Source organism: Canis lupus, chromosome 3 (genome assembly GCF_011100685.1).
Source record: "Canis lupus familiaris isolate Mischka breed German Shepherd chromosome 3, alternate assembly UU_Cfam_GSD_1.0, whole genome shotgun sequence".
Taxonomy (NCBI): Eukaryota; Metazoa; Chordata; class Mammalia; order Carnivora; family Canidae; genus Canis; species Canis lupus.
In genome coordinates this window covers 20,870,257-20,942,345 of record NC_049224.1, presented here as the reverse complement: position 1 = coordinate 20,942,345, position 72,089 = coordinate 20,870,257, and the positions used below count along the sequence as shown (strand labels likewise).

The 72,089-nt window shown below is 35.2% G+C and overlaps 2 long non-coding RNA genes across 2 annotated transcripts; both read right to left on the bottom strand.

Moving 5' to 3' along the window:
* Positions 1-25,257: 25,257 nt before the first annotated feature.
* On the bottom strand, positions 25,258-33,820 carry LOC106558571. Its single transcript, XR_005356300.1, has 3 exons — positions 33,711-33,820; positions 26,868-26,931; positions 25,258-26,771 (listed from the first exon to the last, which is right to left on the bottom strand). It is a non-coding gene; the product is annotated as an uncharacterized LOC106558571 (long non-coding RNA).
* Positions 33,821-42,778: 8,958 nt separating this feature from the next.
* On the bottom strand, positions 42,779-59,366 carry LOC119870949. The gene is made up of 3 exons (XR_005356299.1): positions 59,232-59,366; positions 44,163-44,372; positions 42,779-42,837 (listed from the first exon to the last, which is right to left on the bottom strand). It is a non-coding gene; the product is annotated as an uncharacterized LOC119870949 (long non-coding RNA).
* Between the last annotated feature and the right edge of the window lie 12,723 nt (positions 59,367-72,089).

The window sequence follows — 72,089 nt, the reverse complement described above, 5'->3', positions numbered from 1 at the left end:
TGAAGAAGCCTTGTCGTACAGAAGTTTTGGAATTGAGTATTACCTTAAGGCAAGAGATATCAATTCCATTACATGGATCCCTTAGCTAGTTCATGCATCCTTATAAAAGACTGAATGTTCTCAATGAAGCTAGGATATCCTTTAGGAATTCTTAATTTAATTGACCGTGCAAGTACATGACATGACCCATATACAAATCTCTCCCCTCCAGTGTCACTCATTTCTTCGGAACCCCATCATTAAAATTTGCTAATATACTTGAAATTTTCTTCTCATTTTCCTGAACTAATACTGTTTAAATACAGACAGACAAAGTCTTGCGTGATAACATTGTGTTTAAGTTAGCCAATTAAGTTTCTTAGTATAGAGAAAGACAAGGAGGAGGAAAGGAGATGGAGGATTGGCTTACTTTTGGGTTCTCTTATTCTGATTGGAGTTCCCCTTAGCTACTCTGGTTGCTTGACTATTAGTTAGAATTTGCACAATCAATATTCTAATGGGTAGGTTTTGAAAAGTTATTGGGTAATGAATTTGCACAGTTATTCTTATAATATGATCCTTATCATATTTAGGATGTCAGCCATTATCAATAAAGATGCTAGGTAGTATATATTTTTTATTACATTTTAAGTTCAGACCTTGTTTGCAATTCCTAAGTACCACTGACCCAGTGGCATTCTGAACTCAGTGATAAGGAGAGCAAAATTATTTGTAATTAAAATTTTATTTTAAAGGTTAATTATGTTGGAGGGAACTATAAAACATTTTCAGCCTTCCATCGTACTATTTATGGAAGACATATGATATACTGAGAATCTACCTGGGATGAGTACTTAAAATAGAAAGACCTTTAAGAAGAAATTTTAATAAAGGAGCCTTTTTTAGGATTACCATGTATTCTCTTTTTGTTAGCACAGTGCATTACATTTATAAATTTTTTATGGTGACTCTTGAACAAATCACAAATACTAGTTGGTATCATATGCAGTGTTTTTCCACTTCTAATTTTAAGTGAGACTGGTTAAAAAATTGGGTGTTACATTTTTTGTCAAGTTCTAGTATCAAAATTATATTAGCCTTATAAAATGTGTTGAGCAGATTTCCTCTTTTCTTTGCAGGTTGTGTATGAATTATCTATTTCTTTGAGTTTTGTGTAAATTGCCTATAAATCTGTCTGGGCCAGGCATCTTTGGAAGGGAATTTTTTGTCTTTCTGATTCAATTTCTGAAGTGGTAGTGATCAATTGGGTGATTTCTTATTGTATATATTTTAATCATTTATATTTTTTCTAGGAAAAGGTTCTTTTCATCTAAGTTTCAACTTCATCAATGTGAACTTTTTATTGTATTTTCTTATGATTTATAAAGTGTCTACTATATGTGTAATATGTTCCTTTTTTCATTTTGTATTTCATCTATTTGTGATATTCTGTTTTTGCCCTTGGTCATTCTTGCAAGAGGTTTGTCTATTATCAATACTTTCAAGAAGTAGTTTTGGGTTATCTATATCATTACCTTGTTCTTTAATTTTATTCCTTTCAGTTTTTTAAAGCTTTGTAGCCTCAAGTTCCTTAGAGATTATCTCAAAGCTTTGTTCTAGCTCTAAAATTCTACCATCCTATAAAAAGTTATCCTTTGTTTAGAAGCCAATGGAATGCTCACATAAACATGAAATAAAGTGGAATGTTAGTTATTAATTTAGTTACTCTAATTTTTATTTAGAAACTTTTTGTCCTGAGTAATCACAACCAGACCATTTCACAGGGCTACATGAAGTAGACTACAAAGTCTACATGAGTAGACTTTAGCTTTGGAGTAAATCTACTTGGAGAGACTCCTATTCTCCTATCCTGAGGATATGACCTTTTAGTGTCTTTTAAAAATTGTATCATTTTATTTTGACAGAGAGAGCTCAAAAAAATCTACAGAGTAGTATTCGAAATACATTGTGCTCATGATTAAATACAATTGCATTAATTGCTTAGAAAATGTTTGAAAATTTCACAATGCAACACACATGATTATAGGCTCATATAGAAGGTTGCTAATCTATTTAGGATTTTTTACTTTCTCCACTTTGTGAGTGAACCACTAACATAAAATTATCTCAAAATCAGGCAAAGCTAATGAAAAAGCACATCAGTATTCTAGTCTGCCTACTTTGATAGTATTTTCTTAGTAAAATCGAATTCATGCCTTTGGTATTTCAACATTAAGTGAAATTAAATTCTCAGTTAATAAATAGATACCCAAAAAGTCACAGTCTGAATTCTTATCTGTATGAAGAGTTGGTTTTTGTTTGCTTGTCTTGTGTGGTTGTTTAGTTGCCTGTTTGTAACCGAATATGCATGTCAGCTGTCATTCTTCCTTGTTAGCCTGGTAACATGATAAATCATTTGACCTAAACAAATTGCAATCAAAGCTATATATTGGAAATGTTTGAAATTCCATACAAATACACTTAAATAAAATCCAAAAAGAAAACAAGAACTTTATGAAGAAAATGTTTTAGCAAAATGATCAACTGTCTTGTGGAATATTGTAACCTTGACTGACAGCTATAACATTAGAATTTTGTCATCAGTTAGAGCCCCCTTATACTTTTAATAAAGCCTCTTAATTTATTTGCTTTAAAAATATAAGTAAATTTGAGAAGAAAATAATTATTTAAATTTTAATGCTATATACAAGTGATTGAACATGTAGAAAATAACTTTCTTTTAAATACAATTTGTACATTACTGAGATATGTTTTCATCATGATTATTTTTATTCCAATGTGATCAATTTTACATTTACTTCTTAACATGATTTCGAGAGCAATATTCTAGTTATTTCAAGGTCTGTAAATTGTTTAGTTCAGTATCTAGTTTCCAGATACTTGTATCAAAATATGTCTGAGCTTGCACCTATATTTTCACATTAAATTAGACCATTAAACCTAACTTCAAATACCCAACTCAGTGATTCTTTTTCTCTGAGACTATCCAAATTCCTTTGCCACCAATTTTGAAGTCTTCTGGTCACAGTGAGAAGAATTTTGCCTACCAACAGACTATTTTAATAAGTCACATAAAGTACCCTGGAGAGAATTTGATTTCACATAGAACAAAGTCTCAATAATGGTTGTTTCTTGATATCTCTGAAACAATAACTGATGTTTTAAAAGTAGTAATATCAAGATTTTGAGGGTTTTTACTTATAATTAACTTACAATACCTTTGTGCAACCTGAGAGGATTTTTACCTGGTGGCAGATTCGTACGACAGAAAAGAACAAGCTGGTAATACATTCAGATCCCATAACAGGTCTTGCAATTATATAAGGACTCTCTTGGAAAAGAGTTATCATTCTTTTATATGTACAATGCAATATTAGACTACCAGTATTTATATTTTATAAATCAAACATAGAATGTCTTCTCTCTTCCTGTTCTTCCTTTGAGAAATAAATGATAAATAACTTTCTCTAAGTACTGAGCCTCTCATGAGGCAATCTGTTAAAGGGCAGCCACAGTAACAACAACAACATTGCTTAGGAACACTTTCTTCTTTAAGTCAAAATTTATAGCTTTTTTTCTCTTTAAATTATCAGCAACAGAGAAGAATCTGCTTCTTCTGTTATTGTCCACCTAATATGCTAGTCTTTGATTACTGTATCACATTAATGTTCATTGAGGCTGACTGTAATATGCTAAACAATAGATGCAAGCATTAGAAGAGAAATACGAAGTAATAGAGGCGATGAATGTTTTAAAAATCAAAATACCCTTTTCATGTAAATGCCTTGGGGTGGGGGTAGAGAGAGAGAAAGAAAAGAATATTGCAATATCTACATGAAAAAGAATAAAGTGGAGCCTTATCTTACAAAATTTAATCAAATGGATCAAAAACCTTAACCTAAGACCCAAACTATCAAACTCTTGGAAGAAAACATAGGAATAACGCTTCAGGACATTGGATTTGGCAAAGATTTCTTGGATAGAATATCAAAAGCACCAAAAGGAAAAATTTAACACTATATCAAATTTAAAAACTTCATACATCAAAGGACACAATCAACCAATTGAAAAAGCAACCTATGGAATGGGAGAAAATATTTGCAATGTATACTTTAAATGATTGAGCTGTACACTTAGAAAAGATTAAGATGGTCAATTTTATGTTATATGGGGTTTTCCTTACCACAATTAAAAACTTTGAAGAGATTAAATAACTCATTCATTAGCCAATATAGATTTTGTCAAACTTTTCACTATTAAAAAGATGATTTGAAATGAATTAAAAAACACATCTTTACACATTTTTGAAAGAAAAAGAGTATAATTGCAAAGCGTTTACTAGAGGAAGTCAGTAACATACACAAAATCAAAGTTTGAAAAATCTGGCTATAGGCAATTGGGCAAACCAGAAATGTCCACTTTATCCTAAGATATTGTCTACTGTTATATTTGATTCCAGGATATTCAGGGCAAATTCACCATTGGTGGATAGCCTGATTAGCATTTTTGTCATTTTATGCTCCCTGTGTTTTTTTGTTTGTTTAAACAAATGTGCACCATGATGGTTCAAAATTAAGACAAATGCCATGAATATAAAAGCTGTAGTTTGTAATATACTACATCTAGAACCCAGAGGAGGTAAATTGGACAGAAGCTATAGTCATTCTAATTAAGCATTCAGGTAACACCATGACAAGTTGGTTTGCAGCGTGAAAACTGTACACTTAAGTTTCCTTATTTCTTAATGAGTAGAGGTCCCACATTGTCTCCAGTCTCTTCATTGTGTTTTGTGTGAGATCCATGGCAGAATGGGAGCTTTTTTGGACCTCCAACAATGGCAGTACACAGCTTTATCTCCCAAGTCCTTTATGTCAAAAGCATATACTGTCTTGGGCTTGTCTTTCTGGATGTGAAAGTTTATCATAAATTCATCCCAATGATCTTTAGCATAAAATCTTCTGAAAGCTCAATGACGAATTGCAGCTATGTCAGTAGCAATGATAACTGTTGCAATCTGGAAGTCAGACTCGTGGTGCCATTGCTTGCAAGGCATGTGCACAGGGCACGAGGCACAAACAGGGTCTCAAAGAGAGCCAGAGTGCCTGTGAGAGAAACACCCAATGCTCACCAACTCTGGGCCACTAAGGTGCAGGCCCCAGAGGCGGGTGGTAAGCATGTGTATGCTTCTGATGCTTTTAATATCTAGCTATCCATCTGTCTTTATATATGTATTCATCCATCTATGTATATATAATTTTCCTCCTTCCCTTTCTTCTACCATGCAATACCTGTGGGTGCTTACCATGGCCCCATGTTCTCAAATATTTTAATTCTCTAAGAACTTAAAGAATATCGAAAAAAGATTTATAAAGAATTTTTAGGAATTACCATAATATGATATTATGATGAGAGTATGAACAAATCTTGTGCTCTTTTACCTATCAGTAAAATACCCAAATCAAAAGCAACAGCCAATGTGACTCATCTTTTTCTCCAGTCTAAATGACAAAAGGTAGCTTCATTGCGATTCACTTACTCTCTTACTATTAACAACTATTGCATTTGCTGTTCTTCACACCAGTTGCTGTGTCAGGACAACTGCATATTTTGCACAGTGTTCTCTAGCAAATGTTTTGAAATTTACCCTCCGGAGACCATCTGCTGCTATAAATGGGCTTCAGTGGAGTTAATGAATATTTTATTACTCTCTTGCCTTTTTTTTTTTTTTTTGGTTTAAAATGGAAAACGTGGGTTAAGTGTGAAGTGTTAAATTAACAGAAACGTTTCATCGAACCATTCATTTTCTGAAAAAGTTTTGTTAAGTATATGTGTGTATTTCATGTAATCAGTTTACCAATGTGAATATATACCAGGAAAAACATGAGTGACTCAAATATGAAATGTTGAATACTTTCTAGGCATAATTTCTGGTACTACAAACACATCACTTTTGATTGACTTGAAATAAGGCAGTCATTGACTGGTTGAATGAATCTGATAGGTCATATGTTCTCTTGAAAGTCAAATGCCTTGAGAAAATTTTCTGCAGTAAGATTATTCACCACAAACCATTTTTTCTGTTGTCACTGTTTGATCATCTTTTGCTTTGTGGCCATGTAAAATGATGCTGAACCTCTCAAATTGTTCATTATTTACCTATCAGAGAATTACTGTGAGGTCTGGGTCAGATGTGGGGCTTTCACCTTCAAAATTCCTTCTTTCTAAAATAAAGAACTGTTAGTTAAACAGCATTATATAACCTCACATCTTTGCATTTCAGCAACTACATCTATGTTTTCTGTGGTTTTAAAAACAGAGGAGCTGAAATATCATGTGAGATTTGAGTACTTCATGTTGCTCTGGTCACAAGGTACAATGAAAAAAGATCTACTAAAGATCTACTATGTATCTGATAAAATGTTAAAATTTTTGAATGTATCATCTCATTTTATCCCCACAATTGCACTGATTTATGAGAACAGGTATCATCTACATTTTATAGTTGAGGAAGTTTGAGTTTGGAAAGGTCAAGCAATTTATCCAAGGGCACCCACTTTTAAGTTGCAGTTTGAATTGGTCTAATGCAAAAGCCTACATTTTCTGTTTTATCATGTGGACTCCAGGTTAATATTGATAGCTACTTATATCATGAATATAGTTATTTTTAAGTTCAAATTTTTAAAAATTGACTTTGCTTTTTAAAAAGAAAAGTAGATAGGAATAAAAACTTATGAGTGCATATTATGTGATAAAATGTTACGTAAGATACTTTCATGGGCAGCCCAGGTGGCTCAGTGGTTTAGCGCTGCCTGCAGCCCCGGGTGTGATCCTGGGGATCCAGGATCGAGTCCCGCACCGGGCTCCCTGCATGGAGCCTGCTTCTCCCTCTGCCTGTGTCTCTGCCTCTCTCTCTCTCTCTCTCTCTGTGTCTATGAATAGATAAAATCTTTTTTTAAAAAAGGTACTTTCAAATACATCCTTAAAATAAAAGTTAGATTATTTCTATAGTAAATATGATACAGTTGATATTATAAATTCTAGATTTCATTTCTAGTTAACATAATCCACACTTTAATTAATTAGGTGGATAATTTATTTTTTAACCTCAGATAAACATTATAGATCATACATGTTTTGCTTTTAAGTATCAAGTATTGAGCCACTTTTATTTTTCACTGGATTTATTTATTTACTTACCTAATATTCACTGAGTGCATATAATAGATCAAGTAGCCTTCCAGGTGCTAGAGTTGGAGATAGAAATATCTACCCCTGGGCAGCCCCGGTGGAGCAGCGGTTTGGTGCCGCCTGCAGCCTGGGGTGTGATCCTGGAGACCCGGGATCGAGTCCCACATCGGGCTCCCTGCATGGAGCCTGCTTCTCCCTCTGTCTGTATGTCTGCCTTTCTCTCTCTCTGTGTCTATGAATAAATAAATAAATAAAATCTTAAAAAAAAAAGAAATATCTACCCCTATAGAACTTATATTTTATGAATTTTATGTCTAGAACCAACTAATACACTACATGGAAAAATGTCCTATACTACAAATAGGACAAAATGCCTATTTGATAATGTTCATCTACCATTAGTTTGATTCAAGAAATCAGGGCCATCAAAACATCAAACTTAAATTGTATCTCCATCTGCCAATTGGTAAAACATTTTTTTTTAACCTCAAGAGAGTGAGTAGAAAAAGTACTCACCCTCTTACATTAATTCTTTATTTATTTCCACTCTTAATGACTTTTCTTTCTGTCCACATTTTCTTCCATCCGAATGCATAGCATGGAAAGTTTCAAAGTTGTTATGTGTGAGGAGTCTAGTTTCTATGGTTACAATGCTCTCGTATAGTAATATGATGTTCAGCATATATGTCCAGCCATTACAAGTTTCATTCAGTCCTTAAAATTTATCATTACCTGTATAAACCAGTTGGCTTCATTCTCTGATTACTTCTACAGTTTAAAGAGATAGAAAGTTTAGAAAATTAGGGGACATTCCCCACAAAGTACAAATATTTACCCATCCTAGGCAAAAGCAGACAGTTCAGACACAAAAAAGAGGGAAAAAGATAATTTCCAAGAAATCTATTTACATGCTCTTTCTTTAATCTAAACACAGAGGAGCATGAAAATAGAAAAACCATGGTTAGGTAGAAAGCTGACTATATTTAACCTTTGCTCTGGTGGGTAATTGACACAGAGAGACTTAGATCCCAAGACTTCTGGGTACAAGAGCTGGACCTTGTTCTTTTGACAAAGCCACTGCATCAAATAAAAGATTTTTTAAAAATATCCCTAGTAGTAGATGTACTTATAGGATTGGAAAGCTCAGCATTGCTGCATTTCCCTATCTCTGTGCATTAGAAGATGGAAATATGAACATCTTTTTATATAGAACTATAATTGGTGGATACTCTAAACTTTTAAAATCGAAACTTTGAACAACATGCTATTAGCTTATCAAATTTACATGGTTGAGCAGTTGACACAAATTATATTGTAAAGGGATACGGATGATGTTCATGGAATGACACGGAGCCATATCACTCAAGAGGAAATGATTACACCAGAACAGCCCCAGAGACAGTCTACCTAGTTACACTTTAACTAAAGACAATTATTAGACCAGACATCTATCCTTTCCTTCATTCACTGATTTATTGGGATTGCATAACTCATTAAGATCTAGGCACGAATATAGATGTTGGAGATATAGCATGAACAAAAATATGGAATCTCCTCCTTAGAACTCACATTTTAGTTATTTATTTATATTTTTGGCAGTAGTGGTAGAGACTCTTTGCTACCTATCTCATATCTACTCACCTCTTTTCTTTTTAAAGAAATCTCTACATTATTGAGGGTACCATTGTATTCAGAGAAAACAACATTTCCCACCTTCCCTTTAAAAGAGAGATGTCCAATAAAATGTCCACAAAGTCAATGGATAAGGCTTCCAGCAAAGTTCTTTAACTGAGAGATATATCCATGTACACTTTTTCCTTCTTCCTTCCTACTATACCAAACATGATTATGAGGGCTGGAGCTGAACAGTTATTTTGAAACCATGAGACAACTTGAACATAGAAACAATATTCTAAAAATGCTGATGAGAAAAATGAAAGGAGTCTAATTTCTAGTGAAATCTCACAGAAGTTCAGGAAAGCCTGCCTCTGAATGTCTTCCATCTGAAAAATAAAGTCATGTAGTCATCTTAAATTATTATTTGAGTTTTTAAAAATATGCCATTCTAATCTTGACATATACCCAAATGTATACATATATTTGTGACATCAATTCTAACACAAACATGAATTTATACACATACTGAAATGTTATTCCAAATGTAGACTTGGTTATTTTCAATGAAAACTTCCACATACCTCTTCCATTTCAGCTTCACAAAGCTTTCTGATGAAAGATTGCTTTGGGGTGCTTTAAGGAAAATGCCTAACTAGAAAAAGTGGATGGCCACTGAAAGCAGTTTTTATTATTCAGAAGGAACAAACTAGCTAAGAAGAACCCCTTACCCAATGAAGTTCCAGATAAGCTACTCAGTACTATGTGGTATCTTCTACATTTGCTCTGATTTCAGTTTTACCATTTTCTAAATTCTTATATCATATCTCCTATGTCATAAAGTTCATTGTTTAATTAACCATCTTCAGTAATTTTCTTTATGAGTGTCTTCTGTCTTCAGTACAATTACCCTTGCATATAAGAACGCTACCTCTTCATGTTATCTCAGTCACCGGGCTCAGACTAGGACAGGATATTCAGTTATTAATGAGGTGATTGTATGACTCAGGGATCCTTATTTAAGGAATAAAATATGCTATTTTGATTTTATTGGAATATTTAAAGTTTGTTTTTTAAAAATGTGTTTTTATGAGCACTTACAAGATAAATGTTTTCTAATAATGCATTAAAGTTTTATCTTTTGTTGTAATCCACAAGAGAATTTTTAGAAGAATGTCTTTAGAGGAGATCTCAGTGAAAAGTTTAGGGATACTAGTCAACACGGGGTTCTATTTTTCTTTGATTCAGCAGATCTTCCTTGAGGACCTTCCACCTAACAAGCATTAATCTAAGCTAGAGGGGTGGGGTGAGATGGGTGAGATGGGTGGGATGGCAGTAAGACAAAAAGCTGCACCACAAAGAACTATTCTAACTGGGAAAGCAGACTACAAACAAGAATGCAAATGTATAATTCTAGATATTGAGAATAAAAAGTTCTAGAAAGAAATTAAAGCAGAATTGAAGGAGAGAGAATGATAGGCATGAGGACTATTTTCCATGTGGAGGTAGCAAAGCCAGCAAAACAAAGCTCTCGAAAAATAGATTCCAGAGCTTGAGGTACTGACGCTCTGGGTGTACTTCAGAAAAGCTAATGTGTCTGGATGGCTGTGAGTGAAGCATAGTGCTAGGGGCAGAACACCCAAGTGGAGGCAAAGAACAGATTGTTCAGGACTTAGGGGGTAAAAGTGAGAATTTACATGGTACTCCAAGGGTAATGGAAAAAACTTGACTAGCAAGTTTTAACCAGGGCAATACATCATCAGATTCACATATTAAATTGTTCTTCTGGCTACAAGGGAAAGAATAGAGCATTTGGGGAGCCTAAAAAAAAAAAAAAGGAAATATATAGGAAATCTAGAGACCAGGTGAGAGATAACAAAGGTAGTTCAAATGAGAAAGGATGTAGAGTGGACTCTACTTTGACTTTGAGAAGTCAAAATGGGCCATTTCAGAAGATATTCAGCAGCTAGATTTGAGAGGACTTTCTGATATAGGTGGTGTGGTGGCAGTGTTTTGTTTAGAGTCAATATATAGGGCTGATGAAATCCAGACTGACAACATTAACACACCGAGGTACTGAAAAAATGTTCTCATTTCATCCAGAGAAAACACAGCTTTGCTTAAAAGAGTTTGCCTTTCAAATGAATGAACTGTCAGTGGATAAAGGGAGACCTAAATACTTTATAAAGAATTCTTATTGGTGGCTAATAATTCTTAAAGTTGCTAATCAAGAGATAGGAAAATAAAGAATGATAATTTTTATGATGATCATTATTTTGTGAAGAGTGTAAATGATCTGGATTCTAAATTACTTATGTTGAATGTTCCTGATTTATTTTGCCTCAGACCTTCACTTCATCTTCTGGCAACTGGCAATTTTAATTATAGTAAGAAAAATAAAAAAAAATTGACAACTTAAAAATTTATAAAACCAGATTGGTTAAGTTGAAAGCACTCAATAGGATGCTAGTTATACTACATTTTTGAGTTACTGGGTACCATCAGAAACGTAGACATTCAGAGGAAGGAGCACATATCAGAAAATTGACAGCTTTGTGGATGGCTTGAAAGGCAGGAGTAAGATATATTTTAAAAAATACCAGAGAAAAAGATTGAAGCTTCCCAAATGTAGAGAACTCAGTGATTAAGCATGTTGTCAATAGATTCTGACAGTAGGCATGCAATGACACTTTGGGTATTTCACACACTGGCACAATTGCACCAGACAGGTAAACACATATCCACTCATTTGCTCACTGAGTTTGATGAGTTACTCTGGTTCCCGTATAGTCAACACTATTAGGATTTAATGGTATTCATTGTCGATTCTACTGGGAACATCTATCTGGAATATGGCTGATTTGTGATCAATCACAGCGAAAGGTAAATCCGCTGGTGATAGGTAGGCAGGTAGGTAGGTAGACAGGCACTGAAGCAATTGTGGCTAGATCACTGTACCATAAGAGGGTGAAAATATTTAATATGCCCTCGTGTAAAATTCATGAGCTGTTTTTTTTACATGATAACTCTTACTTAGACATTCTTTGCAACTTTAGAAATTAAAAACTAAAAAGGAACTGTTGAACAAAATAACTTTGCAGAAATCATTTTGGAAGCACACAAATTGTAACACTCAATTCTTATTAAAAGTCTCAAAAGTCTCAATGTGGAAAACTAAAAATGATTCACGATCAAATGATATCAACAATAACAGTTTTTGCCAAGATAAAGCCTGACCTTTCTAACTTAAGCTAGGTTATCAGGTTCAGTTCACTAGGGAGAATAATGGCACTTACAGCCTGGAACCAGTAGTTACCAATTAGGGACTGTGCATTATAATAACTTCATTTAGCATTCTAACAACTTTAAGATGGATTTTTATGTCCATTTCATAAGATAAAGAAATAGAGATTCAAAAAGATAAATATTAAAAAATAAATTTAATATTAAAATAAAAATAATAAAATAGAAAATAAAATAGAAATAATAAAAATAATAAAAATAAAAATAATATTGAAAAGTAAAGTAGTAACTGGTGGATCTCTGATTCAAAATCACCCTTTTCATGGTATTTACATCTTTCTTTCAGTAAGTCTTTTCTTTAGCAGTAGAGAATCTTCATTTGATTGAAAGAAATGGTTAGAAGGTAAATTTCAGCTCATAAAAAAGAAGTACCTTCGATCTATTTAACTACTCTTTAAGCAAGACAGATTTTCTCAGGAGATATTGAGATCTCTGGCAACTGTAAGACTATATGAGTCTACTACTATGTTCTATAATCATGATGAAATAAATTAGGAGTGGGATTTTATCACACAACTCAATTTATTATAGAAAGGAAGTCAAGTAGGTATATATCACTGCGAACAGCACCTAGGGAAGGTAAAGAAAGATGAGCCTGTAACCCCTGTGCAAGGACACTGGACTGATACAGTTCATCTTTTGTTGCCTTGCAGGGTAGTAAGGGATGAGACCAGAGTTGGATTGTGAATACCATCCACAGGGAGCTACATATGAGTTGGCTGATGTGTTGCTCAGATGAACCAGTAAAGAAAATGAACCAGATGATCCCACAAGTGCTACCTTTATCTTTTACAAGTTTTGAAATGAGATGATATTTACTTTATATCTTCACCAAAGCACACTCTATCTTCTAGTAGAAACTGAACCAAAATTATTGGTCTGCCTACTGGCTCAAATTACTCTAGATTGAGTCCAATACAAATATATTTAAGAGAAAGAAAAACGCTACCCTAATCTAACCAAAAATGTTCTTATACATAGATACTTCTCATTTAGCTGATGCATTAGAACTACACCCGCCGTGAGAACTTGCACTTCTTTCTCTAATTTGTTTCCATATTGATTTCACTAATAGCTCTGATGAATTAATTCTAACTTTTATATTTGTACAAAAATAGAAGCTATGGTTCTGCCATGAAATAATATCTACTTAAATTTCGAGCACTGTGGCTACTGATAATGATGAGAAAATTAGCAGAAAGCTGAAAGATTTCCCAAGATGCTTTGAAATATATTTGCCTCTACCCTCCAACCTCTTCTAATGAATTGTGCTTTATATCTTCATTATCAATGCATATTATCTGATTTGAATATTAAAATACTAGTATTTACATAAGAAATATAAACTACATTTACTACAAACATTGGCAAGGATGTGCAATGCACTAGTACTCTCTTATACTGCTTGTTGAAATATAAAATGGTTCAACCACTTTGGTAAATAGTTTGGGAGTTTCTTACGATTTTAAATACATAGCTATCAAATGATCCATTCATTCCACCCTAAGTTTGTACTCATGGTGTAAACATATCCCTCCATCAAAGATGTATATGCAGATATTCATAGCAGCCTTATTTGTTAAATCCCCAAACTGGAAATAACACAAATATCCATCCACAAGTGAACAGACAAGCAAATGTGGTATACCCATATGATAAAATATTATTCAGCAATAAAAAGGAATGAATTATTGTTGTGTTCTACAGTGTGGATGAATCCCAAAAGTATGCTTAGTGAAAGGAGTACATATTGTTTCATTCTATTTATATAAAATGCTAAAAAAATATGCAAACTAATCTGTGGTGGCAGAAAGCAGATCAGTGGTTTCCTGGGGAACCAGGTAGGCAAAGGACAAATTACCAAGTAGCCAAGGAAATTTTGAGGAGTGAGGTATGTGTTTATGATCTTGGTTTTGTTGCTATTTTAATGGATGAATATGTTTTTCAAAACTTATATTCTATACTTCCGATATGTGCAATTTATGTCAATTATAACTTAAAGTTACTAAAAAAGGTACAATACATAATAGAGTCGCTTGTTTTGGAAGAAAAATATTTATACTTAAGCCAAGGCTCATGGTGATATTCAAGAAGTCTTCTTTGCATTTAGTTAATACATTAAAAAGAAAGACCATTTTTTAAAAAAAAATGATGCAAAATACTAAACAATAGGTAGTCACTCTGAAAATATCCTCTTGTCTATACCCAATGCCCATTTTTAATTATAGAATTCATATAATAGCTTCAAGGAGCTGATGTTAGTTAGAGACCTACAAATGAAAACATCCCATATGCAAAAGCTTTACCTCTGTTCACTTTGGATGTTGTATTTGGTCCACAGTCAACTTCATTTTCGTTTCACATTCATTAAAAGGCAAAATGGACTTTTACAATGAAAACTAACCTCCTTTCTAATGAAATTGGAATCTGTTACTCTCTGTCATTGCCATTTACAATGAATTGTTACCTAAGCCCCAATCGTGCAACATATAGTGATAATAATAGTCACTTGGGACTGTACTCACCTTCAGGAATAATGTAATTGTTGTCTAGAAAACCTCTTCATTTAATGCTCCTCAGCCATGCTGTGCTTCAGTGAGGACACTTTTTTATTCAGTACTAATACACCTCTTTCCTGGTAGTAGCCTCAATTCTATCCTATATCTTTCTCTTTAATGATGAAAAAAGCCCCTCTTTTATTTGTTTGTACTACTAATGCTCTTTATCATCTAAGTATTGCAGTATGTCATCCAAGTTCATTTTCATCCGACGCAGTAATACTTGGTATTAGAATATATTGTGAAAGAAGCCACAGTACGTAGGCTAGTATTTAGCTGTAGTTCTCCTTTGTGTGTAAGAATCTCCTTGGTTCCCAGCATTTACTATTCTCAGACAGAAACTCGGTAGGGAGTTTCAAGTCTTCTAATACCTTGATATCCCACTGAGAAGCTGTGTGATACAGGTAGGATTAAATATCCAAATCCTCTCTGTAGAAAGTTTCTTTTTCCGGTATTAAAAAAGGTCAATTGATAACTATTAAGAACTCTGGCCGCCCCCAGGGACCTCCCCATTTAGTAACTTATTCAGGAGACGTGGAATGTAGCCTACCTAAAGGTTGAAGGCATGAATTTAAGGGCAGGGCCAGCTTCATGGGCACTGAGGACCTGCCAGTCACACAGTGTCCTGCGCGTAGAGGGTCCTGTGTTTGGTTTAATGCTCTTCCATTGCCCCTTGAAGCACAATAATTTTTTAACAGGGGGCCCCACATTTTGTCTTCCATCAGGTGCTCACAAATTGGGTAGCCAATCCTACTAACCAGATAGACCATTTATAAATTGTATGCCCTTCTGAGAATCTGTTTCCTCATCCAAAAAGTGAAGGTAGCTATTGCACCTACCTCCCAGGATTGTTTTCAGGGGTATATGAGAAATACTTAAGTTTCATGTCTTGTACATAATATATACTGAATAAATACGATTACCTTTGTTGTTATAAAGTCATTTCATTCACTACCATCTCCTGTTTGAAGTTATTTTACATTGTTTATATATATAGGCATGTTAACTTTTAAAATATACATGTATATATTATATATATAATTTAAACTGGATCACATATATCAATGGCTTATGTGACATTCTCCTAGATTTCCTCAGGAGAATTAGGACTAACACACTGAATTTTACTGCACCCTATACTTCAGAACAACTAATGATAAAGATGTTAATGTTCCCCTAAACTTGACTAAACTTTAGACAGGCTTCTTCTTGACTCCAGGCTTCTGAGCTCCCTTCTCTTAGAACATTAATTTAGCAAACTTGAAATGGTAAGTTATTTTTTTGCCTCTTGGAGATATAAATCTCTCAGACTTTTGCCAATTTTACAATCCAGTAATATCCTTTCTGAAGGACCATCACATTGAAATGTAAACATCAAGGGATATAGTACCTCTATCTCCTAATCTTGGTGAGAAGGTGGGAACCTAATTTAAATAAGCAACAATTAAGAAGTGCAGATAATCTACTCACATTGACCACCTTTCCCCTATCATCCCTCAGCAATTGTTTTCCCTGGCTTACCCCAGCACTTAAAAACCCTCTGCTTTTTGTTTCAGTGGAGTTGAGGTCAGTCTCTCTCCCCTATTGCAATAGCCTTAAAGAACTTCTTCTATGCCTGTTTAATTCTATCTAGTGCAATTTTTCTCTGACCCTGAGGACCCTCTTAAGGATTTACTACTACTTCCAAGTGTGTCCAAGAAAGCAAGCAATGTGGATTCAGATCCTAGCCATGCCATTTATTATCTAAGGTATGCTTGGGCAAGTATCTTAACCCCTCTGAATCCTGGTTTCATCATTTATATGTTATAAGACTAATAGTGGCTATCTTACAGAGCTTTTGTGTGAAATAAATGAGATGGCCACTTATAATTCTTAGCCGATTTAAGCTTGGCTAAATAAATATTAGCTATAAACAAATATCTCAATAAACTCTAGCTATTAATATTAGTTACAGGATAAAAAATTACAGATATCATTGGGTCTCAGGTGATAAACTAGGCCTTTGTCATCTCTTGTTATGACTGCTGGAAGTTTTTGATTTCCTTTTCAAATCTACAGTCTTGCCCACCTCCTCAATCCTCAACACAGAAACATTCTAAAATGCAGCTTCTATTATTTTTCCCATTTGTATTACCCTTCAATTTTTTCTCATTGTGAGGATAAAGTTCAGATACATGATGACAAAGTTCAGATGGCATTCAAAGAACACCTAGATCAAGCCCTAGCCAACTCTGCAGCCTCCTGTCTTGTGACCTCTCACCCACATCTCTGTCTACATGCATCCCTTCATTATTCAAGACTTCTGTAGGGTCCTGGCAGCAATGCCATATTGATTCTGTGACCCCCCTCTACTTTCTGTGCTGGGAAACCCTTTCCTATCTTCCATGATTTAATGTAGTCATTAAGACTTCTCAAGTGCCAACTCCCCTGTGAAGTCTTTATGTTTGTTTGTTTTTGTACTGATTTCATTTATATTTTGATTAAAATATAACCTAAGTTTATCATAGAAAATTCAAAGGCAATGTGGAAATCATTTACTTAACATGTGTTCCCTTTATCAAACCCTTTCAGAAAGGTAACCATTGTGAAGAGTTTGCTTTTCTTTTGACTTCATTGCATTTAGAAACATACACAAAAACACACTCGATATATGTTTTTTAAACAAAAGTATGATTATACTGAACATACAATTCTGGAACCTGCTCCTTTTTAAAAACACTATTTCATGAGTGATCTCATTTTACTTCCACAAGGACCCTATGAAATAGGAGGCAATATTGTCTCCCATTTTCCAGCTGAGGAAACAAGTTAACGCTATGGCTTAAGTTCATATGGATAGTAATGGGTAGAGATGGATACAAAACAACACAGGCAGAGATGAATGACTGACTCCAGAGAGAATGGGAGGTACCCATCAGAGAAAGGCTCAAATTTAATATCTTGGCAGAAGAGTGTGAAGCCTAAGGAAGCTGCTGGAGGCAACAAAGAAGGACAAGGAATGTTCAAATCTTAAACCTCCCTTATCAGAGAAGGTGGTAGAGCCAGGAAAGGCTGAGTTCAGTTTCCTAAAGCTGACATCTGTTGTCTGGGTTTATGGGACGATACGTGTTTGCTTCTTGGTTTAGGAAACTGGAAGAAGTGGAAGGGAAAGTATGGCTACCCTGTCTCACTTGGTAGGTGGACACTGTCCTAATTTGTACTTTTCCCATGACATGGGATTCTCAGTGTTAGAAATAAAGCACAAAACAAGAATGAACTAGTCACCTTGCCTGAAAATAACCTTTTGAAAAACTTCTATATTTCCATCTCCATGTCTTAGATCTATTTTAATCCCACTCAGGCTTGAAGGTCCACCTCAAATGTCACATTTTTCCATGTCATTGTCATTTTCTCTTGAATCACATGTGTGTCTCTCCTCTATTAATTTTTTACTGGTGTTATATACAGATGCAATTTTATTTTTTTACATATAAAAATTCCTATTCTAATAATAATCTCAATTATTTAATAATAATTATCCCAATAATGCATATTGAATAACCTGTCTTTTCCCACTGACCTAATCTCCTACCTCTCTCATTTAAACTCATTAGTAAGAAGTCATTATCCTAGGCATTTTGAATCACCACGACCACCACCAAATTCTATGCATCCTGCTTGCTGGGTGCTTAATAAATATTTATTGAACTTAATTAAAACAAGCCTATTATTGTCATAAGCTCTTTTTGACTTTTACTGCCTTAGATCCAATGGGAAGATTTATGGAAATTTTAAACTTGCTAGAGCTGAAAGGACATCATTTGGATGATCTGCTTTACAAAGCCACAAAAACCTGTTCAATATGCTTATGACTATTGAATTGGATTTCAAATATGATATCAGATTAGGTTCTAGAACAGGGAAAAAAACTGTATCATTTCAAACAACCTAAGTACTCATTTTAAAGCTAATATGAAGATTAAAAATAGTTTTTAATTTGAAAATATGTAGACAAAATATGAAAGGCCCATTGACATCCTGATGAAAACAAAACCATGAGATGGCAAAGGACTGGGTTATTAGAGAAAATAATATATGAGATTATTGTCCGTTTTCTTGCTTTTGTTTTGGGTGGTGGGTTCATAAGTGTTTATTTTATTATTTAAAATAACTAATAAATAATAACTAAAACATAGGACATGTGCAGACTAATAATGAGAGAACAAAATAAACTATAGGTTATGTTTCATCAAATTCTGTGCAAATGAAGTAGAATTTTTTAAAAATGGTAAAGTGTCAATGATGTAGATACATGGAAATTATATTGCCTATATTGGCCATATTAAATATGGGCTCACTTTAATACACATATATTCAACATGTATTGTAGAGTTGTGATTTGGCTTTTTTGAGAAAGTAATTATTTTTAGGTCACTGGAATCTATTTTTGTTTTAAAAAAGGAATTCCTGGGGATCCCTGGGTGGCTCAGTGGTTTGGCGCCTGCCTTCGGCCCAGGGCGTAATCCTGGGGACCCAGGATCGAGTCCCACATCGGGCTCCCTGCATGGAGCCTGCTTCTCTCTCTGCCTGTGTCTCTGCCTCTCTCACTCTCTCTCTGTGTCTCTCATGAATAAATAAAATAAAATCTTCTAAAAAATAAAATAAAAAATAAAAAAGGAATTCCTATCTTAAAAATTAAAACCAATAATATAAATTACTTAATTAAAAAAAACTGCTCCCTGGACTTTCGACCATGCACTTCATCAATCCAAGTCAATATAGAAATATTCATTTACTTACATTCATATGTATCTTTCACTTTCATAGGGTATTTTAAGGAAAAATATACATTTAGGGAAAAGTTACCTGTTAATGATGGATGAAAAGTCTTCTATTCTTACTTTATGCTATTACAGTACCTTTGAATTACCTTATAATATGGCTGACAAAAAACTCCTACCAGAAAAAGAAATTTCAGCTCTCTTTCCTTTGATTCCCTTATATACAAATTGTAAGTATTTTTGGTTCAATCAGTAATTCCCTCATCATTTTCCAAGGGATTTTTTTTAATAACATAAAATAACTTACTCTGGAAATCCACTTAAACCAATTATGTGAAAGTAATCATGGGGAGGTGAATAGAGGCCAGAGGGCACTCTCAAGGCCTCCAAATGATGGAACACTCATACACACCTGGTACCAGTATTTTTGCAATATTTCCAAAGCACCTATCAAAGAGTTCCTGGCAGTAACAACAAAATTCTCAGATGTTCTACTTTGGAGAATTTGTGTTAAGAAAACTGTCAGTGAAACAAAGATCTACAAACTTAGGTGTTCCCAAGGCACTATTACTATTATTGAAAACTTTAATGAGTTTAAATTTTTCCATTGAAGAATGTTTAAACACTTTGTACTCATCCACATGCTAGAATAGGCAGCCATTCACATGGTATTTCTAAAATATTTGATAACAATGAAAAAGGCTTATCATAGTAAGTAAAACAGCAAAATACAAAATACTATATACAATTTAAAAACACAAATGTAGGGAAAATTGTAAAGTAGTACATTTTCCATCTTCCCCTGTTCCATCCTTTAAGTTGCAAATTATTCACAATAAGCACGAATTACATTTATAATAATAAAATCTCCTTATAAAGTTATTTTTAAAATCAACCCTCAAAATCCTGCCACGCAGAGATAGCCATTATTAAAATTTTGGTCTCTTCCAGTACTCTTTCTAGGCATATTAATATAGTTCATACCATATATACATATATAATTTTAATATTTTTACCTTTAAAGGTTAATATTAGACAATAAACGCAAAATCAAGGTCTTTGGGTCAAACAGATCTAAGCTTAAGTCTTGATTTTTCCACTGATCAGCTGCTTCAAATAGAATTGTGTTTGGCTGCACTTACTAATAATGTAACTTCTGTGACTTAATCAGACGGTTAAGGGACATACCCAAACATGGGCTGGTGCAGTCCTCAAGAATTTCCTCAAGGTCCAGGCTTCTCCTAGCCTCTCGTCCTTGTTGTTTGCAGCCATGGTTACAAGATGGCTACTATACATATGGGCTTCACCTGCCCTTTGGAAGAAAAAATGGGGAAAGATGAAGGTCAAAAGGCTGAAGAGGCTCATTGTATTGAATCTTCCTCAAATAGCAGTCTCTGCTTGAATTACATGGCCATAATCAGTCATGTGGCCAGCTTCAATTGTGTTAAGGCTGGTAGTTGAGTATTTTCAGCTGAGCTCATTGCAACTCAAACAAAACCAGAGACTTGTTAGTAAGAAGAGAGAATGGATTTTAGGTGAGCAACCAATAGAGACTAAACCATAGCTGTATAATCCTCAACAAAACACAGCCTTGCCGAGGTTCAGTTTTTTCACACCTGAGATGAGATCAAGAAAGTATCTCACTGGATAACTGAGAAGACTTAAAGCACATAAAATGATTGGCAAAATGCCTAAAATCTATAAGTATTCAAGAAATTTCAGCTATTACTTATTAGTACTCATATACATAATAGTCTATGCTATGATGAGGTACTTCAATTTCATTGACAATGTCAATTTATTTTGGTTATTGTAAACATATCTTTTATAATTGATAATAAAATATATTATTTAAATTAAATGCTGCTATAAATCATGTGTGCATAAATTTTCCTTTAGTTTGTATTTTTGAGAAAAATTCATAGAAATTAAATTCGTGGATTCAGGAGTTTGAACAATTTAAAAACGTTTGATTCATCTTGGCAGTTTGCTCTCCAAAATGTTTATTTACATAACTTACTTCCAAAACAGTTCTCATTTCTTCACCCTATGCTTTACCTCACTGTGTAGTCATTAAAAATGAAATTGCTAATTTGATAGATGATTTGGCAAAGACTACTACCTACTCATGAAAGCCTATATTTTCCTCTTCTTCCAATCCACACAGCTTTTCTAGCTGCTATATTTTGTTATTAACATTTTAATTAAGAAGCACCTTTATTATTATATCATGTTATTGTAATATTTTATTATTGCACTTCAATCTAATTGGTTTCTTTTTTTAAAATCTAATTGGTTTCTTTTGAAACCTTTTACATTTTATGTTATATATTTAAAGACATTATTCGAAAAAGAGGTCCTAAGCTTCACCAGGCTACTCACATGGCCCAGGTACAAAAAAATTTAAGAACATTTGCTTATATTATTTTTGAGCCATTTTACATTGTTAAGTCTTTCTGTTATACCTTTTAGCATTACCCTAACTTATTCAAATAATGAATAGTGCTTGCGGGTTTGGGTATTGTAAAGTTAATTTTGATGTCATTACACATATGTATGTATTTCTTACATCAATCCTATGAGATTATTGCACTGGGGGCAAATGTTCTTACCAGTTCTTGTCTGTCTTTTAATTTTACAATGTTTGATGTATAGTATTCAAATGTGTTTATGTGATTTTTATATGTTTCTCATTTAAAAATTATTCTCAACCAAAATCCAGTCACAATGTGCTAACATTTCTCACCCAAAAGGGTGTGACAGTCCATGTGAATATAACTGCTGGAATGTGCAGCCTACAACATGTGCAACTCTACTCAGCAAAAGTTTGTTAAATTCTTACCTATATATTTTAATTTGACTCTTTGATCCATTTGGAATATATTTAATTCTCTGTTATGAGATGGGTAAGGAAGATGGATAATTTTTACAATACCAATTTTCCAATAATTCAAGTTTTCCACCGCTGTTTCCTTTGGAATATATATGGGTCTGTTTTTAACTGTTCCATGCTAATCCTGTGTCAGTTTATATTTTAAAAAGTATTGTTAATTTTATATGATTTCACACCTTTATTACTCACAATTTTTAAGTTTTTAATACTCTGAAAAAAATCTCCCAGAAAAAATTGCAGAATGTATTCTCAGCAGAATGAAACTTTGACAGTTGCAGGAAAAATCTGTATTGCCAAACAAAGAATGACTCCAAGATTTCTTTGTATATTTGGCCCCACAGAAAATATTGTACTTATACTTCACCGACAAATTTATGAGTGACCTCACTTCAACTTTTTCACTTAGACTTAATGGTGTGGTGAAAAGAGCTGTGGAATAAGAGTCAGAAATCCTCAACTTGAAGCCATCTTTAATTCTTTCCAGGTGTCTAACTTTAGACAGGTTGCCTATTGTCTTAGAATCTTAGTTTCCTCATGGGTAAAATGTGAGTATAATTTCTATTCTACCTGTTACTCAGGACTGCCATGTAGAATGAGATAATATATTTGAAATCTCTTTAAAAACTGTAAAGTATTATAGGCAACAAATTAATATTTAATTAAAGTTACTGTTGTACTGGACATGGAGATGTATTTACTGTTGTCTACATTTGTATTACCACATTCTCTAGAGCAGAATTTGTTATAAGACAGATATGTCTTGGATATTATCCAAGAAGGTTCAGTTTTGCTGGAGAAGCCAAAAAGATCTCATTATAAGTTAGTCCCATGACATGGACCCTGAGGATGGTATTAGACACCGGTTACAATTTATGTACCTTCCAGTGTTTGAATGAGGTAATTGAGGGGAAAAATTAATAATGACTTGACATGACCCAAAGTTAAAATATGGGGATGGAAGCTGAGAATAAGTTATACCAAAAAAAAAAAAAAAAAAAAGAGAGAGAGAGAGAGCCTGGTTTTAGTTGTACAAAAGAAGAATCTTTTTGAATAGGGGTCAAGATTCCAGATGGTTCAGGGTTGTCAAATTTCTACTTGTCAAAGTCTAGTTTTGCAAGGAGTTTGAGTGTAAGGTAGAGCCCAGTGGTGATACATTCAGTAACATTTATTGTAGAGCAGCATTTAATTTCCTTGCAGAACAAACACATTCCTTGGAGACACTGTATAGCACACTATGTCTTCCAAAATTATATGTACAAATTGTGATTGATATGTTTCCACTCTAAAATCACCATTATGTGTGTACAGTCTACACTGTTGTTGTAGCGAATTACCATAAGCATCAACAGGAGGAGTGCATTTCCCTATGAAATGATGCCCAATACTGCAAAAGTGTTTATAAAAAAGGAAGTACATTCTTTAAACAGACTCCACGTGCAGTCTCCTATTGCTCTTTTTAAAATAAGAACTGTTTTTACCAATTATGAGGGGAAATGGTGAGGGAACTAGCATTTTATGGACTCCTACTATGTGTCACCCACACACAAGCAGTATGTTGTAATCATAGCATTAAACGCTTCCATGCATAATAGATTTGCAAGTTGATTTCTAAGTTTGGCAATGTTAACTTTATAAAGCAGAGGCAGTTTTCCATAATGTATAGGCTCTAGGGTCAGCAAAACTGGGTGTGGAAACCAATACGGCTCTTCTGCACTGTAAAAAATTACTTGACCACTGACTTTAAGCTTGATTTTTCATGTCTACTAGTAATAACAGATACTGCTACTACTAATAGAAATGATGATAATAATACATAAAAAATAATAACAGGAAATAATAACTATGTGATAAAGATAATAAACATAGAGTTTATTTAGTATCTATACTTAGTAAGCAGTAAATAATTGTTCATAAGTGTTATGAAGGCTCCAAAACATTTACTGGTAAAAAGAAAACTTTCATATTAAATTGTGTTTTCAAAAATATTTTCTCTTCATATCTTTACTGGAACTTCTGTGGTTCCCGCTATAGCTTAGAAATTTTTCATTGAGCCAGATTACTAATTGATTCCCTTTAATGTGTATAGCATCTCAGCTAGATAGAACTCTGGCCCTGCTTCATGTTAAGTTTTGGAATTGCTTGGGAAATGCTGTGGGCTCAGTGAAATTGGCTAATTCAACTTCCAGCTTCCAAAAACAAAAATAATTATTTGTAGCCTGACAGATTTAATATAAAAGGATCTATTTTAAAATTTATACATCATACTACATAAAGTGAGCAGCTAGGAGGTTTTAATCTATTTATAAAAATAATTGAATTATAGTTCCTTAATATCTGCAATAAAATAAAAAAAAAACCTCAGAGCATTATAGTTGTTAAAGAGAAGACTAAAATTCCCTCAGATTCTATTCTAGTGGCTTCCAGCTCAGTTGAAAAGAAAGACTGACCTCCTCAGAATGGCCAACAAAGTAGTAACAAATCTGCCTCCCCCAACTTCTTGACCCCAACACTCACGCCTTTCCTTCTAAGACTTTGATTCCTCCTCCAAGCCCTCAGTTCTAGTCATAGTGATTCTTCCACCAAACGACAGGCTTCCATGTGCACCTGCTTTTTCTTGTGCTTGGAAGGTTCTTCCCAAGATAACCTGATGGCTCCCTGATTCACTTCATTTGGAAATTTATCCAAATGTGACCTTTGTGGCAAGACCTACCCTAACTCTCCTTAGAACCAACTCCCACTTTGTCTAGTGCCCATTCTCTCCCCTTCCTGTTTAATTTTTCTCCATAACATTTATCAACTATCTTACATACTTCTTATTTTACTTTATTTTCTTTATTATTCATCTTCTTTACAATAAAAGTTGTACGACTGCAGAGATGTCAATTTGTTTCACAGGTCTATCTCCAGTGCCTATTGTATACATCATTCCTGGCATATAATGGACACTTATTAAATCTTAATTAAATGAATACTTTCTTTTCTCAAAAGTAGGAAGTTTTAATTGGTGACTTCTTACATAAAAAAATGGACATGTACACTTATGAGACGCTAATGACTAAATATTTAGTGTCTACCTTCAATCAAAGAATAAGGAAGAACTCCAGGAACACAATTTATTTAAGAGGACATTCACACATTATGCTGCACAATGGAGGGAATGAAAATTCAGAGGAATTTAATGCTGGATGGGGGAGAAAGAGCCTTGAGGCACTGGAAGGAATCTCCAGATGCAATGGGACAACTCCTAATTCATCCTATGAGAAATTATGGGAAGAAGTACATAACTGAGAACTTCTACACCAAAATGAAATAATGTTAAACTCAGAGACAAGACATACTCTAAACTACAAATAAAACATATAGTGATGCCATGTTCCTCTTGGTTGTTTAATTGAATTATTCAGAATGATTTTCCAAATGAAATTGTATGGCTCCAGACTATTGTTTCAATAGACTGTTTTTAGTTGTACATCCCGTAAAATTGCCACTATTACAGTTTTGCAATTTAACCAGCAATATTTTTATTTGTCTTCCATCTGACCAACTTTTTAAAACTCTACTCCAAGGTCATACTGCACCCTTTAATTGTGACCGGATTGACAAGGTCAAGCCCTTTTTTACTTTGACAATGACACCCAGACATCATTTTTCAACCCTGATAATTGATGCAGGCAGCACTGTGGGTGGAGAAAAGGTGAAATGGAATTCACTCAGTTGTTGTTAGGGATGCAACACATCTTATGAATGCAATAAAAGCCTAATGACAAGACAGTCTCTGTTCCCTTATCTGGGCTGTAATGAGCCTTTAAAAATTTCTTCCATGAAACAAGGGAGATGGCTGATCTTTAATAATCAACGAATACACTTGGAAAGGATCGTGTTAAAATTACTGACAAATTCTTCATGTTTCCTCTATAAATTTCTTGGATTATGGAGCCACCTCATGTGAAAAGCAAGTGAGCAGCCCTCTGGAGCAAGGGCGGGGCAACACCTCTGACAACACCTCTAAGAGGAGCAAAGCTGTTTGCTTCCAATGCAGAACTGTGAAGACAGAGACAGAGTTTGTTGCTTTTGTTATTTTTTTTCATGTTGATTATCTTCTTCATGGAAGTGATTGCTAAAGAATATCTAGCTTCTCATTCTCAGTTTCATCATTTAGGTTCTTCTGAATTGCTAAGAGTGTTTTTCAGAAATGTTTAAATCATTAGGTAAAATACACATTGGCCATATCTAAGAACTACAGCTTCAGTATTTTCAAATGTTATTTTTAATAACACAGATTGTCTGAAGGTGTACGCCATCAAGTCTGAACAGTTGTCTCCCATTCACGTGTCTCATCTACCTCATTCTGTGACAGCAGAAAAGAATTTGTTTTCTTTTTAAAAAAATTCCTCCATCTTCTGAGCCATTGCTTCTATTAAATTATCGTCACAATGTGAGACTGAAAGTTCTTTCCTGAATGAGGTTCAAAAAACATGAGTTTAGTTGTTTGGAAATTAGAATAAATCACAATTTTTGCTGCATTTAAAGAGAACAAACATATACAAGTACCTCATGGATTTTCTGACCAAGATGCTTCAAGTCTTTTATCTTCCCTTCCCCTTTATATACAGGACTGGAAACAAGCAGTTGAAATCAAGAGAAAAAACAAAGAATGAGACCCAATGGGCTCTCCTCCCTTGATACATCTGCCCTCTGAGCAAGCAGATCAGGAAACTGCTGTCTCATTTTTCTCAGGTATCCTAAGAGACCCTGGCTTGTAAGGATATTCTAGGAACACACTCATAATCTTATGTGAAACTTTCTACTTTCTAATTAGTCTCCAGAAATCTATTTACATTACATATTTACTGTCATTTTTTTTTACAGGTTTATACTGTTCAGAATTTACCACATAGAAAAGTTCACTGTTTCTGGTTTGACACTTTCTTGTGATAATACATTACTTCCAACTTTTCAAAATGCTTTCACAAAAAAAGCAAAAAGAAACTGTTTCCCTGAGAGAGTAACATCACTATTTTTATCCAGTTTAGGTGCTAAGGAAGTCCAAGTAGAAATAATTTTTAAGCGTTCAAAACCTGTTTAACAATTTAAGGTAAACATGACGTAATTACTGGATCATCCTTTTGGTCTTCAACATATGCAGGGTGTTCACTTAGTACTTCATAATCGCCATCTAGTTTTACTTGAAATCTTCCAAAGATTTGATTTATCTGGGTTAGTGAGAACCTGACATAGAATGATTGGCTTCACATCAGCGATCACTCTCAACAATACCACTTGGGCACTTTAAGTAATTGACCTAACTTAATCTTGAAAGGTTAATGTTTATGAGAGTAAGTAGTGTGTTTTATTTAAGCCCATTTCCTTTCTTCTATAATCTAAAAATGATTATTTAAACCAATGAAATATCTGAAAGATAATAAGGGTAAATAATAATTTATCAATTGTTTCTTATTTTTCAATCTCTTTCAAGGCATCTGACATATCATTGCACTCTCATAGCAACCTTATGGGTAGGTTCTACTCTTGTGCCCATTTTATAGGTGGTGCAGGTAAGCTTTTGAATAGTGGTTTTGGCCTAGGTGGTGATCTCAGGGTCCTAAGATGGAGCCCCACGTGAGGCTCCACACTGAGCAGAGTCTGCCTGAAATTCACCCACCCTCTCCCTCTGCCTCTCCTGCTCACGTGCTCTCCCTCCCCATAAATAAATAAATAAATCTTTATAGATGAGGAAAATGAGGCACAATGTCCTCCACACCTATAATGCAATTTGCCCAAGGTCAAATGGCAAAACACGGCACCTGTTTTGACTACAAATCTTATTTTAATAGTTCTTATCAAATAAAACTTCCATCTTTGCAAATGATAAATATCTTCAAATATTTAAAATAGTAAGATGCTTAAAAGAACATATGAGCAACATGGGATTGTCCTGTGCATACCACAGATCTAGAGCACTATTTCATGGAAACAAAAGGACTATGTATATGATTTTAAACAAATTTATTTGATTTCTTAGAGCCTCAGTTTCTTTGCCATATTGTCAATATTAATATTGATCTATTATGTAAGGACCTAGTAGCACCAGGCTTTTTTAGGTTCTTAATGAATATTAGTTGAATTTTTTCCTTCTTATAGACCCAATATCCAGATTTATGATAATTTGATTCTCATACTGCACTGAAATTTCACATCTAACTTATTACAACTTTTTATTTAAGAATCCCTGCTCTTACGTTTGTCATGCTTAAATATCCCATTTTATAATTGAGCCCTGTTTTATAATTTAGCTTCATATTTCTATCTTGTACTCCAAATCTCTTTTTTTCTTATGATGTATAGTTGACATAAATCTCTCTTTAATATTATAGCTTCTGTGAGATTCCATAGGAGTTGAAATTTCTAACAACTAATTTAGGAGAAAAATTGCTTTTGTTGCTATAAAATATCTTTCCTACTTATTTATGGTAGAGCTGATTATCTCATGAAAGTCTATGTTTGTGTTTCAGGTGATAGTGAAACTTTGATCCACGTTACTTGTTAATAAAGTTTATGTTTTTTCTTTTAAATATGAGGCTAAACCACCTGGAGCATAAGTATCATGTCTGTGAATATGCCATAGAGGCTTCTCAACCACTTAATTGAAACCAGAAAACTTCTTATCAATTACAGGGATTCTAAAAGAAAAATGTGTTTCTAAGTTTAAATGATTTTCCACATTGATTGATCTCTTCTGCTTCTTTGTAATATGATTGCTCTTACCAATTGTTTAGCAATGAATTATGTCTTTTTCTTTCTTTAAATCTTTAAAATCTTGATTTTAATTGGTAGACAATCATCTATCTACTGAAGAATATTACAGGTAAAACAATGCAGTAAATTTTCATAAATAATTGTCTTGCTTATCTTTTTATTATTTAAATTCAGATGTACAGTTCAGTAATTTATCAGTTGTGTATAACACCCAGTGCTCATCTCATCACATGCCCTACTAAATGCCTATCATCCAACTACCTTATCCCCCCACCTACCTCTCCTCCAGCAGCCCTGTTTGTTTTCTATAGTTAAGAATCTCTTATGGTTTGTCTCCCTCTCAGATGACTTCTCATTTAGTTTTCTCTCCCTTTCCCTATGATCCTCTGTGCTGTTTCTTATATTCCACAGATGAGTGAAACCATATGATAATTGTCTTTCTCTGATTGACTTATTTCACTCAGCAGAATACCCTCTGATTCCACCCACATCAATATAAATGGCAGGCATTCATTCTTTCTAATGGCTGAGTAATATTCCATTACATATATATGTATCCATTTATCCATTCATTTATGGATGGACATCTCCACAGTTTGGCTATTGTGGACATTGCTGCTGTGAACATTGGAGTGCTGGTGCCGTTTAGGATCACTTCATCTGTATCTTTGGGGTGCTCAGTAGTGCAATTGCTGGATCATAGGGTAGTTCTATTTTCAACTTTTTGAGGAGCCTCCATAGTGTTTTCCAGAGTGGCTGCACCAGTTTTCATTCCCACCAACAGTATAAGAGGGTTCCACTTTCTCTGTATCCTCATCAATATTTAATATTCCTCAATCTCTGTATCCTCATCAATCAAGCGCTTTCAGACTTGTCAATTTTTATCATTCTGACTGGTGTGAGATAGTATCTCATTATGGTTTTGATTTGAATTTTCCTGATGCCAAATGATGTTCAGCATTTTTTCATGTGTCTATTGACCATTTCTATGTCTTCTTTGGCAAAATGTCTATTCATGTTTTTTTGCTTATCTTAGCTGTGTACAAAATGTTTTCTAAAGTCATGTCTGCAAAATCAACATGAACTGAGGGGAAATATCAGAACACTTCATAACATAATGTACTAATGCATTATCATGTTTCAAGGCCATGGATAAGAACAGGAAGTTTTTAGGAGTAACATTATAATAGTTACTTCTAATACTTTGGATATAGTATACATCTTCATTTAACAGCTAAATAAATTAGAACTAACTAACTCCAAGCAAGAGAGACCGTATAATATAATACTATATTGGCTTAAAGCAATCAGATGGTCAATATGTTTTTTAGGTTCCACCTGGTTTCAGTCACTGTATACCCTCCCTTCTTCTCCCAACATGATCAAAACTCTCAACCCTATCCTCTCCCCATCACCATCCCAGGGCTGTGGCTTATTTTCATCAGAAATAATGGCTTACTGTGGTAGTAAATTTCAGTGGGGTGGCAGGGAAGGAGAAAGTCAAAATAAAAAGCATACTAATCCAAGTTAAAATAAAAGAGTGTGAATAGTTTGGAAATCCCTACCACGCAACATGATGTGATGACTGAAGATGCCTTCTTTCTGCCATAGTCTCCAGGTTAAATCCTGACCAGACACAAGGTATTAATGTGATCTTGCTCAGTACTCTGATACCTGGTGCCAACTCACTGTCAAGCTACCCTGGAAGCAGTTTAAAAAGTCTGGTCTTTGAGCATGGGCTCTACCTTGGTTCCAAGTCCCACTTTCCACCTTGGGTTCTGTTTCATTTCCCTGGGCTCTGGCTGCTACCCAGTCACTTTCATCTCAGGTCTTCATTTTCCATACGTAGGTCTCTGCCAGGTTCCCACTTGGCCCCTCCGACAACTGTATTGTGTGTGCATGCTGGTATCACAAGATAGCATTTTAAAGCTGAGAAGGCCTTGAGAAATCATTGAACTTAATATTCTCTGTTCAGAGAAGTGGAAACCAGGATCAAAGCAGATTTTCCCAACTAAATACTAAAGGCGGGGCTTGAGTATGACTCATAATTCAATATATTCTTCTTCTTCACTATGACCACTAGTGGTGCATTTTCTAAAAATTAAGCAATTCCTTACCCAGACTTAACCTGCCATGTTTTCTCCCTCCTCAATGATACTTCCTTCCTGTGTTATCTTGGGTCTTATGCCACCAGCAGAGAGACCTGCTCTCTTGCACACAATGCAGGTCTACATGTTGAATGAGGGATGGTCTGCATGCAGATTCCCACTTGCTAGAGAGTAACCACTCATTCTCTTTCAATACAGAGAACCTTAAGACTATCTGACATCCTTTATGCAGATAGAAAAGTGTGTTTTTCCTATAGAAATGCAGAATTAAGATCCTGGTTTTAAAACCTGCTTCTATCTTTAGCTTTTCTGTCACTTGGCCTATTCCTTATGCATCTCCTGCTACCACCAGAATCAGTCACATCTGCTTTTGAAGTGGTTCTGGTGTGAAAGTCTGGAGCTTGAAATGTTTTTCTCCCATTGAAACATGTGAGGTGTAGTTGAAATAGTACTATTACCATCGTTTAAGTCTATTTTGCATTAAATAGGCTTTTTTCCCTATTCTTTTCCAAGAATAGAATCAGCAGATACACATAGTTTCTATGGGAAAATATGTTTTAAGATCCAACCAATATCAAAATTAACTTTTGTCTCGCATAATCCATTCAAAAGTTCACGGCTACCGGAATTTAGCAGTTTAAAGTGGTCTGCATTTCCTGTGGTGTTTGTAGATGGTATTTCAATATAACTGAATTTCTTCCCTTGATATTTTCTTGCTTAGCATTGACAGTCAAGGGTTTATGTATCAAGATGAGTAAGAGGTAACAATTCATTCTCAAATGTCTGTTAAAGCTTTTTCTTTTTTCTTCTAGCTGAGTGGAAAAAAAAATCGATCCTACATAATGTTAAAGCAAAAGACAGAGTTAAAAGGTCAAGGTTCTGAACAAACTTGTCCAGGGACTGTCTGCTTGAGCTCAGGTTGGTTATTTCAGCTTTCTGTGAATTGGATTCCACATCTACCAAATACCTTCAGTTCTTGTTTGCAAAATATAAAAAAGTCCTTGAGAAAATGCATTATGTATTATAGTGCAGAGTATGCTTACCATTGAGAAGAGTATGTAAAGGGCTCATCGTCCACTTTTTGTGCACATAAAACTGACCTATGTTCTGAGAAATGCATAGACTGTCATGGCTGCAAAGAAAGGATGTATTTAATACAGCAAAGGGTTTTAGTAACTAAATGCTGTGTGCTATAGTTAGGTTACTGAGGAAGAGGGCTGAGAATCTTTTATGTGATAAATGTGCGAAATTCATCTTTCTATAGTTAAAGAAATTGCTCTATCAGAAGGAGGAAGAAAAAGAGAACATGTTCTATATGGGCATACTCCTTTTACATAAAACCTAGGGAAAGCTATTTGTTCCAGGTTGAGGTTAGGAGAAATATGTCAGAAGTGAAAATATGAATTTGCTTTACAAACTTGTCCAATGTTTGGACACACAATGAATGACCCATCCAGGGGTCTATTTTTGCACAGGGCCACAAAGATTTGTGACTGTTTATAAGAGTGGGCAAAATGAACCGAGAAGAGTAATCATCAGGCAATTCAGATGCAGATTGCAGGCATGGAGAAAAAGGGTGGGAACTTGCAGTTATGATGAGTAAAATCGCTGACTTTAGTCATCAAGACCAAGTGTTAAATATGTGTTTGCTTTGTTAAGGATGAATCAGGCTGAACGACAATTGTCTGTGGTTGTGGTTATTGAGAAGAGAGTGGCAGTGTGTTATATGAGTGCCAGCAAGTGTTCTCACCCTGTGTGAGCCTGAAAAAAAAAGTTCCTATTACTGTTTCCATTGGCCAAGTCATGTGATCACTCCTAGGGCATAAAAACAGTGGCACAAATTTATATAAATTATACAAGCACTGCAACACACATTATGCCACAATGTCATACAAACTATAGTTAATTAATATTAATATTGCTGAACATAGAAAATATTAAAAAGAGTGTGTTGAAAATGAGATATCAAAACTAGGTAATTAATAATTCTTTGATTTTGAGGAATGCCAGGGAAGTGTCTCCAATGTAGGAAAACTATAATGTCTGACAGGTCGGCTCAGCAAGTCTGTATTAACAAACTATGCTAGGCATAGCATGATGAAACCTATTATGAGGGATGAATTCATGGGAGAAGAATCAGCAAGGAAAGAGTACTCTTCACGAAAAAGAGCAACAACAATAATAGGAGCATATTCAAGGAGTACATTGCAACGACAGGATTGTAAATCCTACAGGAATGTAGAAAGGAGATCATTCAAAATGAAAATGAAATGAAAGTTTTGATGGTCTACTTTATATTTGATCAGATGGAAAGCAATATAGTGTGACAGAAAATGAGCTACATAAGTTGTGGGAAAGTCTGGCCTTTTCTTTGAGCTTCAGCTTCATCATTTCCAAGTTGAAGATCACTTTAGTAAGAATAGATAATGCTCACTGGCAATATATTCCATTCAGAATTTGAAACTAGACTTTAAACCCAGGCTGTGAGCCATTATTTCACTCGTAATGTCTTACCTTTGTAAGGTCTTACCTTAAAACCTTTCCTCAACGAATGAAAAATTATCAGATCAGAAGTTTCCAGATCTTACTATGTCAATATTAATTGATTGAAGTCATGAAGCCTAAAAACAAAACGTAACTATTTCTTAAATTAACAACCAAAAATAGATAAATCCATGCTTATGGCAACCTAGTAATTGTACAATTGCTGATGGAGTTATTCTTCAGAATGCAAATTAGAAGTATCTATTATGTTCATATCTTTCAACTTAATAATTCAATTTCTAGTTATCTAAGGTATAATATTTAGTGTAGAAATTCTATTCGTACAAAGGTGCTCACTTCAGCCTTAATCAATAGAGCAAGGTATTAGATGCAACTAAATAAAAAATAGAAGACCATGCAACTACTAAAACTGACAGTTATGAAGACTAACAATGGCAACTCAAATGACCATCCAAGTGAAAATAGCTGAAAAAAGTGTAATATATTCACAGTGTTTAATATACAGTCATAACAAGTGATGTAGAATGATAGCATTATGCCTTAATAATAAGATTATTAAATGAAAAAAGTAGATTCCAAAAGATTACATGCAGTATAAACTTTTTATAAAGTCAGGAATAAAATATGTATTTTTTAGGATCACATAAAGTATAATTTATAATTTACATATGTATAGACACAATAAATGTATATATTTGTAATGTATAGAATATGTATACAATGTATATAATATATATATTTCATATATTTGAAGTAAGGGAACAATAACAATAGAATTCTGAATGCCATGTCTGTGGGGGAAGGCAAGTGAGGGATGGGAGACAGTGTGTGATGTAGGTTTTGTCAAGCTCATAGCTTTTTGGGGGATGATGGTGAATTTCTGAGGGATTTTATACTATTACAAATAAGTACATGCTTGAACTACTAATTAGAATGTTGTCACAAACCAAGAATTATGATTCCTGCAATTATGTATATCTACAAGTCAAAGGGAGAAAAAGATAAGGCAAAATTTTTAAAGAATATACTTTTCAAAGATTCATTAATAAAAAAGACTAGAAGATTATAAACACAAATAATGGTTGGGTTACTGTGGAACTGCATGATCTTTTTTGTTTCTTTTTCAAATTTTCTAATACATATTCTTTTAATGAGAATGACTGTTTGTAACTCATTTAAAAACAGTATGCAGACCCATGGGTCTATATGCCAATGAACTTTTGCAAACACAAGAAGACAAATGAAATAATGTAAAAGTGACCAGCATTTCAGCAGGCTGTTGACCAGTTCCCATAGCTGGAGGACTTAAAGGAGTTACTATTGACCTTGCATTGATAACTAATTAAAGAATCAACCAAGACAAAATAAATGTGACTATTTGCAAGAGCACATGCCAGACCCAACTTGTAATGAAAAGTTGTATTACCTATTAGAAAAATCTCCATTTGGCATTGACCCAGAGAGTGCAACTGTTGGGTTTCAAACATGAAAGTAATATGACCGATACACTCTCCTTTTCAGTTATTTCTGCAGAGGTTGTATATTCAGGAATTTTAGATTAACATACATAACATGGACTTTGAGTCCATTAGTCGAATGTTAATGTGCAGAAAACCAGTAGGAATAGGGGATGATTCATAATACAAACAAATTGATTGGACACTTTGACAATGAAGTTCATACAGCATGACATCGTTGCTGGTTAGATGTTAATGCACTAGGAGGCTCATTCAGCATCAGAAAAATATTATGCCAAATTATGCTTTTATAAAGAGTCAGCTATAAACCTTTGATTTACAAATATTTTAGACCATTTTCACCTTACTTTTAGCTTTCAAGATATAAGTCACATTATCTTTTAAAAAATATAATGATAATTTTCATTATTCTGAAGAATACTAGATGAATTAGATGAGTTGCATACTTTGCAGATTATGTCATATATATTTTCCTCAAATTTAGTGTTTTCTTTCTAGTACACCATCTGTAACACATATAAATCAGTAGATTGCACAGTGTGTTTAATCCAGTTTTATTTGCTGAGTAATTAAAAGAAAAAAACATCTTGGGCAAGAAGTAGCTTCCAGAAAACAGTCTGTTCAGGGAATTTAAAGAATAGTTTCCCTTTCTCTCCTCTTTTATGCTGTTTCTAACGGTAAAATAAAGACAAAAGTTGGAAATTAGTTTATGAAGTAATTATTTATAATTTCTTATCAATCATATTTTACAATCATAAGTGTTTGAATTTTCTTTTCTTGCTATTTAAAGTCTATGGCTTTTGGGACGCCTGGGTGGCTCAGCAGTTGAGCGCCTGCCTTGGCCCAGGGCGTGATTTTGGAGTCCCAGCATCCAGTCCCACATTGGGCTCCCTGCATGGAACCTGCTTCTCCCTCTGCCTGTGTCTCTGCCTCTCTCTCTCTCTCTCTCTCTCTCTCTGTCTATTCTCATAAATAAATAAATAAATAAATAAATAAATAAATAAATAAATAAGTTTTATTTATTTATTCATGAGAGACACAGAGAGAGAGGCAGAGACACAGGCAGAGGGAGAAGCAGGCTCCATGCAGGGAGCCTGACGTGCGACTCGATCCCGGGTCTCCAGGATCAGGCCCTGGGCTGAAGGCAAAGCTAAACCGCTGGGCCACCCAGGCTGCCCTAAATAAACAAAATCTTAAAAAAAAAAAAAAAAAAAAGTCTATGGCTTTCAAAGACAGGTGTAGACGGCTACATGATAAAATAAAATGAATCTTCAGATTTGAAAGAAAAATAGCGGAGTTTGAATTCTCACACCGCCCCCTTAAAAAAGTCATGTAAAACCTCTGAATGTTATTTTCCTAATATGTGAAAAGATGAAAGCAGCCCATAGCTTAGAAGATTCCTTGAAAAATAAATGAGAGCTTCTATACAAATGAGCAAAACTCATTGTTTTTGATAATTGCTTTAGAATGAAGTATTAGGCTGTAACAAGAGCACACGGAAATCTTAGTAAACTGTTTTGTAAGGGATTAAGAACAGTCTCTTTCAAGACAGGCACCCAGTGTGAGACAATGTCAATACTACCATGTTTTCCTGTGGATGAGCATGGTGGCGCTCACTCTCTCCAGTTCAACTGAAGTCTGCGGGCTCCAATGTAAGCACCTATATAGATGTGCTGTGGAGATTCTGGACATGAGGTGTCACCCTATCAGAAGGTTAGAGACCAAATGTGGCACAAGTGAGCTCTTATAATATAAACATAGCATCTGGTCAATACTGCTAGCAATGCTATGAGTTATGGTATTTTGATATCTGTATTTGTTGCATTTAAAAATTATTATCTAAATTACTCATGTTTATGCAGAAAAATAGATGCAAAAAAAAAATAAAAGCAAGCAGAAAAAAATTACCCATAATCCTACCACCATAACTGCAATTAGGTATATTCCACTATTAGCATAGAATAACTAGTGACATTTTAAGCATTATTTTTATATGTTATTTTCAAAATGCATGGATAAAATATATGTATCTTTATTTATTTTTTTAATATATGTATCTTTAAAGTAGGATCACAGTAGGACATATTTTTTTGATAACTACCTTTACCATTTAGCAACGTATCATCAACATGCTACATATTGATCCATATAGATTGACACCATCATTTGTAAGGATTGAGCAGAACTCCATTTTAAGGATGTATGAGGTAATAACCTATAGCTGTTCATTTAAATTATTTTCAGCTTTTCTATATTATAAATAATATTTTGACATGTATTTTTACATTCTATCTTTATGAATCTTATTATTGAAAAAATTATTGGAAGTGGAATTTCTGAATTAAATACATTACTTCCAATTATACTGTAGGAAGTTTCTACAAACTTTTACTCCTGGCAAAAATCTGTGAGAGCCCATCTCTTTTCAGTGCACCATACTGGGCATTTTCCTTCTTTAACTCTTTGACAGCCTACTAATTTATGAGAAGAGAGAGGATATCTAGTCTTTTCTTCATGGTTATGATTACTAGTAACATGAAATATTTTTCATCACATATTATTATTTGTATTTCTGATTTTTTGGAACCTTGCCTGTTATATGTTCTTTTTATTACCAATTTGTAATATTTCCACATCTTAGACATTAACCCCTTTTTGTCAAACATGGTTTTATTTTTCTTGTCTGCCATTTGCTTTTTCACTTGGATTGTGGGACTTTTCCCCATACAGACATCTTAAAGTATTTATCTTTCTATTTTTGCCTTGAGCCTTCACTGAAACGGCTTTCTTCACCTATACATATGCACTTCTATTTTCTTCTAGTAGTTTTAAATTTTATTATGTATTTGTATTCAATCCACTAGGAGAATTAATTTTATTTTAAGATGTGGGTTAGGGCTTTAAATTTATTCTTGCCAAGTGGTTAACTGGTTGCCACAATTATTTATTTATCTATCTATCTGTCTATCTATCTATCTATCTATCTATCTATCTATCTATCAAACTGTACATATTTTTCTCACCAGTTTTAAATGTTGCCTTTATCCAAAGTTTCACTTTCCACAGTTTGTGACCCATGGTCAACTGCAATCCAGAAGTAGATGACCCTCCTTCTGACCCATCGTCAGAAAGTCAATAGTAGCCTCATGTCATGTCCCAATGCCTATGTCATTCATCTTGCTTCATCTCATCACAAAGGCATTCTAACATCTCACACCATCACAAGAAGGGTGACTACTTGTACAATAAGATATTTTGGGAGAGAGAGAGACCATATTCATATCACTTTTATTATAGCATATAACAATTATTGTTATAATTGTTCTACTTTATTATTAGTTATTGTTGTTAATCTCTAACTGTACCTAATTTCTAAATTAAACTTTATCATGGGTACATATGTATAGGAAAAAACAACATACATTAAATTGCATATACAGTATACCTAGAGATGTTACATATGGGGCTACACAGAGCATATATAAGATTCAGTAGGATTACCCATAATCCTACCACCATTAGCACTTTAGCTATATTTCCACTCTTAGCTATAGGACCCACTATTTGCACATGACCACTAGCAGCATTTAGCTACTATACTGGATAGTGCAGAACTAGAAAACTCCCTGTCATAAGCCTTAAACAATAATTAAAGCTTTTCTAGTGGTGCAGCTGGCCCAAGTAGAATTACAGATAGATATAAAAAGATGGCATATAGCAAAATACAAAGAAAGAACTGGGAGTTAAGAAATGTCAAGAAAGAGGAGCCTGCAAAAAAGACTAGGAAAGTGACTTAAAAAGCAGGACTAAAGGGGAGAACATCTGAGATTTGGAAGACAAAAAAAAGGAGGGGGTTTGAGGAGAAGGACTATTGTTTGTAAGAGAATTTTGCTAACTTATCAAGTTGTGTCTTCAAGGAAAAGTTGGATAACACTAAAAATACTGGCACTAAAGAAGTAATGATTAATAGTTATTTTTAAATTGAGTATTTAACAAATTCAGAGAGTCTAAGAAGATACTATTTTATAATTTTCATGAATTTCAAATATATAGGTTTTACCTATAGTTACATGCAAGGAAAAAGCTTCCTATTTCATTTTGTAATAGAATATAGTCATGCTTTACTCCTCGATTTTTCTACATTCCATGTCTAATATAGTATAAAATCTTGTAGTTTACAACTTTGAAATCTCTCCATACCAGTCACCATCTCCTGCCATCCTGGTACAAGCCACCATCACCTACTGCTTGTGATGATACAACAGCCTCTGGAACTGGGGTTCAGGATTTCATCCAACCTGCTAGTCCATATTTCCCTGAGTTGCTGTGCTCCTTTTATAAAATAAGTCAGTTCCTATCATTCCTCTGCTGAAAACCCTTGGGTGGCTTCCCTTCTCTCTCAGAGTAAAAGAAGAGTATGTAAAACTTTCCTGCAACTCTCCATGATCTGACCATCTGCTATCTCATGGATGGCATCTCCTACAGTAATTTTTCCCTTACCCCATTCAGCCATCCTATCAATCCTTGAACTTAGCAAGTCAGTTTTGAACCTCTGGGCTCCCTCCTTCACTTCATTCAAATTTCTGCTCAAATATCACTGTGCCGAGGAAACCTTTCCTGGCCTGTTAAAGGAACAACCTCTTTCTCCTTGTTCTATATGTCCTTGTCTTATTTTTCTCTATAGCACTTCTTACCATCTATCTATTGTATTATATGGTATTGCATTGTTTTGTATTCTACGGTATCCTATTTATTCTCTAGTCTCTCTTCTCACTAGAATGTCAGTTCCATGAGGGCCTGAGCTTTCTTTGGTTCTCTGCTGGATCCTGAGGGCCAAGAACAGTACTATCACTTAGTAAATATCTGCTTGGATGAATGAACATATATCCAGATATTTTAAGAATCACCATAAGCCTTCTAAATCATTTCTGGCATTAAAAGTAATGGTTCCAATTTTGAAATATTTCAGAAAAGGTTTCTTCTCCCCAAGAGAAGATTCAGTTTCATGCTTTGAAAGATTAAATGAAAGGGAATTTGAGTTATGATGACAGAATTTTGGAATATCATAATTTCAAGAGATTTTTTACTGATACAACTTTATTGTGATAATTGAGAATAAAAATATTTCTTGAAAGGTCATATGGCATAAAAATGAAAAGTTTAACACTTTGAAGACTTTACAGCAAGATAATCTGGTCTTGGGAGATCTACATCCCAGCTGCCTAACTCTGGGTACCCCGCTATGCTTCAGTTTTCTCATCTGTAAAACAAGGTCAATATTGTACCTACTTTACAAAACTGTCATGAGAATTAAATGATTTAGATTATGTAAAGGGCTTATAATATATGCTTCAAACATAGTGTCTCACAAGAATTTGCTATTATTATTTATTTGCTTATAGTATTATCAATTCACAAGTAAGTGGTTGCTCTTAGCTGACAGACATTTTTTGCATTTTTTGTTTGTTTGTTTATTTTTCTCTGTAATGATCCCATGAAAAAATCTCTTTCATGGGAGAAATCTAGCCAGTGTTAATTGTGTAGGTACAAAAACTAGATAAGAGAGTTAAGGCAATTTCTAGTCATTTGCATAAGCTCTCCTTTTTCCCCACTTGTGGGATTCAAACAAACTTTTCAGGGCCCTTACATTTTGCAAATGAATTTCTGTCCTATTTGCAGGGTAAAATCAAAGGGGAAATAAGGTAGATTCATCAAGGGATTCTCTAATAGAATGAAACTCTACAGGCAAGTTTTCTTGTGCCTAGGAAAGTTTATTTAGAAGAGTAAGGAGCTTCAACACTGAGTGGGGAAAGTCTAAAATCACAAACCTAGGTTTTAAAAAATTGTCTCTGAAAAAGTCAGGTCCTCAAATATTTGTCCTCCTCAGAGAAATCTGACTTAAACAATTCAGCCATACTTGTACTTCTAGAATCTACCTCCAATGATCATTTTTTTTAGCCTTCCAAAATACCTAGAAATTTTATATATTACATTTGGTAAATCTACTGGAATGATGATATTAACAGTCATAATTGATATTGAGCCACAGTTTTTAATTTTGCATCTCCTGTGTTTATATGTATTTATCATCTGATTTAACTATAATCCTTATAAAATTAGGTCTTTCATTTCCTTAGTAATTCCCCGAAGAGGTAAGAACAGTGCTCAGGAAACAATATTATTGGTAGAGATCTAACAATCAAACAGAATTTTTAAGGACATCATGTCCTCTACTTCATGTATTATATTATTGCTTTTGAAAAATATAATGTTATTTAAAAGTAAATTTTAACAAGGAAAAGATTATTGTTGCATATGTAAAACATTTGGCATGATTTTTTGAACAACAGTGAACACAACAAAAAGTTGATTTCTTTTCTGCCATGACCCGAGGCATATTTATTAGCTGTTCACTGCCTAAATGTCTCAGCCTAAAACCCAGAACAATCAAGACTTGATGTTCAACTTAACTAAGCAAAATATTCACTTTAAGGATTGAAAATACAGAAGAAGAATTATATGAAATTATTTTCTTCCAACTCTGCCTCAGGGTTTATAATCCTGCAGGGACAAGTCACACCGGTGGAAAATGGCATCTGATGAAATGCTGAAACAACAGCACTCATAGAGCCAAGAGATCAGAGAAGGAAGTCATCACTTTGTGATCTTCTTAGTCAGGGAGAAAGTTGGGTTTCAGCTAATACACCTCTAAAAGATATGTAGAATTTGGAGAAGGAGATGGGAGTAAAGGTGGTTATGGTTCCAGCTTTGGAAACTTCATTTTTTTTTTTTTATCTTTGGCCAGGACACATTTACAGATGATCTATTGAATTGAAAAAATATCTTGTCCGTCTTTGTAATCTTTGTATCTCCTTAATCTACTCAAAGGTGACTTTATAAAGTGAACTTTATAAAGTTCAAAAGATCAGTCTGAAATAAATATCTTGTGAAACTGTATAAAATTGTTCCTGTTTTTTTTTCTTTTTTTAAATACTGAAGGATTTGTTTTGCAGAGAGAGAGGCATTAAGCAGGGGGAGAAGAAAAATATATCCCCAACATTTATCATAATAGAATCTAGTATCTTTTATTTTGTCACTTAAACTCTGAGGAAATACACTACAAACTCCATTTTTAGCTGCCCAAGTCCTTCTTTTTTGCAGAAAAATTAGCATTAAAAATATTTTTAGTTAAATTCACCATATCAATGTAAGCTATAACTAAAAACTAATGAAATAAAAAGCAACTGATAATTTTTCTAATTTGCAAAATGTTTAATTGTGATTTTTCTGATAAAGAAACTAACCACTGCCACAGCTACTACAACAAAATTATTTACAGAATATAATAATGGGGGGAGGACAATAGATTAAAGCAGATGAAGAAAGAGAATAGGTAATACTTTTAAAGTCCCAGCTTTATTTTATTCTAATTTTATTCTATTTATTCTAATTTTATTATGTCACCCTATAAAAATCCTGCATCTTAATTTTAAAATAAAGGTATTGATCCAAGATATTTTGAGGGGTTTCAGGGAAAAGAATGAGGGAGATACAGGGATTGGGAGAAATTTATAGCTGGAGCTGATACTGAGGGAAAATTTAGAGTACATACCTAGCATGTTTTGTGCTTCCTTTCTTCCAGAGAGGAAATGACACTTTAGATTCCCTAGGATGCTGGAACCACATGCAAAAAAGGATGGGCAAATTTGTCATTCAGAATTTATGAAGGATATTTTTTCTTCTCACTGACTAAAAAGAACAAATCAAACACTAGGTTTCCAATTCTGAAAATTAGTAGACTCTGGAGAGCCAATTAAACATTATTCCCCTATCTCGACTCTGTTTTAACATCCTTCTTTATTGCACACTGTTTCTTTCGCTCACAAGGCAGGTAGATGGTGTTATCAGGCTAATTTGGGGACAGTTATCATTATAATGTAATTTTTTGCAATTATGTGGTAGACCAGGTGGCAAGACAGCATGGCTTTGCATTGCCAAGGTGCAAAACAAATTCAGTGTTCAATCAACCTGAGAGAGAAAGGACAATTCTCATTTGCATAAACATGTAGCCACGGAAACGAGATGCACAGAGGTATAAGGGGAAAGAGACCTATTTTACATGATGTGCATAGAATATTTGACAGTTTAGATTGGAGGCGTCATTGATGTGGGTTGGAATGGTACGGTTGGTTGCCATGGATATGGTTTTCCCTACTGGCAGTGCAGAGATTGGCAGGGATGGATGCTGGAAAAAAAAAAAAAAAGCCCAAACCACTGCAACACTCTGGCAGCCTCATTCTTTTCTTTTGTTGAAAAGCTATGTATCCTTTCTGCACTAATGACAGCTCATCAAGTATGCAGTGTAATCTAGAAACACTGATATTTCTGTAATAAATCATTCATGTATAATATATATGTATTTATACATTCTATGCACATATATATGTGGCTATCTACATGTATATATTTGGAATAACATGTATGCAGATTAATAAAAGATTAGATACAGGAGGAAAATATTTACCTCTTTGCTACTCTTTTCTACTTAGCATCAATTTAGGAAATCTTTAGATATGAGGATTTATTAAATAAAGTAAACAATGTATAAATACACTGAATTATCATGTAACTTAGGAAACGAGAATTGCAGTTTGTTTTTGTGGATAAGGCAAACAATGAAAGGAAGGAGGAGTGGCTCATCACAACGGCCTAGTCTCTGATTATTTGACTTCTATAGTCACCACATTGCTGTAATATAACGACATAAATGATATTTGTCCATGAAAAACAAGGTAGTTTCTATTTTCTTTATAGGTTCTAACACAATATTTAGCATAGTATAAACCCAAGTAAGCTGTTTTTCAGAACAGTTAGGCACTTACTTTCTATTTCTAAAAGCCCACCCATCTTGTTTCCATACTGTTAGTCCAAAACCTTGCTTTTATTAAAAAGGATCATGGGAATGCCTTTTGTCTTTAAGAATTTATTCACTAGCGTACCATGTGGTGGGTCTGAAGGAGCAAAGTCTCTTATCCTGCAGGGTAAGAACTTTTGTCTCCATGAATGCAGCTTTGCACTCGGCCATACTCCTGAGATCTGAACGCTGGTAGACAAGCTCTTGTGGAATTCTGGGTTCCCTCAATCTTCCCCTCAGACAGAAGTGTTGAGTGATGCAGCATCTTCTAAACTGTCTATTCAAACATTGGAAACTGGAGAAAGGGTTATAAATAGGATTTATTGTACAATCAAAATATCAGGATCACTTTTGAAACATGACCACATTGTTTGCCTTTAATAGTTGACTTACTAATATAATAATTTATCCATACAGCTGAAGCTTGATGGATGGTTACCAGTGAAGATATGTATTTGGATTAAGATTTAAGAGACTGTGTAGGGACGCCTGGGTGGCTCAGCAGTTGGGTGGCTGCCTTCGGCTCAGGTCATGATCCCGGGAACTGGGATTGGGTCCCGCATCAGGCTCCTGCGAAGAGCCTGCTTCTCCCTCTGCCTGTGTCTCTGTCTCTGTCTCTCTCTCTGTGTGTGTCTTTCATGAATAAATAAATCTTAAAAAAAAAAAACTGTGTAACTGAAAGAGTGATTAAAATGTTTTTCTCTTACCTTATAAGTAAGGTCTTTTAAATGGGCCAATGAAGAAAGTCTACATTGATATTATGTATTTTTTTTTTAAATAAAGCCTACTAGTGGATCAATTCCTGTATGAAACCTACTCCACCCCAGCCATGCTTGTTCTCAGGTTTCCCTAGAAACCACTCAACAATTGCTGGTATCCTTTCTATGATAAACTAGTCAGTTACCCTTTTCTCAAGGTGAAAATCATATTGCATTTAGTTTCATTATCCTTATTTCTTAGTTGATTTTTACCTGTGCTTCTTAAAGTGATTTATTCCCTAAATCCATTTGTTTCCAGTGCTTAATAAATATCTGTTGCCCAAAACATGAAAATTAGTAATTGCTTTAATCCCTGCATTTGATTGTTCTCTAAGTTTTAAAGAAATGAAATAGGACCTCGAAATTCTACCCAGATAACAAGTTTATCATATAAGAACGAGATTCAAATGATTAAAAAGGGAATGAGTACACATTTTAATACAGTAAATTAACATAATGCACAGGATCAGCTTGGCTACATACCATTTCATCACATGTAAACATTCCTGTCCGGGCACTCCTCTCACCTATACTTTATTGTCTTATGTATTTTGCTTTATTTTCTCTAATACCCTGTGTTCTTTTCTATTTTTCTTTCCCACTCCTATGCTTCTCGTCTGTGCACTACTCCTCCATTTGTATTGGTATAAAAGATAACTATATTGAAGAAAAGTCAAGTGATGCTGGGGCATGTTCACCACTGCCCACATATTTTGGAAAGACTTGCAAGATCTTAGCATGGTTCTTTATTTATGTAAAATATTTAGATGCTACAGCACTGAGCCCCTCACACATCTTTGGAGAGGTGAGTGAGTGAGCTGGTATGTATCATGAACTGAAATAAAAGTTTTTAAAACTTTGTTTCTATTTCAAAGACACAGAATTGCTTGCTCATCATTAAAAATCAATTTTTAGTCTTACAGGAATAAAGAAATATGAATGTGGTTATTTTATGAGCAAAGACCTGATTATCTCATGCTGTGCGTGTGATTCCTCAATGGTCAGAAGGGGAGTTCTAGAGAGGTCTACTTTTCTTGGGCAAGTGTACACTTGCCTCAATCTCACTCATAAACCAGGAAACAGTCACATGCACTGGGCCTTAAATGTGTTCATTTCAAACCAGGCAGGAGGCCTGACACACATACTAAATTTTCAATATTAGCATCTCCAAATCTTTATCATTGTATATGTAGATTGATTCATTTTCAGACTCTGGTTAACTGGTTCACTGTCACATCATTTTAGGGATTTTGTTGAACACTTTATTTTCTGGATTTTATGTTGTTAAGGCATACAACTTTACTTAGTTTTAGTCCCTTCCATAAGAGAAAAATGTAAGTTTTAACATTTTGCATCGTGGGTTCACTTTTTTCCCCTGACAAAAACATTTTTCTTGTTTCTCAGATCATTCAAAATATAGGCAGTATTTCTTCCATGAAAGAAAAAAAAAGCAGCAAACTGATTATTTGTTGTGATTAAGCTTAATAAAACAAAATTCACTTCCTAGACTTGTCATTTGGTGATTAAAAGGGGAGGGTTTCTTTTTCTTGTGTTACTTTCCTCATTTGTAAAGTGACACTCTCTGATCTTCATAAGCACATCTGACACAGTAAAACAAGTAAATCATGATTTCCAAATTCTCTGGGATGAGAAGCAGTGACTGATTTCCCTTACGTTTTGACTGCAGCTTCAGGTGGGACATGTGCTCAGTTGGCCATGACAGAACTAGTTTCTGACACAGGTGATGAGAGGACAGGTTGGCGGCCAGATATGATGACATAAATTGCTGACTTGGACTAAATGTTAATCAATATAAAGCTTTGACAGCTAATGATGTATTATGATCAGTCTTCAGAATAATTGATTCACTGCTGATGTCTTACAAGTTCTTGTAGAAAGTATTACCTATACTGATACGTGCTTTATATCTCATCTTCTTCATCTTTAAATGAAATTAAAGATCCTTTTATCATCTATCTAAATCCATCCGCTTCCTTGGGATAGCATGAGGATTGGTATAATAAAGTGGAAAAATTATATTTGTTATGTGAAAGATACTAAATTCCTGATGTAAAGCATGCGTCTCATTATGATGACATTTCTTTCATTCTGATAAAGTTATAGATATTAAATTTTCACTCGCAAATTTGTCTATCTGCCACCTGCACTTAACATGACCCCACAACCCTGACATCAATTTTATTTTCCTCTTAGACTTCTTCAAAAGAGTTAATAAGAAAAAAAAAAACTTTTAGGTCTCAGAATTACTGGATAGTGTTTCTTCATCTGGAAAAGAAAAAGCACTTTCATTCAGGGCTAACCTTAAATTTTTATTTTTCTGGTCTTCAAAATGCCACATGTCATTTTCTCACTGTACCACTATTTTGTGTCACCCATGATGACATCAAACCATGTGCCAATATGAACTTACCCTCATCCAGTCAGCTCAATAGGATGATGCCCTTCACCATTCAAATTAAATCTGAACCCTGTGTCACTGCTCCTAAGCTGCTATTCATCAATTTTTTCATGTTGTCATGTAGCCATGCTGTGGCTTTTTCTAATGTCCTTATCTCTATCATTAATTTTACCTTCTGATGTAGTAGTACTGAATGATATGATTTACAACTTAATAAAATGAGTTTTTAAAACATTAGATAAACTAGTAAATCAATTTTTATAAGAGTCAGCAGTCTAGGGTTTTGAAGGTAGACTTAATTTACCTCCTTTCCCTGATTTCATCTCAGGTGAACTGAATGGCATAAAACAATACAGTAAACAATGCAGTCATGCATAATACATAGCAGTTGAATTCAATTTTAGTGGTTCTCCTAATGGTGTCCAGATGAGAAGAGGGTGGGAGTGGAAGTGTTGATAGGTGTTCTGAAGCATCTCCTTGACTTTGAAATCTTACTTTCTTACTTTTTTAACCTTTATCCCTGAGAATAAAATTTATCTCTGTGGACATAATCCTTAAGGGGAGGGTAATTGTTTTTCACTGCTTGAAATGCCAACTTTAAAAAAAAAATGTACTCAGGTGAAGGATAAATAAAACTAACACAATGGAGAATATTGATAAATAATTTGGTATGGTTTTCTGCCTTTAGGCAGGTAATTAGCCAAACCACCCAAGACAGATACTTAAAACGAAGATATTTATCTTCTAAGTGCAGAAAGAACAATTTGTTCTCACTATTAGCCTAGATACCAATTTAAAAGACTAAGGCAATTCCAAATGTAATCCAAACATATGTCTGCTAAAGTAACCTGAATTCTATAACTGGGTGATAGTAAATTCCAGGGTAACAAATATAATCTAGTCTATTATAAACCAACATACTTTTGAATAGGTATGGGCACAAGTGATTGTTATTCACTCACTCATGAAATTCAGTACAAGCTCTCCATATCATCCCAAAGACCTGTGCGAGTATCTACTTCCAAAATAAAAAGGAACTGACTGAGACAATTTTTCAGTGGCCTGAAATGGTGAGAGTAAGAATTTATCTAATCTCCTCATTACTCACCACCACACCACCACACATCCCCACCCCGGGGAATAGAGTGCTAAGTGGAATTCCCAAGCTTTAAAAAGTACTTTTCTTTGCTTAATTTTGAATTGTTCACATAAAAAAGGTTAAATTCAAGAAGGAACTCGTAACGTGAATGAAAATGGAGAAAGCAGCATACAGACTTTAGAGTAAACAAGGGTATGTTACCCTTATTCTTTTAGCAACAAACAATGGCAGCAGTACTTCTAAGAATGATGTGTTACAAGACTAAATACAGGCAGCATTGTAAATAACCCTAAAGGACATTGACCTCACTTTCCTGCAGTGCCATATATATGAATACAGGTTTGTGTAGCTTTTAGACTTATAATTTCAATATTACCTTGCAGTGTCAAATTTTAAGAATTGTTGGGTCCCATTAAGGACCTCATTGGTGAGCACTGGGAGTTATGCTATATGTTGGCAAATTGAACACCAATAAAAAAAAAAAAGGACCTCATTGGTGATGAAAAATAACAAAACATTCAAATTGATGTTGCATCTGCACTGGAATTTTCCTGGCATGTCTGCTTCCTACAACTGAAGGAAATATATCTGGCATATATAACACAGGTGGAATCTGTTTTAAAGATTTAAATCTGGAAAAAAGATCCAGATCCTGCTATTACTTTGAAATTCATATGCAAGAAGCATTTATATTTATCAGCTCAGAAAGACAAAGGCTTATTGGATGTAGGATCAAAGTTTACAAAATTAAAAGTAAGTTCTTTTTAAAGTAAATAGATTCTCATCAAATCTTGAAATGCTGGAACAACTAACAACTATGGGAATTTGAAAACTTTAAATTTTAGCACAGGTCAGTATATCAGTAATTATTTTATTACTGACATACCCAACACGGTGCTAAATTTTGTGGTAGGTATGAAAGTATAAGGCATGAATCATATTGCCAAAGTAGTTACAATCTAGTTGGGAGGTAGAACAATAATGGGAACTACAAGAGTTTATGCACTTATGCTAAATTTCACAATACAGACCACAAATGTACTGCTTTATTGTTTTTACTGTGAGTGGTAGGTATAATATGGTCCTCCAAGAATGAAAATCCAAACAGGATTAGAAATTAGATCAGATTAGGATGTCCGAAAGTGTGTAAGTGAAAACACTAATCATAGGGAATACTCTTTAATACTGGTTTTTGAGGGATGCCTGGTGGCTCAGTGGTTTAGGGCCTGCCTTCAGCCTAGGGTGTGATCCCGGAGACTCGAGATTGAGTCCCGCATCTAGCTCCCTGCATGGAGCCTGCTTCTCCCTCTGCCTGTGCCTCTGCCTCTCTCTTTCTCTGGGTCTCTCATGAACACATAAATAAATTCTTTAAAAAAAAAATACTGGCTTTTGAGGTCAAAAACATTATATATTTATAACCCTGCTTTGGGTGTTAATGAGGTATCTTACCTTATATCTTACTTTATCCTAGTATACTGAAGGCTCCAAGAAGTCATGTAGAAAAGTTATCCTTATAATTTCATTTAATCCAGTATTTTCCAAATTTAATTAACCAGGGAACCCTTTATGTCTCTTATCACTTACATTCCTCCCAACACACTTTAGACAACACTGCGGGCAGCCCTGGATGGCTCAGCGGTTTAGCACCGCCTTCAGCCCAGGGCCTGATCCTGGAGTCGCAGGACCAAGTCCTACGTCAGGCTCCCTGCGTGGAGCCTGCTTCTCCCTCTGCCTGTGTCTCTGCCTCTCTCTCTCTCTCTCTGTCTCTCATGAATATATAAATAAAATCTTAAAAAAAAAAAAGGAAAACACTGGATTTGGTAAATCCATAAATTACAAAACTGTAATACAGTAGTAACTGAACCTAAGAAAGCCAGGAACATGTCTGTTTTCATAAAGATGAATTTCAGGATGACAGTTAAGATCTTGGTAGACATAAAATTTGGCTGATGGACCATGGTCCATCTAACATGACTCTTGATGGCACATATTATGCTCTTAGGAATCCGTCTAATATCCAGACTAATGTTTTCGTTGTAGATTTTTTGCAAAATTACAACAAAGACATACATATAAGAAAAAATTATTATAAAAATAGAGCCATTGGGGTGCCTGCGTGGCTCAGCTCAGTCTGTTGAGCATCTGCCTTCAGTTCAGGTAAGGATCCCAGTATCCTGGTGAGCAGGGAGCCTGTTTCCCCCTTCTCCCTCTGCCCCCCCCCCTTTTGTGCTCACTCTCCCTCTCAAATAAATAAATAAAATATTTTTTTTTAAAAAGTAGATAGCCATAGAATTAACTGAAGGATATCTCAGCAGCATTCCACTGGACTCATCCACCCATGTGCTAGCAGAAGGTATAGGGGATGACAGGTTTGCCATTGACAATATGAATTTAGTTCTGATTGTAAGAAGTTTTGATTAGAAATTACTAATATAAATGGACTCAGTAGAGAGGTTTGCTCTAGGCCCCTCTATGTCCTTTACAGGGAAGTATTAAAGATTTAATCTTGGAAAACAAATACTTTATTTATAGCATTTTCTCCACCTCATTATAAAAGTTAGTCATGGTGTTATCAGTATTTTAACTAAAATAATTGGCCCACATCATTTTATGTCAAAACCAACCAACTGTAAGGTCTCAAAGTGTTGGTACTCTAGTAGCATAATTAGGCAACTTGAAAGCACACTGACAGAAAAGAGGTTTTAAAAGTAAGTCGTCTTGGTAGAATGGCATTAGTAAGGACTTCTATTACTACTATCTACTGATAATCTCAATGTCAACCCTTGACATGGAGCGTGCCAACCAAACTTTCATATGCAAAAGGATGATTTGGTAGATCTTATTAAAATGCATATTCTGATTCAGGGGGCTTGGGATCTATCTCAAATTCTGCATTTCCTTTTTTTAAAAAGATTTATTTATTTATTTGAAAGAGAGAAGAGGGAGAGAGAGAGAGTGAGAGAGAGAGAGAAAGAGAAAGAGAAAGAGAGAGGGGGAGAGAGAATCCTTAAGCAGACTCCCTGCTGAGTGTGGAGCCTGACCCAGGGCTGGATCCCAGGACCCTGAGATCAAGACTGAAGCCTAAATTAAGAGTCAGATGCTTAAGAGACTGAGCCATCCAGGCACCCCAAATTCTGCATTTCTAATGAGTTCCCAGGTGATATGCTCCCTGAACCACTCTTTTTAAAGAGCACAATCACAGAGAACAAAGGCATAGCAAAAAGCTTGCTTCTCTCCTGTCCTGGGAGCTTATTGGTTTTTAATTCCCAAAAGCACCTGGTACAGGGACAGAGGGTAGCTGACCTTTTGTTTCAAGGATGTCCTTCTCTCTCTCTGTTGTCCTCATCTAAAAATTCTAGTCATTGTTACTTCCAGAGCAGTGTTTGTTTTAATTAGTTCTTGATAATTTATTAGTTTTCAGATATTTGAAGGAAAGCAAGAAGTTTTGTGTAGACTTTCTATCATTCTTCTCTTTTGAAGTGAGCCTGGACAGATAACCTGTCCTTGCCTGGGCTATATTGCCTAAAGCCAACAGATCCTTGCCCAGCTGTAGTTGAGAAAAGACTTGTGTCCGTTTAGGCTTTAAATCACTGAGTGTGAGCAGGATACCCCTGGGATGGGTCAGACTATAGCAGGGGCAGTCTTCAGGGAATGACCACTTCATTTTACTCCTAATGAGGCAGCAATGCCAAGCTGCTGTGGATTTTACCCAAGGTGTTGTGTAGGCATTTTTTTAATGAAGTCTCAGACATATTTTGCATGCTTTTACCCAGCAGCCTAACCATGCTTCAAAGTTTCAATCTTTTGATTGATCTCACTCATCTTGTTTGGGGACGAGGGGATAGGGGAAGCTTCTGTAGCTGGTTGGAGGCAGATCCCACAAGAAAGCAATAAACTTCAGAATTGAATAAAAATCTAATTTGTGTACGCTAACTCTTTTTGGTAATGTTAATTTTTTTTCATTCTGTGTGTACACTTCCATGGCCATAACTTCCTTTCCGTTGGACTACTCATTAACTAATAGCCCACAGCAGTTAATTTCCTGCCATTCCCTCCCACTACTTCACTTTATTTGTTTAGCTGACAGGCTTTTGAAGCAAGCCGGCTAAAGCATGCAAGAATTCCTGGCTTTTTTCCTCCTTCATTCTTGTTATTATTAGGAATATGGACAAGGTGCTAGTATGTGTATTCCATCTGAAAATCATGCTGGAGTTTCTATCTCTTGGGAAAGAACCAAATTGCTTCATAATCGTCATGGACCCAATTCTGTAACTATTCGCAGACAAGATTCTTGTTAGTGCCAAAGGGAGTTTTGCCCTCATTTAAGGTTACAAGATCAAGTGGTAAAGGTATTTATAGCCATCTCACTTTCCCCAAGAAAATAAGTTAAACCAGATATGGGAAAAACTACTAAATGTGCTATAGATGCTTTCCTTTTCACTAGAACAATTTACCTAAGATAAATCAATGAAAACACAAAGAAAAAAACAAGAAAATTAAAATTAATTGGTGACTAGTGTTTCAACTAACAATTATCTTCTTTTTCACTTTTCATGATAAAATATATATTTCACTTGGAGGATACAAAGAAATATAAAACTTACTGGCTTTCTTTTCTTAGCCAAATATGGAATGAATGAATATTCTGATCATTTGTTCCTCAGAAGATTCATAGAAAAGCTAAAAAAAAAAAAAAGTTCCCAGGCTCTTTGAAGGTCAGTCACATTCAAATAGCACTGTTGTTCCAAAAAATGGACTGGCATTTTTTAAGCACCCAGCTTACTCCATGATGGTACTTACACGTGTCTTCCTAGTCCCTCCTCTTTTTCTTTCCTCCCCACATTTCACTCACAAAAATGTGACAGTGGATTGGTGGATGAATCAGAGAACTTCAAACCAGAACTTTTGCTCTATTCTAGTTTTACAACTATTCCTCTGGTGGAAAGTGCTTGACCTTTCTGGCCTTAATTACTTCATTTATAAATGAGTGGGGTGGATTAGCTATTCTCAGGTTTCTGTGGATCAAATATCCCATCACGAGTACAGGTTATAAATTTTACATAAATATTTAACTTTATCTACATAATGAAGAAGGTGAAAAGAGAAAAGCCAATCAGTATATTGTACTTTCCATTTCCTATACAACTCTACAGATCTGTTTGTGATTTTTTTAAAATTAAATAGATGGCTCTGCAGCAAGAAGGGCGACTGAATTTAGACAGACTTTTATTAGGTTGCTGGCCTAAGGTGACTTTGGGCAAGTAACTTAATCTCAAAATAGAGATGTATAATTGACTGATCAGTCAAATTGGGATATTAAACCTACCTTACAGGATTGTTAAGAGAATAAAGTAAGACTTTCCATGCCAGACACAATAACAGCCCAACAAATAGTCACTGTCCTAAAAAAAAACAAAAACAAAAACAAAAACAAAAACAAAAAAACAAAGAGTCACTGTTCTGACTACATATTATGCCCCTATATGGATGTTGGTAGTAGTGAGAAAAACATCGGTTTAGGCATTAGAAAATGTGGATTCTAATTCCAGTTCTTCCATGCCTAGCCAAATCACAATTTTCTCATTTGTTAAATGAACTATTCCACAGAATGATTTTTGGGTCTCCTTCTAGCCTTAGTTTTTCACAATTTTAATGTGTGAAAACGGCATTGAGGCTTCTTGTCACTCAAAATACAGGTATTGTTTTCTACAAAGATTTAAATAAATAATTCTGACTGTTTTTAATAGCTTATTGCAATAGTTCTTGTTCAAGTCTGACTTTTCTAGTAAATATTCAACCTTTTTTCTCTGATATCTGCATTAGTGGTATTTAGAATTAACATAGGTTTGTTTTTTTTTTTTTCAAGGACAAATAAATTGATCCACATTTGGAAACTAGGTCCTTGAATTTTATAACAGAAGATATTTAAAATATTAAAACAGAAGTATTTTATTTTTTTAGTATTCAAATCAACTCCTGAGTAATTTGACTTAGGAAAACAGAAAGAAAAGAATATAAAAAGACCCCAACAGAGTAATAATTATTTAAACACCCAAAGATTTCCCTTGGGTTGGTAATACAATAAGTTCCTTTCCTATTCAAAGTGAATCTATAACAAAATATGACAAAAAAACATAACTGGCATTCTTTTCTGTATTGCAAATGAATTGCAATTTATATTTTTAAATTCAAACTATTTTACACTCTTAGGGATCTACTGGGGGGTCAGATTTTCATTTGGTGCTTGGATAGCTTCCATAAAATGTAAAACTAATTGACAACTTGTTATGTATTAGCCATTGGTCACTAAGTTCCCTGGTTTGAACAAAACAAATCTCTTTACCAAGTTTTATACGGTGTATGTATCCCCTAAATGTTGACAGTCACTCAGAAATATCTATACTACTACAGCTGGATTTTATAGTTGCAAAAATACATTGGCTTAAAAAATATTTGGAAGGTTGCAGTTACTTCTGTATTTGAAACCACCAAACTATCAATGGCAGATAAAGATCCAAATATATTTGCTAGGACAAATTTCTCTTCCAAAAATGACTCTGTGAAATTCATATCCATTTTACATAAAAAATAAATGCTGCTAAAATGACAATGAATTTTTCAAATGGATATAGTAAGAATGTTGTTGGTGCAGAACCTGATCATAAAGACATAAAATGTGAAATGAAATATATTGTGTGATGAACCTATATACATATTCTTAAAGACATCTTGAACCATCATTAAATCATATTACTGTTGATTTTCATTTAAGTAAGGGTTGCAAACTGAAATGCCTTCAGGGCCTAACCAAGTATCATAAATGTAGAAAGAAGTCAGAAACTAAACAATTGAGAGGTGTTAGGACTGTGATTTACAGGAAGCATATGCCTCATCCCAAACCATTCAAATTATATTAAAAGCAAAATGAAAATCAGGATAACTGAATTAAACACATCTGGGGGCGGGATCCTCTTAAGCCAATCAGAAAATCAAATTCACATTAAAAAAAAAAGCATTCCTGCTTTAAACAATGGATATTCAAAAGTTGAAGATGGATTAGGATTAATTGGAAAACTATTTAAATTCAGGCATCTAGAAATCATGAAAAGCATATATTATAATATGAAGAATAGAGCCAAGGCAATTTCTCAGTTTTCCAGAATGGCCATTTCCAGAATGGAAAAAAGAATTGGAGCACGGATAGATATGTTCTTCTAATCTTTGACTCTAATAATGAAAACTCCATAATCATAGCTGAAAATCTGTAAACCAATGATCCCTGAGATAGGGTTACCAATTTCAAGGTCTTTCAACTTCTTTGTCATAGAGATTTCAGTGTAAAATAGGAAAAGAAGGAGGAGGTGGAAAAGAAAGAGAAGACGATGAAGGAAGAGGACCAGATTTTTTTCTCTGGCACATGAGTTCATGAAATTTGACTGGGACAAATACATCAGATCAAATTTAGTCGCTATTCCATACATTTGGACACAGGACACACTGGGAAGCATGTGTCCAGAATTTTCTCCTGTCTAAATGGCCACATCCAAGTTATCAGTTTATTTTAACTTCAAATTGAATTATTTTCTTATACATCTCGCTGATCCTTAATTACTCATAAGATCAATAAGAGGTGTCTCCATGGCCTCGCAGTCTGACCTGTATAGCAGTGTTTTGATTGGCTAGAGTTTCTGTTTACCATCACTTTACAGGCACAGTTCTCAAATGTGAGGCTGTCTTATCTGTTACTTCCATATTTCTTTGGGTTTTTGTGGCACTACATTTTAGGTGTGTGCAGTACTGAAAAATGTTAGTCACTGCATTTTGAGGCAGTCTAGAGATGTGGTTTCAGAGCCTGGCTCTGCCCCTTTCCTCCTGTAGCCCCTAAGAAAGTTACCTAACCTCCCTGGGTCTTCTTATCTTCATCTATAAAAAGGCCTTGAGTATAGTTTTCTCTTAGAATGATGGCAGGGCTAACTGCACTAACTAATGTGTGTGAAGTGCCTAAAACAGCTGTGACACACAGGAGGTGAGCCCTCAGTAAACATGTTCCTTTTCACACTCAACAAGAACTGATAATTACAGCAAATCAACTTCAAGACTTTCAAAACAACCTCACTGATTACTAGGATCAATTCAACTGCTCTCTCTGGTCAGAAATAAAAACCCTTAAACAAAGAAAATTTAGATCAATGCCTGAGTGGAATTTGAGAATTCAATAGCTGGCTAGGAACAAGGGTAACAGCTCTTAAAAACATGAAGAATGTAAGGGCCAGTATGTCTTGGTATTAGGTACAGAAGCTTCTTAAGGAGCAATGATGCTTTCTGTAAGGAAGCCAATGGTAAGGTTGTGAACACAGCTCAAAGAAACAGGAAACATCCAGTGAAAGAATTTCTATTCAGCTGGGATTGCTTCTGGTCACCAATCATAAAGCTGTGCCTAAAATATGCTTAATGCATTCAAGAGCAATCAGCAAGAGCCTTATTATTTAAATTTCATGATCAGAAGTACCAAAGGACCCTTGCTCCCTTAGTCAAGTGAGTAAGTGCTGACAAATTACCAAAATCTAAATTTAATAAAACTGTATTAGTCACCTTCCAAGGTGTCATCTCAGAGTAATGCTGAGATCAAAACCCTGATTTGAACATGTCAAATCAATTGCAGGATGCCAGGTGGCTTGTGAGTTGGAGAGAAACTACTGACACGATGGTCTGTGTCGCTCTGCTGGTAAAGGAAAAGCACTCTGCCTTTTAGGAGTCAAGACCAAGTCATATCCTTCTTGCCCAAAAACATTGTTTGTCAGACCTTGGGTGATATTTTATGTTTGTGCATAATCAGCAGCACATGGTAGTAGTGCCATTGTTCTATGCTATCATTCAAGCACAACCCTAAAGAACAATGTGCCAATAACCAGAATTAAGTTGCAAAAACAATAAATTTAAGAATCAGGAAAAATTGTCTCTGACCTCAGCTTCCTAATCTGACTAATGAGAATAATGATAACTCCTCAGCCAACAGCAAGAGGTAGTTTTGAGGGTAACATATAACAGCATGCCTTATACTACAAAACACTATACAAACCTAGCATTTATTCATCAAATATTTATTATTCACATACTATGTGCAGGTACACTTCCAAATTCCTTGGACAAATCAGAAAACAAAAAAAATGAACTGAACTTGTGTTCTTATGAAATTTATAATCTAGCAGGGGAGACAGAAAACAAGCAATAGACATTAATGAAATAAAAAGTAAATGTCACCATATGTTAAAATGGATAAGCATAAAGGAAAAAGAAAAAAAAATACAGCCATGAAAAGGTTCTTAGGAATGTGGGGCTGGGAAGAAGTTTGTAGAATGAACCAGGGATATCAGGTTAGTCTGTTTGTGAAGGTGATATTTGAGCAAAGACTGGAGATTGTGAGGGAGTTGGGCTTTCAGATATATGTGGGAAAGCTCTGCAAATCAAATGAACAGCCCTAAGGTAGGAGCATATAAAGCTTGTGGACGGAGCAGAGTAAGGAAGGGGAAGAGTGGTTCTAGGTGGAGTCAGAGAAGTACCATGGTCCAGATTCTGTAAGGCCCTGTAGGTTTTTGTAAAGACTTTAGCTTTTGCTCTTAGTTGAAAAAGAAGTCACTGCAGGATTTGAACAGAGTGACATGCTCTGTTATTTTTTAGAATCTTTGTTTTTGCATGCCTATTAAAAATAGATTGTGGGGGGTCAAGGTCACTTGGCCATTACAAGATCACTACTATACCTCCAACTGGAGGTATTGAGTAGGCAGGTAACTACTATGTGTATGTAGAGATCAGAAGAGAAGTCTAAAGATACAAATTTAGAAGCTATCAACATATAGGTAGTAAGTAAATCCATGAGGATTTGAAATAGAGAAATGAAGAGACTTAAGGACAGAATCATGGGATACTCAGGTTTTCACTTTCTTGGGGATGTGAGGAGGAGCCACAGAGGGGACTGGGAAGGAATAGCTAGAAATACAGAAGGAAAATCAGAAGACTGGAAGCCAAATGAAGAAAACTTGCAAGGGGAAGGAACCAATTCTGTCAAATGCTAATGAAAAATGAGATCACAACCAAAATTGCCCGTTAGATTTATCAGCATGGTTGTCACTAAAAAGCAAGAAAGAATGGTTTGAAGAGGCAATAGAGAAGTAAAAAGGACACATGTCCAATCCCTAGGTTCATATACATGAGGATCGTGGAAGAAAAGCAAAGAACAACAACCAAAAACAAATAAACAAACAAAACCCCCGTGTCCCTATATGAGAGACATTGTACGGAAAGAAAGCAGCCTTCCTATAGAAAAGCCAGGTTTCCACTAGAATGAGAAAGATAAAGGGGATGTTAAGTAAGTTAAGAATCTACGGGATTTTGTTGACCGCAGACCATGAATTCCAGAGGGCATGGTGGAAGGATTTCATGAGATGGGGAGTTGGGGAAGAGGTGAGCAGGTCAGAGGCTATGCAGAGCCCTGTGAAAATTAGATACAGATATGGGGGGCGGGGGAGAGTGACTGGAATCCTGGGCCTCTCTTAATGACTGACATAGAGAGAATGGGAATAATGTGTCCTGGTAGAGCCAAGCAGAACATAGCAGCAGAGCAGTAAGCGTAAGGAGATCAAACAATTTGGTTGTCTAGGTCTCTCTCTAGACCGCTGTTGGGAGAAGCCATTAGGCCCAGGAAAGCTGTGGATAGTCAAAGTCCAAAGCCTTGGACTCAGCCTTGACACTTGTGGCTGAAGCAGAGACTCCTAAGGAAAGCGGGTTTTGATTTAACTCACAATCCAATCCCCTTCTGTACCCCTAAGGAGAGTTAGAAGGCCTAGAGGAGGCACAGACACTGCCTTGCCTAATGGTTACCTTTAGATCTCTCTTGAGACAGGAGAAGAATTACCACAAATATTCTGCATCTCTTTTGTCCCTTGTTGGTGGAACCATGAACTTCCGAGGAAACCAGGTATGATTTCCACCATTTTTATGGTGATCTGAAACTTAAAAAAAGTATGGTTTCAGGAAAATACAATTAGTTGAAACCATCTAACTAATTGAATAGGACAGGAAGGTATGGGATGGGAAAAAAAGAACTGACATTCATTGGGTGCTTATTATGTTCCCAGTTACTATACACATATGGCACATTTCACTTGGTCTACAATGTTATAGTTAAGTAGGATTAATGATCTTCACTATAAACAAACGACATGCTGCTGACTCTGGGATATGATATCAAGTATGATTACACTATGGAAATTTTGTTGGGATCAACTTCCAAATGTATTTCCATTTTTGCACTGATATATACTGTTGATAGTATGTCTAATTCCAAATATTTTATAGGCATTGCTATACATTTTCATGAATTATTCTAAAGTAGCTAGCATACAGGCTGATTTTCAGTATGTTTGCTCAGTGACTAAATCATTCATTAATTCGATCTTTTCTTTTCATTCAACAAGTACAGGTGTTTCCTATGCATAAAGAACCATAAATCCTTCCATTATACTTTTCATTCTCTGTCCAACTGCTGACTAATGTCATTTTATTTTCATCTTTAATGTAAACATTTTTAACAGGTCAATTATAAGTGCCATAAAGTCCTTAAATATCATAGAGCCAGAGAGCAAAAGACCCCTCTTGATACCTAAAAATATTGGGTCTGTAGGAGTACCTGAGCAGCTCAATAGATTAAGCTTCTGACTCTTGATTTCAGCTCAAGTCATGATCTCAGGGTCCTGACATTGTACCCCCTGGCAGGCTCTGTGCTCAGCAGGGAGTCTGCCTGAGATTCTCTCTCCCTCTCCCCTGCTCCTCCCCATGCTCTCTCTGTCTCTCTCTAACATAAATAAATAAATCTTTAAAAAAAAAATTGGATCCATAATGTATTTATCTGAAACACTGAATAGAGTTCTATTTTTAATAATTTATTCTCCTTTAGTTTTATGAATGGGTTTATTCATTCAACCACTTCACTAAAAGCTCTAGTACAATGATTAAGAGTTCTTGTTCTGAAGTTAGGCAGACCTGACTTGGGAATTCTAGTTTCACACATCCTAGCGGTGTAAATTTGGGCAAACTTCTAAAATTCTCTAAGCTTTAGCATCTTCCTTCATTAAACGTTAATGACAATAATGCCTTACCTTATAATATTCCTATAAGGATTAAAAGAGAAAATGAATGAAAACCTTGTAGCACAGTTCCTGGAACATACTAGAGGTTCATTAAATGGTGTCTAATATCATTACTATTATTATTATTATTATTATTATTATTAATTTAAAGCACTGTGTATAGAGGGGGGCAATATACAAGGGAATAAGATCTGGTTCCTAACACCAAGTACTTAATAATTCAGCAGTGAAAACTGAATGTATACAAATAATCACTATAGCAAGCAATACAAATGCCATCAAATGGTCTAAATCAAGTACAGAGGATGAATAAATCACTTCTTGCCTAAATAATCAAGCAAGATTTTGGTTGAGGTTGACCATTAGTTCATAGTCCTTGAATCAAACATTAGTCATTGGCTGAGGGAAAATGAAAGTGTATCTAGAGATTTGAGGGATGATACTAAACTGACAGCAGCAGCCAGTCGCAAAGCAAGCCCAGAGAAGAATTGTGACTTCAGAGGCAGAACCAGAATCTAATACTTTCTTATGAGGATGGGTGGTTATAAGAACTAAATGGAATGAATTTTGGAATCAGAGTTATGACCAAAGCCAGATCAAGAACATGCAGAAGCAAATAAAGCATCAAAATTTGCTGCGGACTTAAAGACTCAGGTGCCAGAACCTATCCTCAACACTAAATCTCCTTGCACAGATTTTTTTTAAAAGAGCAAGAGCACACTTGTACAGCCCTGTTGTCCCTCATCTGAAAAGAAATCACCATCCATTAACCAGATAGAGTTTGAGAAAGGAGAGGTCTATGGTAAGGGAGGCTTTAAATGAGAGCAACAGCATGAGCAGTGGTGCAGAGTTGGGATAACCTGACGAGAGAATGGTCATCCTCCTTTGTAGAACTCTGGGATACACTTAAGGAATAAATCCTCTATGGAAAGCAATGATTTGGGGACAAAGTTAGATGTTAAAAATCAATTCACAGTTTGCCTTTGCCTTACTTTGAATTTCAGAGTTGCACTCTGTAAAGATTGTTTTGTGTCATTCTCTCAGCCTCCCTGCCCATTAGACGCTGTTATTTTTGTCTTGGGCTCATTAAACAAAGTACTGGCAGGGTAGAGGCTCCGTCTTCCCTTGAAAGTGACTTCATCTATTGTAATCATGTTGTGCGATAATGTAACAGTAAGCTCTCTGTCAGAGCTCTGAGTCCTAAAATAGAGCGGCAGGACCTCACTTACTTAGCCTGAGCACGTCACCATTGTACTGTGGTTCTGACAGCACTGGCAAGGAAACCCAGAGGTGGGGCTCAATCTGTTTGTTCTCATCTCAAAGAACTTATAATATAGTAATAGTAGCTAGAGGCACTCCCAAAGGAAGCAGATGCTTACATAGAACCTACACTTTTATTTCAAAGAGGTGAGGCACGAAGACTAGCTGATTAAAAAGGAGAGAGAAACCCACTTAAGATTAGAGGCTGGATTGCCTACTGCATAAGAGCACAGGGTCTGAAGTCAGATCAACCTGGAACGAATTGCTACGTCTACCACCAGGCAGCTCAGGTAAACCAGTTATCCTTGTAGATCCTTAATTCCTCATTGTAAAATGGGAAATTGTAATACCTGTCTCAAAGGGTTATTGCCAAAAAGTTACATGATGTAATAACAAAGCATTTAGCTCTTGCTTGACACATGGTAAATACTCAATAGATTATTGCTATTATTCATTGATAGGTCCAAGAATCCTATGCAAAAAGAATCGACGGTATATATCTGTGTTGTAAGACTGGAGTTCAGTTCATTGTATACCCAGGTTGATACAAAAGTGTTGAGTTAATGAGACTAACAATGTCACAGAAAGAGATTTCCCACAGGTTGGAGGGCCCATTTAAAGTCTCTGTATCCATTCTGTGATTATGTCTACTCAGTTCTTGACATTTCCTGTCCCATAGCCTGGTGGTACCTTTCCCCTGGCTAAAATGGCCAGCAATACTGGCATTTTGAGTTTAAGGTCATTGTGGTGTTGGGTTCCAACCTCCTTAAGCCAGATGGAAAACAGAGCTGGTCATCTAAAACAAAGTTCATGACACCAATTCCAAGGAATATTCATTGTCCAGTGAAATCACACATTGCAGCAAGAGGAAGAGCTGGTGAATTTTTAAAAAGCCACTGAATTGCAGGATGCCTGAGTGGCTTAGTGGTTGGGCATCTGCCTTTGGCCCAGGGTGTCATCCTGGAGTCCCACATCGGGCTCCTGCATGGGGCTTGCTTCTCTCTCAGCTTATGTCTCTGCCTCTCTCATGAATAAATAAATAAAATCTCTTTTAAAAATGCCACTGAACTGCAAAAGAAGAGCATATAGAGTACATTAAATAATCAGAATCACTTCGGTACTTACTAAAAATGAAGATTCCTGGATTCCCATCCTAGGCTACTGAATCAGGGCCTCTGGAAACATAGATTCTCAGAACCTATATTCCCAGAACAAGCATCCCCATATGATTCTGGTTTAGGTGGCCTCTGTGCTCCACTTTGAAAATCACTGGTTTAAATAAAGCTTAAATGTACTGAGGGAAATGCGGAGGGAGTTTTACAAAGAAGCCCAAATGGCCGAAGTCTTCAAGGAAAAAATAAAAAATAAAAAAGACTTCAGCTTATTTCAGCTAAAGCAATGTAGATTTAGGAAAAAGGTAGGTTCTTTAGTAAGCCACAGCTGAACTTTCTCACTTGGAATGGTGAAAGACAATCGATTTGGCTGCAATATCTTTTTGGAGTCTACTGCAACAGCTTCTTAGATATATCAGTTTTATTCATAAGGAACAATAATATAAGGCAATGCAATTTATTTTCCCAGGCCACTCAAGCTTTAAGAAATCTAATATTTATCAGCCCTTTACGGTACAAGTAGTAAAAAGCAAATTAAAACAAATAAGAAACAAGAGCTAAATGATTAGTCAATCTTTTTTTCCCCATGATTAAAATTAAAATTCTAACAGGACATAAGATTTCTGTAGCTTTAAGCCTAAGGAATTTGCACCTTCCAGTCCTTTTTCCCTGTTTAATTCACCTCTGTTGCCAGGACGGCATTATGCATTTAATTTTTTCAAGACTGCCATGTGTTTATTATGAGGATTTCCTTTTAATTGCTTGACTACAATCCTCTGCTTCAGCCAGAGCACAAGATGGTAGATAAGAGCATTCATTATCATCATTTGTGGGTGAAATTTGGACACAGGGGGAAAAAAAAAGAAATTTGGACACTGATTTGGATAGGGTAATGGGAGCAATGTTATTTTTCCTTAAAAACAATGACATTTCTGTGATTTTTTTTTTTTTACTTACTTGGGTTGAGGATTTTTTTTACATGCAATGATAAAATATTGTGATAGATGGCAGTTCTTCTCTCTTAATTACACTAAAAGCAAAACACTTACTCCTAAGGAATAGTTGTGGCTTATACAAATACAAATCTTTTTCTTTTCAATATAGAGTAAGCCACTCTCCATTTAAAGGATCAGCCCGTGTACAATCACAGTCCCTGGTAGTCTGCCAAACACAATAGGGCATTAATTAACATGTGCTGGGGGATTCATCAACATGCACAGTGGTAGCATGCAATTGGAACCTTTTTCCCCCTCCCTTTCCTCCCTACGTCTGCAGAATTCATGAAAGATCTACTCTAGTATGTAAATCAGCTCTTGCTAAACGCCTCGTAATGGAGTTCCTTTATTTTTCAAAGCTGTTGTCAGAGCTACTCACATATCCTAGAAAGACATTTACTCTGTCTCTTTCTTATGTTTAAAATCCAACTACAGCGGGCAAAAATAACATATTTGTTTACTTGTCACGCAGATTGCACTGTAAATAAATCATCTGATAAATTACTCCCCAAAAAAGAACAGAATGAGATTCATTTCTCTTAATGTGGCGCTGGTGGAAATGGTAGACTTACTCCCCCTGCTAGACCAGGGTGACAGTATGTTGGCCGGCTCCCTTCCATGTGTGCTGAAAGAAGCACAGAAGTCACCATATCTACCTTCTACCCCCCTGGCGTGAACAGGTAAAAATAAATAAATAAGAAACGTAAATTTGATTTTAATTAGTTCTAAGCTGGGTCTTTCATCTAAGTCCTACCTTGCTAAGCCCTTGATGATTTCAGTAACTTTTAGATATTCTTCGGGACCACAGGATGGATTTAATCATCCAGACTTGTATGCACCAGACTTGGGACAGTAGAAAACCTGTCTACTTGAAGTGAAAGTAGAAATCAGGGTAATGGAAAACTGTGTTCATATCTATCACTTCTGACAAAAAAAGACACATACATGTTTCACTTTAGTTTGAGCTTTAGATTGTAAAATTTGTGACTAGTTCTTTTTTAAAAAATGAAATAATATATGTAAAGTGCTTAGCAAAATACCTCAAGTAAATGCTTAGTAAATGGCAGTAGAATTAATCTTGAAGGTGGTGATAGAGGTGTGATTATTCTCATTTATTGTCTTTTCTAGCCCAGAAATCACTGGTATTATAAAAAGCACAATGCAGTTTTCATGTTTTAATCATTTTCAGTATATATCAATAAAATGCTTAGTTTGGGGATGGAGAGAATATAAGAAATTTGAAGGTTCAGTTTGATCCTCTTGCCCTTCCATAAACGTCTGCCCTTTAGCTGATCTGTCTTAAAGAGAAGCAGTTCAGTGATTCAGATGTCTTTAAAGTTGTGCAGACCTGGTTTCTATCCCAGTTCTACGAAGTATGACCTTGAGTAAATTATTTAACTACACAGAGGTTCAGCTTCTTCTTTTGTAAAATGGGAAGAATGGTTAGAAGGAGTCACTGAGATGTTGTGTATCAAACACTCGGCAGCATCTTGGTACACAGAAATGACTCAGTAAATGGTAGAGATACACTCTTAATATATCCCAAACCTCCCTTCTATGTTGAAAGACACAGGAAGCATTCTTTGATCCACTTAGGAGGGAGAATGCTTCCTTTTCCTCTACCAAAGAGCAGGAGCTCCTGTCCACTGATATTCGGAAAATCTGAGAAAGTAAGCCAGATGGTAAATATTCTATGTCATTGCTTCTCTTCCTTGATTTTTTTCCCCAAGATTTACACTTTATAATTAGTAGTCAATGAGAACAAGATAATTAAAATTGCTTTCATTAAAAAAGCAACAACAATCACTTGGAAGTAAATAGGAAGTTTTGAAATATTAAAATTTACAACTTAAGTGAAAAATTCTCCTTACAAATACACATCTTTCTCCTACTAGAGACTTCTAGGAAAATACTTCTGTTTTATGAGCTTGTATTCCATCATGAATTCCAGCATGATTTTGTTTTTAATTTTCTCTTTGAAATTATGGAATATTTGGGGCAATGTTCTTACTATAGTTCCTTGAAGTGTGAAAAATTAGTTATGATATCCTATAAATTGTTTTTCAGTGAGAATATGTTTTTTGGCAATTAGTACAATTGTGTTGATGTTTCTATGGATCCATTTTTCCCTGCAGCCCTATTTATATCATATTTGACTTGTAAGATATTAAACAATTTACCTCTCACATTTACTCTTATCCATAACAAGAAATTACAAGATAATTTTCCTATATTGAATTTAAGCAGACTGAAAAATACGATTGAGCTTAGATTTTATGTGGAAGAGAAGTCATCATCATAGGAGCGTCAGTCTCCCCTGTCCTCAGCTACTGTCCAGAGTATGGGGAAGTAAAGTTAATTCCATGGGAAAAAAAAATATCAGAGGAAGACAGTTATTCTTTCATGAAGAAAAGATTGTATATTGTGCTTCACATCTGTTGCTTCACTTCAAAGGAATAGAAGACTCTCAAATCTTTGTTAAGACAAGGAAGACATACATAGGACATATTTAATATTAGAGGATATGGAAATTTGGGCATGTGTGTGCTGGGTTTTTTTTTTTTTTATATTGAGATCGTACAAGAAGTCTGTCTATAACGATCTTCTGAAACTGCAATTTCGGTGTTAACTGAAGTGATATTATAAGAACAACAACAGAAGCTGTTCTTTTCTGGGTTGGAAAAAAGGATTGGAAGATTACCCTTCCTGTTCCCGAGTCTCAAGGAATTTGAACTAAAGTGAGTTGGGAATGGAGACTTAGAGACAGAACATCATAGCTTGGATTTTTCCTGACAGCTGCTGTTTCTTTTATGAAAGGATGAGTATGGTCATTTAAAATAATTGTAATTCCCCAGTCATATTATGTTTGCTGAGAACACTTGTAAATACTAACATGGAGTTTTCTATGTGCCCAGCACCCGTCTGATCACCTGGTAAACAATAACTCATTTCACCTTCATAACAATTCTATGAGTCATGGGCCTTTATTATCATCCCCAGTTTACAGATGAATAAACTGAGGCACTGACCAGTTAAGCAACTTACCTCTGGTCTTTCAGCTAGGAAGTGCTTGCCTTCTGATTGCAATACCTGGCAGTTTGGCTCCAATGTCCATGTTTTTAACCGCCGTGCCATGCAGCGTCTCCAGCAAGCTGTGTTAGTTTTTCTTCTCCATGAAAAAATGGAATTGAATAGTAGCAGAAGATGGGTGTCAGAAGAAGAGAATCTACAACAGCCTGTCACCCATTTTAGGCCACAACAGTGTGTATTTAGCATCCTTTCAGACCCAAAGGTGAGCTCGGATTGATTGAGGCAAACTCTTATTAATTCAACAAGCAACAAACCAGGATTCAACAACATTAATTAATTGACTTGAGGTTAAATTCTAAATTATTCAGCATTTTGTAAAGAATGCCTAACATCTAATCAGTTAAGGACTACCAGTTACTTTGAATTACATCTTATTTTGAATAAATCAGCATTGGTTTAACAAATCTTTATTAGTTATCAATGGTTATTTCTTTGTTGGTATAAAAAATCATTATTGATATCAGTTTATTTAAGAATGGCTATAATTTGAAGCAATTGCTAAGATCTCTCTCTCTCTTTTTTTTTTTTTCAAGTCCTGGAAGAACAAATGATTATGCAGCCAAATATTTGTGCTACCATCTTTGTTTCTCACTGGGTTTTCCAGTCAGTTAAGGAATATGAAGAAATGAGAGACAGGGGAGGGGAGGGGAGAGAGAGAGGGGGAAGGAAGGAAAAAAAGAATTTTAGGAGAATTTTCCCCATGATTTTTGAGAACTCTTATTCTGAGAGTATTTTTTACTGCCAAAATACAATATGATGGCATAGGCTCAATTATCTTCCATGTATATATGCAGCTCTGCGTGGGGGTATGAGGGTGTGGTGTGGGTCATGTGGGTGATGTGGGTGTGTAAAAGGTAATCTTGCCAACTATCAATGACATAATACACACATAAATGCCATATTCAAAACTAAAACACTATTATCTAAAACAATTTAACTTTTTTAGACATCTAACTTTTGTTTTCTAAGCAAAGAGCACTAATGTGAGGTTAGAACTATGAACCTCAGGAAAATTGAAGTCCCATATGTCATTATCACAGAATTGCCTCATGGTAAGGACATATTTTTGCCTCCCTGCCTCCTCCCCCACTTTACTCACACAAGCAAATGTGTGCACACCCACAGCCACACACATTCACATACTGATGCATTTATAAACTACAACAGTCTGTCGGAAAATGAAGAACTGGCGTCAGTTACCTGAATATTTTTGTCTACTCTGACATCTAACAATTTGTCTCATTATTCTCCCCGCCACCAGAGAGGCCAAACCCATCAGCAGTTAAATTGACTGATTTGTTGTGTTTTTTTTTTTTTTAAATCAAATTGCCTGCTCCCTACAAAAGTCACCTGCTTGGCAATGGTTCAACACTGCCTTTGACCATTTCAGAGGCTTCTTTTTCTGTGCTCACTCCTTTCCAGAATTCCCTCACGCATGCCCTGCATTCCCTCATGTATCCATTATTTTTGGAGTGGGGCTTTCAGCCTCCTCTCTATGGAATTTAAGTTCACATTTCTTATTAACCCATTGCCTCTCTGACACATTTTGGTGGAAGACCTCTTTATAATTCTTATTAAGTATAAATTACTGTATAGCTCACAGGGGACACAAACTAATTTGCAAAATTCTGCAATCCTCAGTGGCCCTTCCTATCAATAGGGTCAATGAGCTCTTGTGCTTGATGACTGAGTGGGTGGGTGAGGAATGAGTGAGTAGTGGGAGAGCAAAAGGCTCTGTCCTTCCTCTTAATGTATTTAATATTTGCCTTATCTATACTGAAATGGGCATAGTATTGAGACTTCTAAGAGGCCCACTGCAGCTCTCTCCATGCAGAACGAGCCCAGTAATGAAGTAAAGTACAGAGCACTGTGGTTACTTTCAGACACAGTGATGATGGTCTGGAAAACTAAGTTTTAGAGCTATACTCAGATCAGAGGCAAGTGACAAATGTTGGCACAGATGATTCATTTCTCTTAAGAAAATTACCTTAACACTTCTAAATTGGGAGAAGCAGTTTCAGTGTTGTTTACCAAGAAATATTTTTGAAGGTGTAGGTAGCAATCATCTTTGCCGCTTTTTGTGAATCATTTGTTGGTCCCATTCAAAGTTTTAAAATACTTTTGCATAAATCTTTGATGATAATCACTTTATTGTCATTCTTTGATTAAATGAATAATATTAAAGAAAGTGGAAGAAACTCTTTGGAGTCTCCCATTGACGGTCAAGGGCTTTTTACTTGTGAGGTCCATCATTGTTAATGAAAGCTACCCCTGCAATTCCTTAGGCACTTGTGGGAGAATGGATCACTTAATTTCTATTTAGAGGGCATCCCACATGGAGTACCTGATCTGTTGGAGAAGTGAGAGATGCAAGTTGGATGAACTAGAAGTTGACATACACAGCAGGTTGTGTAGAATTGAAATTACTTTTTCATTTGTCATCTTCCTAATTAATACTATGTGATCAAACTATCAGAATGGAATATTATTTAAATCTTTTTTACCCTATTGGAAAATTTACTCTGCCCTCATATAATATAGTAGGTTGAGAAAGAAGCAAAACTGAAGGATAATTGCTTGGCAGAAAACAAGTAACAAAGTGAGATTTATTTTTGGAAATCACAAGTCTTCCATATTTCAAATGGAAAGGCAAAGCTACGTGTTCCTGATTTTATTTAAAGTTGCATTTTACCATGTCTGACATTTATCCTGGAACATTCGTACTTAGTTATTATGAATGAAAGATATGCCCCTCTCAAAGAGCAAACACTGGATTGGAGGGGCTATTAATCTGATGACCAAAATCGTCATTGTAAGTGATCCTACCTGACTCTTGAATAGAAAATATGACCCACAGATAATGCCTAACGTCAGTCTAGGATGCATCAAGACCTTTGTACCAACTTCACAGGAACCCAAAAATAGTTAAGAACATTAGAAACTACTGTTACCAAGATCTGAAGCCTACCAGTCAAGTCAGAGGAGATGGTTTCTGAGTTTATCGGTATGTCTATCCTAAAGTTTATCTATGTTGATCTGTATAGGCTTTGAGTCCCCATCTGATATGGCCGACCACCCAACTCCACCTTATCCCCCCTCACTGTTTCTCCACCTCCCCTATAGTTACTCTGTATCCATCCTCTTCCTCAACACCAAACACTCCTGTGTTGTCAGGACCACTGTACTTGCTACTTCCTTTGCCCAGAAAGCTTCTTTCTCCCTCTTGATCCTCATGGTTCACTCCACCAATGATTTCATATTTTTGCTTAAATGTCGTTTGATCAAAGATGTCTTCCCTGATCATTACTTGCAAAACAGCACCTTATCACCTCTATCCCCCTTCCACTGCTTTATTTTTCTTCCTATAACTTATTACCATCTGACATATTATGTATTTGTCTTTCTTAATGTCTCCTTTCCAACTCCCACCACCAAAATGTGAGATCCATGAGGGCCAGTTTTGTTGGCTGCTGTTTCCTCAGCCCCCAGAATAGTGCTTGGCTCAGAGGAGACCCTGGATAAGTATTAGATGAATGAATGAATGAATGAATGAATGAAAGGCTTTTCCCTGGTCCACTCCTAATATTAGCCATATCATTCTCTGAAAACAATACTTTAGGAAAGTAGCATAGTTAATGTCAGTAACTTGACTTTGCAACTTAAGATCTGAGTTTAAATCATGATTTTATCATTTATGAGTCATGAAAAGCTAGAACAAGATAAATGACATCTCTGAGTTTCATTCTCCTCACCTGTAACATCATTATACTAATACCTATCTTATTGAGACATTTAAAATTATAAATTGGTGTCTACTACACAGTCACTGTGTAGTAACTGTGTACTGTGCACATGTAAGTAGTAACGTGTACATACTTAGAAACATTGAAACCCTTCATGACACAGAAGGCATGAATTCTCGTCTATAACTCATGGAATTTAAGAATTGTCACTTGTTATTTTTTCTAAAGCAGATAAAAGTTCTTCAAGTCCCTTCCTAATTAGATGGAGGGAAAGATAATATTAGTGGTAATTTGGGAAGCTCCTATGCCGTAAGTCATGTAAGAATTCTAGGGTTCTACCCACTTCAAATTCTTCAATGAAGCACTCTCTGGTCTTCAGTTCATACTGGCCCCTTGAAAGGCTCAATGCTTGAGCAAGGTCCCTTGAAAACTGGTGGCTTAAGTGCTCTAAATTAGAGACTCAGGGCCTAGTCTGCATTCTTTCCAGTTATTGCCATAACTGCTTCCATCTGAGGTCTTGCTACCTCTTTGTGATATTGCATGAGGTCAACGCTCTGATTCTGTCACCTGTAGAACAAGCAACACTCCACCTTCTTCCTTATCCTATCTCCCAAAAAAACTCTCCAAGCCTCTCATACTTCTTCCATTGGCTCATTTTGGACTTTCTTAGCCTTGAAAGTCTTCTTCCCATTGGCATGTACAGTCCCATTATGTAAAAGAAGCCGGGCTTTTCCAAGCCAAAATATTAGGTGAGGATTATGGTTAGATTCCTGGAAATTTAACAAATTCCTGGGTCATGGAAAGACAATAACTTGGCGATTTTCTTAAGGTGTGTAGAAGGGAAATATATATATATATATATATATATATATATATATATATATATATACACACACACATATATTTACATATATATTATATATATATATATATACACATATATCAGAATATATCAGAATAGAGGACAAATTTTCCTGCCAAAATTTAATCTACTCAGAATTCTGGAAAGTGGGGACAATATACTAGCATGTTCTTTCAACCCGGTCATGTTAAAATCCCATAAAGGAAGTTCTATCGCAACTTAGAGTTCTTAAATGTTTAAGTATCAGATACTTTCCAGGCTTTGCAGCTAAAGGATCAAATCAAGGAATAGGAGTCAGAACAGCAATAATAAAATAAGACTTACGGTTCTGAGACCTCACTGGAGTAATTGCTGGAACTCTTCCCTAAATTCCTTCCCTTTGCTTCTAGTTACTTTTTTTTTTTCAGTACTGCTTTTGCATCTTTAGTCAGTTTATGTTTTCAAGTTCCAGCACAGTAGAATGCTCTCCTATATTATCTTTATGTGGAGCCATAGAGGGAAGCTATTAAAATGAAGCAGGGCTAACGG